At 45.0% G+C, this 71852-nt stretch overlaps 5 protein-coding genes and 1 pseudogene across 5 annotated transcripts in view; 2 read left to right on the top strand and 4 right to left on the bottom strand.

Annotated features, from left to right (window-relative positions):
- sh2b1 (SH2B adaptor protein 1) overlaps positions 1-7464 on the bottom strand; it is a 17597-nt gene extending 10133 nt beyond the window's left edge. The window contains exon 1 of the mRNA XM_056288232.1: positions 5477-7464. Within this exon, the coding sequence (XP_056144207.1) occupies positions 5477-7192 (1716 nt within the window). The 5' untranslated portion in view covers positions 7193-7464. The remainder of the gene's footprint in view (positions 1-5476) is intronic.
- A 25289-nt stretch (positions 7465-32753) lies between these two features.
- LOC130119013 (heat shock 70 kDa protein 1) lies at positions 32754-35609 on the bottom strand. Its single transcript, XM_056287368.1, has 2 exons — positions 35476-35609; positions 32754-34899 (listed from the first exon to the last, which is right to left on the bottom strand). Exon 2 carries the CDS (start codon positions 34870-34872, stop codon positions 32953-32955), a length of 1920 nt encoding a protein of 639 aa, XP_056143343.1. The 5' UTR covers positions 34873-34899; positions 35476-35609; the 3' UTR covers positions 32754-32952.
- Positions 35610-37910: 2301 nt separating this feature from the next.
- On the top strand, positions 37911-40851 carry LOC130119007 (heat shock 70 kDa protein 1-like). The gene is made up of 2 exons (XM_056287363.1): positions 37911-38057; positions 38733-40851. Exons 1-2 carry the CDS (start codon positions 37918-37920, stop codon positions 40672-40674), a joined length of 2082 nt encoding a protein of 693 aa, XP_056143338.1. The 5' UTR covers positions 37911-37917; the 3' UTR covers positions 40675-40851.
- A 7649-nt stretch (positions 40852-48500) lies between these two features.
- LOC130119019 (heat shock 70 kDa protein 1-like) lies at positions 48501-51834 on the bottom strand. The gene is made up of 2 exons (XM_056287377.1): positions 51740-51834; positions 48501-51159 (listed from the first exon to the last, which is right to left on the bottom strand). The coding sequence occupies exon 2, from the start codon at positions 51130-51132 to the stop codon at positions 49213-49215; it is 1920 nt and encodes a 639-aa protein (XP_056143352.1). The 5' UTR covers positions 51133-51159; positions 51740-51834; the 3' UTR covers positions 48501-49212.
- An 8926-nt stretch (positions 51835-60760) lies between these two features.
- LOC130119824 (heat shock 70 kDa protein-like) lies at positions 60761-63012 on the top strand. The gene is made up of 2 exons (XM_056288418.1): positions 60761-60809; positions 62201-63012. Exons 1-2 carry the CDS (start codon positions 60761-60763, stop codon positions 63010-63012), a joined length of 861 nt encoding a protein of 286 aa, XP_056144393.1.
- Positions 63013-63809: 797 nt separating this feature from the next.
- LOC130119823 (heat shock 70 kDa protein-like) lies at positions 63810-65614 on the bottom strand (annotated as a pseudogene).
- Positions 65615-71852: the final 6238 nt, after the last annotated feature.

The raw sequence follows: 71852 nt of genomic DNA, 5'->3' as shown, positions 1-71852 counted from the left end.
ATGCGCGTGCGCGCACGCACAATAATAATAATAATAATAAATCAATCTTATATAGCGCTTTTCTAACACTCAAAGCCGCTTTACAATAAACGGGGTGAAACGAGACAACAGATAAACATAGTACAAACACACAGGGGTGGACGGGAAGGGGGCTACGAGAGGGAGAAGCAGCAGCCACACGCAACGCCAGCAGTACTCTCCGACTTAAACACATACAAAAGGGCACTTAGTGACAATAGCGGGACGAACTAAACGGACTCAAAAGCCTGGTTATATTTCACTAGAGTCGATGCTGACAATGCTTGTTGCCACAAGTGCAACAAGTATTTTGCATGTAAGGGTGGAAACAAGCAATCTTTAGGAACATCTAGCAAAAAGTGCATCAAATACAGGCAGAGCTATGCAGTGCAGTTTTTGACTGCCTAGCCTGCAGTTCATCTCTCGTTGCCCCATCCACCTTAGGTATGTTGTCTATGCTAGAAGCCTAGAGCCCACATGAAGTTAACTAAATTATACAAACTTGGGTTAATGATTAAAAGTAACGCTCTGTCAAGATATGAGAAAATAAAGCAAAGTTATTTCTGTTTTTAATGTTTAGTTTTTTTCTCTTAAAAAAAGCAAAAACAAAAAGAATCGATACAAGGGGGCATCTGGGTGGCATGGTGGTCTATTCCGTTGCCTACCAACACGGAGATCGCAGCTTCGAATCCCCATGTTACCTCCGGCTTGTTTGGGCGTCCCTACAGACACAACTGGCCATGTCTGCGGGTAGGAACCCAGAGGGGTATGTGTCCTGGTCGCTGCACTAGTGCCTCCTCTGGTTGGTCGGGGCACCTGTTCGGGGGGAAGCGGGAACTCGGGGGAATAGCGTGATTTCCCACGTGCTACGTCCCCCTGGCGAAGCTCCTCACTGTCAGGTGAAAAAACATGGCTGGCGACTACACATGTATTGGCGGAGGCATGTGGTAATCTGCAGCCCTCCCCGGATCGGCGGGGGGTGGAGCAGCGACTGGGACGGCTCGGAAGAGTGGGGTAATTGGCCAAGTACAATTGGAAGAAAAGGGGGAAAATCCCCCTCAAAAAAAACCCGACACAAGTATTGTTAAAGTACTGGATCGATAAGCAGTAACGGCAAGAGTGGTAGTACCGTTAAAATCTTAAAGATACCCATCGCTACTCCTGGCTCAACCACATCATCATTAATTCGACAGTACTGACATAATATCACTTTCAACTCCATTTCATTTCAAACACATCCCTGGGATTGGGTTTGCTCAGTTTCACTATGTATCCCTCCTAGGAGTCAGTGAATTAAAAAGGACAATATTCAGGACTGTAACTTCAAACGGAGGAGTGAAACAAAGTAGATATCATATCTAATGTTTTAAGGCGGTTTGTAGTAGAGGGCTGTGAAGGTTGGCTTGGTAGCTACTTTGCTGCTGCCCGCTGTTACCATCTTTTTGTATAAAATAAAGGGATGCTGGATAGCTGGGGCAATTTGAATTTTTGTCTGTTCATATTCTAAGCCACCAAAAATGTCTGACTTGACCATTTAGGCTGCATCATCAGCTATGGTACCTTCTCTGTATTGTACACTCATATTTAAGCTCACTTCCACTCACAGGGATCATTAAAGCTTCATATGATCTGATGTAAAGCATCTTTTTAGTGTTGCTGTCATTTAGCTAGCTTAAGCCTTCCAGCACTCAAAAGAATCAGAATGGGGATTGTTAAGAGTTATTTCAAAGTTAGTCACAGTTTGATTTGAAAAACAAGGAGACAAAGGCTTGCTCCCAAGCTAAAACAAATGACAGTTGAAGAAAACAAATAAATAACATTTTGAAAACATCAAACTGTTGAGGTGTTCAACAGCAGGGCTCACTGCCAAGAATGGGTGAAATAAACTCTGGAGGACTGATGCATATCATCTAATTTTCTCATTATATTGACTGTAGACAGTGAATATACAGTAAGGTCCATAAATATGTAGACATTGACAAAGTTATTTTATTTGTCTACCACAGCATGTTGAAGTTGAAATTAAATTATGAATATGAGCTCAAAGTGCAGACTCTTGCTTTGATTTGAGGGTATTTGCATCCAAATTGGGTAAATGGTGTAGGAATTACATTACTTTTTAGACATGGTCCCCCCTCCTTTTTAAAGGAAACAAAAATAATTGGACAATTGGCTGCTCATCTGTTCCGTGGCCAGGTGAGCGTTAATCCCTCATTATTTCATTTACAAGTGAGCAGGAAAAAGGTCTAGAGTTGATTTCAAGTGTGGCATTTGCCCTTGGAATCTGTTGCTGTTAACTCTCAATATGAAGTCCAAAGAGCTGTCACTGCTGGCTGAAAAATCAAAACATATCATAGAGATAGCGATAGAGATAGCGAAAATATTAGGTGTGGCCAAATCAACTATTTGGTACATTCTTAAAAAGAAAGAACACACTATTGAGCTCAGAAACACCAAAAGGCCCAAAAGACCACAGAAAACAACTGTGGAGGAGGACAGAGGAATTCTTCCCCTGGTGAAGAAAAACCCCTTCACAACAGTTGGCCAGATCAAGAACACCCTCCAGGAGGTAGGCGTATCTGTGTCAAAGTCAACAATCAAGAGAAGACTTCACCAGAGTAAATACAGAAGGTTTACCACAAGATGTAAACCACTGGTAAGCCTCAAAAAACAGGAAGACTAAATTAGCGTTCACCAAAAAACATCGAAAAAAGCCTGTACAGTTCTGGAACAACATCCTATAGTCAGATGAGACGAAGATCAACTTGCAACAGAATGATGGGAAGAGAAGAGTATGAAGAAGGAAAGGGACTATTCATGATCCTAAGCATACCACCTCATCTGTGAAGAATGGTGGAGGTAGTGTTATGGCCTGGGTATGTATGGCTCCGAACGGAATTGGTTCCCTTGTATTTATTGATGTGACTGCTGACAAAAGCAGCAGGATGAATTCTGAAGTGTACAGGCTATATTATCTGCCCAGATATAGCCAAATCCTTCAAAACTCACTGGACAGCACTTCACAGTACATATGGACAATGACTCGTAGCATACTGCCAAAGCAACCCAAGAATTTTTACAAGGCAAAGAATTGGAATATTCTGCAATGGCCTAGTTAATCACCTGACCGGAATCTAACTGAGCATGCATTTCACTTGCTAAATGCAAAACTGAAAGCAAAATGCCCCAAGAACAAACAGGAACTGAAGATGGCTGCAGTAAAGGCCTTGCAGACCATCACCAGGGAAGAAACAGCATCTGGTGATATATATGGGTTCTAGACTTCAGGCATTGACTGCAAAGGATTTCCAACCAAGTATTAAAAACATCAATTTAATTCATAGTTTGTCCAATTACTTTTGAGTCCCTAAAATTGGGGGCTATGTATAAAAATGGTTGTTCACATCATTTTTAACAAAACCCTTAATTGAAGTTGATAGTCTACACTGAGCAGCTTGATTGTTTCATTTCAAATCAATTAATTATGGTGACATACAGAGATAAAACGATGAAAATTAAAATTGTGTCACTGTCGAAATACTTATGGACCTGACTGTACATATTTATTGACTACATGTATTTAGACAGCCAAAAGTTACCATCTTAATGCTACTCATGACTCACAATAAACCATAACCAGTGTGTCAGATATATGGTCTACAAAACAGGTGCCATTTAACAGGTGACATTTAACCAGTCTCTCACTGGAAAGATATGGTGGTTTTCATAACTTCATTTATGACACCTATAATTAATTTGCTTTCATGGTTCATTTGGTATTGTTTGTTTGTTTTAGCATAGCATTATTTAGCATCTCATGGCTGATTGTAGTTTCTCTTCACACTTTTCTAAAACAAATTCTTGATTTGCAAAAACATCAGTGATTAAAACTGTCAGCAATGTCAAGAGTTAAATAGGATTTTTTTTTTGTTGTTGCAGGAAACATATATACTTTTATTTTACACACACACCTGCCCTTTAATAAAAACATGGTTCAAACTAGAAGAGTACACTCAGTAGAATGCTGATATCCACCAGGCATATCTACTCTTCTCTGGTGCTCAGACTTGGGCGAAAACCAGCTCAGGGGTTAGCACTCAGTTGCGGTAAAAAAAAGGTTTTTAAAGGGTTTTGAATCACCGCAACCACAAGAGGTCCTTTATCATACAGTCATAACCATGCACAAAAATTATTAGGCTGAGAAGCCCAGTAGTATGCGAGATTAGCAGTGGACAGATACACACACACAGAAAGAAAGAAAAAAGTGTTTTTCCTGCCATTGCAAGACTTGCACAATGCCAACTGAAGGGAAATATGGCGGAAAAAAAGTTTTAAATATGCAGCGTTCAAGCAAAAAAAAAAAAATCTACTAATAAAAATGTTTTGCCTGTCAGCCTGTGGATGCACAGCCTCTGAGGCAGAACCTCACACGGATACGGCCAAGTTTAATATAAACTTGCACTTTCCAAAAAGAAAAGGATAGCTATGCAATCATTCTGGTCTAACTCTAACCCTGTCTTTATTTTTATACTGTAATAAAGCTGGGTAAACCATTTACGCTCACGACTCACATCTACAGTTGACTCAGATCAGGCAGCGAGAAGAATATCCAACACTTCCTGTTTTGACTGCGACCTTTATAACTTTCGTATTTTTTGGATTATCAAAATTCTTTTAACAACTATTGATCATGTCGCTGCCCGATTTGAGTCAACTGTAGGTGTGAGTCACACATGTGTGAGTGTAAACAATTTACCCAGCTTTATTATATTATGAAAATAAATACAGAGGTTATTATTTTTGGTTCACTCAGTGTTGCTCCAGTTCTCCTGTGCTGAGATCAGCAGTGAATGATTTGCTGACTTGTGAAATACAATCGACTTCTCGTTTACTTTCAAGGCTCATACCTGAATACATGTTTTGACACTGTCGCTGCCCAATCTGAGTCAACTGTGTGCATGCGTAGGCAACTCACATCTATGGTTGACTAAGATCGGGCAGCGACAGAGACCAGCAATTGTTGAGCAGGCTAGAGAGTGAACAAAGAGAGGGAGCGGTGATAGTGAGAAGAAACGTTTCTCAAAGGTTTTGATACACCATAACCATAAGAGGTTCTTGATCATACAGTCATAACTGTGTGAAAAAAAATTAGGCTGATAGGTCAGTATGAGATTAGCTGCAGACACACACATACATGCACACGTGTGACCAAATGCATTATCCCCTCCAGGCTACCGCCTGACGGAAATAAGAAGAGTATAACGCTTGGAAGCATTAGTTGGTTTTAAAACCCAGATGTAATTCAAATATGGCTGACATAACAGTGTAGGCCATTACCATCAATATGCACAAGACATTGGAAAGGGGAAAAATTGGGAGGAACATAGTTGTCCTGTTAAAGAATATGCAGAACTATGAATACAGTATATATATTTGTGAAGGGTGGGTTGACACTTACTTTTGGTGGGATGAAGAATTCCAGGTAATACTCTTCCCCTCGTTCACCACCCTCTTTGTCCCTCTCTCTTAAGACCAGGCGACATTTATGCCAGCGGCCTCCTCTCCAGGGCACATTGCCGCCGCTGGCCAGAGGCTGCACTGGACCTCCTTGAGCCACAGCGGTGGACACTGAGGCAGCGTTGTTGTTGTCCATGCCATGGTGCAGCAGGCCAAAGGAGAAGCCGGAGAAGCCATGGCTCGCACCAAACTCATCACTGGATGAGCTGACAGTCACTCCACCTTCCCGTACAAGCCGGCCCACCTTCCTAGGAGGCCCAATGGCAGCAGCAGCTGCGCTACTGGGGGGCAGCGTAGAGGAGGTAGGGTGAGACCCCATGGTCGAGGAAGTGAGAACAGGGGGCGGTGATCGTGACAGCCTGAGCTTCTCCAGGCGCTGACTCCACTTCTCCTTCTCGCCTCCTTCACCATTGCTCCGTCGTCGGTCCCGGGCCGCCTCTGACAGCGACAGAGATGTGGCACTACTGGACGAAGAGGGGGGCAGAGAAGAGGAGGAGGAGTGAGGCAGGGAGAGGGGCAGGGAGAGGGAGACAGGCATGGAGGAAGTGGGTGTGGGAGGCTGTGTGCCAGAGTTCCTTTTGGTGGAGGCCGAGGCAGCATCCTGGACACCCATAGTGTAGCTGTAGCTAGAGGGAAGATGGCTCTGGCCCTGGGCTGAATCACTGGAGGAGCTTCGCCAGTGCAGGATGCCCCTGACGCTCCCTCGCACACTGCGACCAACACTCCGCAGTGAGAAGCGCTTTTTTAGTTTGCTTTTGGAGGAGTTTGCCGTGCTGCTGCCCTTTGAGCCAGGGGGGGTGGCAGAAGAGGAGGAGGTCGGAATTTGAGGAGTGTGGGAGGGGTCAGTACTGTCCAGGCACACCTCTGTAGACTCCAACTCTCTCTCCTCTGCCTCAGCATCCTCACCCACACCAGCTACCCCGAGCCAGCTGTCCTCCTCTTCCTCAACTGGCGCCTCGCCATTGCCGGGTACTACAAAGGCCCCCCTCTCTTCACGTCTCCCATTGTTACCTCCCACAGAGGAGGAGCATGAGGAAGAGGAGGATGGAGGCAGGATTTGGGTGTGGGCATAGGAGTCCTGAAACCTTTCCCCACTGCGGTTCTCCAATACCAGTCGTGTGGGTGTGGGCTTGGCAGAGACCCGCGTAGGGTTTGATGAGACAGCTCCCCCACTTGCCGGAAGGGGCGAGACTGCCTCCTCTTCAAGGGAGGTTGCATCTGACTGGGGAGCCCAGCTCCCCATTTCCTCCCTTCCAGTGGGACAGCTTGGCGGGGGCACCCCCTCAAGCTCGCTCTGGAAATGGCGAACAAAGCGGTCGGTGAAGCGGCGGCAGAAGGCTGCCGCTGAGTCAGCAGAGTAGTGTGGGTTCTCCAGCAGAAAAGCCCGGAAGTGCCGTGCAAAGTCACCGGCTGCCACGCGGGCATGCAGTTCACAGAATTCGGTCCAGCTCAAACATGGCGAGGGGGATGGCGTTGGGGTGTCTGACAGGGAGGATGGGTGAGCTTGGGGTGGAGGACTCACCAGCGGGGGTAGTGGTGGTGGCCGGGAAGAAAGGGGCAATAAAGAGGGAGATGGGGGGGATGGAGAAGGGGATGGAGGCAAAGGAGAGGAATTTGCCGCTCGGGGGCTGGGTGGGGTTAAAAGGGAGCCGTTCATTCTCCTGAGAAGCCAGGGGCGCTGATTGACTGGGTATGTATCAAATCACTTCAAACTTAGAGTACAACCCTGAAGTGATTGCACAGCTGGGGTAATAGCCTAGGGGCAAACACGGCACATTGGTCTAGTAATTTACAAATGGATGTGAAGTTGAGCACTGTACACAGCGCCATCGAAAATCAACATATGAAAGATGATGTATCTAAAAGGCTAAGCTTTTTGCTACATTCTTTCCTAAAATAGAATTACTTATCAGTTTAAAAGAAAGTGCAGTCAGGTATTAGGGAGCCAATAAAGGGGAATGAATGGGAGGTGAGATTCACAAGGGCTCTTCCATCATCACTGCCTTCCTTAAATCCAAAGGGGCATGGCCACAGTCTGCAAAAGTGACAGAATAGTACAGTGGCAGATTAATTATAGCGCGTACATTTATTATTCTTTATAAAAACGTCAATGGGTTTCAAGGGATGAAACATGCAACTTGTACGCTACACATATATAATCAAATAATTTGCTCATTCATTTGCATCGTGTCTATGAATTAAGAGTTTTGTCTACACTAGCATAGATTTCGAAATAACTTTAAAACATTCCATTTCGTTCGTCACTGGAAATTTTGCAAAAAAGGGGGAATTGTGATAAACTTGCATTACACGTCAAATAATCTCACTGCTTGTGAATTTGCCAAAACTCCACATTGTCTCCAGTTAACTATCGCACGCCATCCATATCGTACATTAGTTGGCATTCTGTGCGGCAAATAATGCATTTACAGATCAGATAGCTTACCTGAGATAGCCCGCTAACAATAATTAGCAAGCAATGTGAGTCTTACACATTCAGCTCTCCAAAAAAGACGTGTAACGTTTGCAAGCTAACAACAGCAACCTGACGTCAACACGGTTTTGGAGCTGCCGAAAAATCAATTTTGCTGGCCGAATATTATGCTACCTCCCTAGTTTCTCAGCCGTATTTATGTACTCTATGTTAACATGTTGTTGCTTGCTTAGCTAAAGTAACCAAGTATTGAATCGTCTATCACCAAATAACATCTGCGGGCTATGCTAATGTGGCTACCGTTAGCAGCTAGCTATTAATAAAATAGATAGCGAGCTAGCAGTATTGCTTTATACGTTATAATGTCGTTTTCTGTACCTGTATGTCACGCTCCAGCAACACAAACGTGTCTCTCGTTAAACCTGGACCAGAACCCGATTATTTAAAGTCCAGCTATCATGATCATCGCGTGTGATTGTTGTTGTTGTTGCTAAATATGAATATTGCTTTGCCTTGCCTATGCTCGTTCTTCTCGCCCCGCTTTAGTTCTCGCGATATCAGTCGCTGAGCGCAGTGTTCTTTTCACGCTTCACACCGGCCCGCATTAAAATGTGTTGCGTTCAAGCTAAACGCTGAATTTTAATGAGTGGCCCCTCTGTCAATCTCCGGTAAAACGGAACAACGAACAAGAAGCACTTAATTTAATCCCAGGTCCTCGGTCCTCCCAACGTATCAAAACTACTAACTGACCAACTTTTTAACTCCTCACCCTCAAATTGGAAATATTTGTACAAGGTAGACGCAAAGATCCTGACAGAATCCAATTTTTTTTATCTTAAAACTTAGCCACGATTTCAAGTTTGAATTGTCAGTGAAAAGCCAGTGATTAGGCCCACCTTATTTTTGCTCATAATTTCTGCACATGAGAATATGTAGTCTTCATCCATCCATTATCCAAACCGCTTATCCTGGGATGCTGGAGCCTATCCCAGCAGTCATGGGTGGCAGGCGGGGAGACACCCTGGGCAGGCCGCCAAGCCATCACAGGGCCACTCGACCCACCCACCCACATATATATTGACGGATTTTAAAAAATTGTTAAAAGAAACACTCAACGGTAGGGAAAGTGCTCAACAAATAAGGAGCAAAATAATCCAGTGAGTCAAGTCTTTATGAGACAGTACAAGCCTGTTTCATGCCATAAGCAATCATCAGCTGTCCTGGATTTTATATATATATATATAGAGAGAGAGAGAGAGAGAGAGAGAGAGAGAGAGAGAGAGAGAGAGAGAGAGAGAGAGAGAGAGAGAGAGAGAGAAAGAAAGAAAGAAAGAAAGAAAGAAAGAAAGAAAGAAAGAAAGAGAGAGAGAGAGAGAGAGAGAGAGAGAGAGAGAGAGAGAGAGAGAGAGAGAGAGGAGGGGGGACAGGGAGAGAGAGAGATATGTAAGAAAAAACTTTTAATACATAGCAGTACAAGCTTGTTTCGTGCATCACCCACTCATCAGCTGCCAATGATTAAAATAATGAATTATGATAATGAATGCTAATAAGTGCGCGACGCACGAAACAAGCTTGTACTGCTATGTATTAAGTTTTTTCCCCTACATCTATATTGATATTCCACTCCTCATTTGTTGAGCACTTTTATCAACACCATTGACGGCCTCGAAAAAACAAAAAAACAAAACCCCGCTACAGCATCCCCTTGCACTGTATGTGATATCAACCTTTATATCATGCAATTTATTATGCCCTGTGAATCTTGTCTGTGCCACTGTCTGCAAGATGCATTCCTCCCTGTTTACATGTGTTTGCGGTTTAAACTGATCGCATTCATTCTTTGTTGAAATTTACTGGGTCCTCCTCTCTTCGACTCTGCTCAGCTCCATTTCACCCTGTTTTACTCAAACCCTTGTTCTCTGGCGTCCACTAGTGTCTTGCAAAGGCACAGACTCTGACCTAAACTGTCTTAGTGTTGTCATGACGACAACATCACTAAGCAGACAACACCACTAAGCGAAAACTGTTCCTCTTTTTGCTTGTAACAGCCTCTGCTCTTTGTATTGTGATTAAGTCCTTCTTACTGCTCTCTGGGCTGTGGTTGCCCATCTGAAGTCCTCTCTGCTTGCTTCATTGTTGGCTGTCTTTCTTTGTTGTGACCCTTCTGTGGTGTTAACCCTTTTAATTGCTCTTGACCTCTCTCACATAATACTCTACTCATATATGCTCACGTACACTGCTGAATGTTCTCATGTGCAATGTTTGCTTAACAAATCCTGAGCTGCTTATACGAGAGGGTTTTCAAGATGGGAGGTTTGATTTGACTTAAACTCAAACATGTCGTCTGTTGTCGTTAAATAACATGTCACACTGCCCCTTACCTTTATCTCTCAGGTTGTGAGTGCTGTTATCCTGGTTATGGACGTTTTTCAATAATAATCTGGAAAATAAACTAGCAGTCTTAATTAATAAAGTTAAAAAATAATAATGTGTAGTTATAAAAGTTAATAGGTCATGTGGCATTAAACTGCATGGTAAATGCTGGTTCAATGAATTTCTTTTCCAATATGAATGCTTGTGAATTTCAAAGTGAATGCTTTATTCCGAAATATGTTGTACAAGACATGGTATATTAATTTCAATAAAAGATTAATTCATTAAAAAATGGTTGGGTGTTACATGCAAAGCTAGAATCCACATTCGGGAATACATGGATCAAATTGTGTATTTTGGATGTTAGGCTCATTGTGTTCGTGACACCTTTCTCTTCTTCCATCCCATGGAACGCACAGTTACAATTTACTATAAGAAACATTCTTTTAACAAAATTACCTTGTTAACTTTTTATATGCTTTGTTATGCTTACATCTAGAATAACTTCTCATTATAGTATATTCTTGATTGAACCATATGAGATGGGGACAGATCAGTGTGAGTAAATATGGATAACAGCTATGCAAACTGACATGAATTCATACCAGATATATTTATGTTTCTTTTTGTCAAGGAATCTGTTTATAAACAAAATGTGCCTTTGTGGAAATTGCAGGAAAGTAGAGACGGACAATTTCTTTCACTGACTGACTACGAACGTGTGTCATTTATTCTTCCGTACAAATCACCATCTCAGCAACATGGCGCTGAGATGTCCTCGCTCCGCCCTCTCTACCCGGAAACCCTTTCTACTCGTCCCCCCCTTTTTTTCTGGTCAATTACCCCGCTCTATTTGAGCCGTCCCGTTCGCTGCTCCACCCCCTCTCTGCCGATCCGGGGGCACCCCGACCGACCAGAGGAGGCGCTAGTGCAGTGACCAGGAAACATACCCACATCCGGTTTCCCACCCGCAGACACGGCCAATTGTATCCATAGGGACGACCCTTTATACCCGTGTCTACCAACGAGATGTAGCAGTTGACGTCACAAACCTTATCGCGGCCATACTGGCAGAAAAAAAGTTCAGTGGCGCGCCAGTCTGTCAGCTTAGTTCAATCAGCTGATTTGTAGCAACACGGTATCATAGACATGGCAGACAGTTGCTGTGCCCCGGGGTGTAAAAATAAACGTACTAAAGGTAACGGAAAGTCGTTTTACCGTCTTCATAGGCATCAACAAAGACGAAGTCAATGGATTGCTGCCATCAAACGGGCGAAGAAAGAATGCGAGTGATAAAAACAAAAGATGGGACCCAACTGCCAATGGAAATCGCTTGTACAGTGTCCATTTTATATCAGGTAAGCTTGCTAGCTAACAGTTAATAATGATAATGATAAAAGTGGATATGTTTTTTGTGTGATAGTAGGTCTAAACAATTTATCTAAAGAGAAGGAGGAGGGAAGTGTTATGTCTGCACACATCGACAGTGCTGCATTTGATTTGGCGCTGTTCTATTGTGCTGGGATCGATTGGTGATGTCTGCGGGCTCTGGGTTGTTTGATCGGATCTGCATGTGACGCTGTGTCAGTCAAAATAAAGAATGCAACGGAGAGGTTGTGTCGAGCGACAGCGCTGTGTCCTGACGTGATTTCTAAACACAATATTGGCGACGAGGATGGCTGATATCTCTCTCCCACCACCTGCCCCCTTCCTGGCATTACCTGGCGAGCCTCCGGTACCATGGACTCGCTGGCTACATAATTTTGAAAGTTACCTCATAGCCTCAGGGCTCGACGACGTTAGCCAGGCTAGGAAGACGGCTCTGTTGCTACACTGCTTGGGAGCAGAGGGTCATCGTCTGCTCTGGACTCTGGGGAACTTCACAAACTTTGACGAAGCTGTGGGACTTCTGAACACCAATTTCGCTGCTCCACAGAGTGCCCTCCTTCGGCGATTTATATTCCGTCAGCGACACCAACTGCCTGGCGAGTCTGTGCAGCAGTACGTAGCTAATTTACGAGGGCTAGCAAGCTCATGCAAGTTTGGCGAGCTTCAGGATGAGATGGTTCGCGACCAGCTAATCGAACACACCAACAACGCAAAGGCGCGTGAGACTCCTGCTGGAAAAAGACGATCTGCTGCTGTCCAGAGCAATTGCCATCGCACTAAAAGTTGAGAGAGCAGCTGAGTGTGCTGCTATGCTAAATACACAGCATGTGGCCACCTCCAGTCAAGCTGCCAACGACTTCTTCCTCTACTCACGGCTGCCCCTCGGGACGCAACCCAGCCAGAGCGAGGCGGGCGCTGACTCCACTGAGGATGTCCTGCAACTGCAACGACAGCGTTCTCGGCCCCGTCCTCAACAGTCCTGTGGTAGCTGTGGATCTCGGTCTCATGCTTCAAGGGCTCAGAACTGTCCTGCCCGTGGCCAGACATGCCGTAGCTGCGGTAAGCAAAATTACTTTGCCAACGTCTGTCGATCTTCCCCGGCTGGGTCAGAGGGCCACACCCCCCAGTCTTCTTCAACCGCCATCATTCACAAGGTGAGCTCTGGGCCAGTGTCATTCAAATCATGCACAGTCAATTTTAATGATGTGTGCATCCCCCTGCTGTTGGACACCGGTGCAGGTGTGTCTCTCCTGAATGTTGATACTTACAGTCAATTTTTCAGTTCACTGCCACTGTCCGCACCCTCAACTGTCCTCTGTGGGTATGGTGACTCCAAAATCGATCTGGTTGGCTCTCTCCAAGTGACTGTCCGCTATGGAACCAAGCTGGTGCCCAATGCAGTTTTTCATGTGGCACGCCATGGGGCCAACCTGATGGGCCTGGACCTGTTCTCCGCTCTGGGGTTCTCCCTCTTAGACACAGGGGGGGGGGGGGGCGCAGCAATCCTGACTGTTGCCACGCCTTGGCAGCAGAAGTGGCCATCACTGTTTGTGGGGCTGGGCTGCCTCTCCGCCTTCGCCTGTCAACCTCTCCTCCACCCTGCTGTGAAACCTGTCATCCAACCATCCCGCTGGCTGTCCGTGATGGGGTCTCCGCCGAGCTGCAACAACTGCTGGAAGCTGGCATCATTGAACCGGTGGACCCGTCACCCTGGGTCTCAAACCTCGAGGTGGCTAAGAAGACGTCGGGGGGCCTGCGTGTCTGCGTTGATCTGCGTGCAGTAAATAAGGCAGTGGTCCCTGATAAGTATCTGCCCACCTCAGAAGAACTCACTGCTCACTTCTATGGCTCTGAGGTGTTCTCCAAGCTCGACCTCAGACAGGGGTACTTACAGGTGCCCCTCCACCCCAGCAGCCGAGACCTCACAGCCTTTGTGACACATGCAGGAGTGTTTCGCTACACCAGGTTGCCTTTCAGTCTCAGCTCCGCCCCTAGCTGCTTCCAGAAAGTCATGGTCTCTGTGCTGGCTGGCATACAGGGCGTGGCCATTTATCTGGATGATATAGTGGTACACGGGCCCACCAGTGAAATCCACGACAAGCGCCTCAACATGGTCTTCACAGCCTTGTCCAAGCACAAGCTAACTCTCAATGCTGAGAAATGTGTCCTTTCTGTGCAAGCCATCGAGTTTGTGGGGTTCCTACTGTCAGCGAGCGGTGTAACTCCACTACAATCCAACGTGGACGCCATTCAGGCCATCCTTGAGCCCAGCTCGGCCGCCCAGGTCGCCTCCTTCTTGGGTATGACAGGCTACTTACTACCTGAGGTTTCTTCCCCAGTACTCTGCAACCACAGCCCCCCTGCGCCAGCTGCTGCGTAAGGACGAGCCATGGGTGTGGTCAAAGGCATACAGTGACGCTGTGCGTGATCTCAAGACTCAACTGACGTCACCACCAGTGTTGGCTCACTTCGACATCTCCAGCTCCACCTTCGTGACCTGTGACGCATCAGCCACAGCGATAGGGGCTGTGCTGTCTCAAACCCAGAACAGTGTGGAGAAGCCCATCGCCTTCGCCTCCCGTGCCCTCAACCTGACCGAGCAGCGGTACTCCGTGGGTGAGCATGAGGTGTTAGCCTGCATCTGGGCTTGTGAAAGGTGGCACCTCCACCTCTATGGCCGCTCCTTCACCCGCAGGACATCACCAGGCCCTGACAGCGCTGCTGTCCACATCTGAGACAGGCCACAAACCCCTGAGGCTGCACCGTTGGTCTGACCGCCTCCGCCAGTACAACTTCAGCCTGCAGTTCACCCCAGGCAGAGACAATGTTGTCGCCGACATGTTCTCTCGCTCTGTCTCCACCCTAGCTCCACAGACGGACACTGACTGTGTGGAAAAGGACATTGTCCAAATGCTACACACACCCCTCCAGGCCACTGTCTCTCTGCAGGAGCTGAGGGCAGCCTCCGAACAGGACCCTGTCCTCTCCCAGCTCCGCATCTACGTCCAGAACGGTTGTCCTCACAAGGTCCCAGAGGAGTTGGCTGCGTTCTCCCGAGTCAGACAGGAGCTCTCCTGCTGGAACGACACCTGCATGGCACGTGGGTTTTGCACAGTGGTCCCAGGTGCTCTCCGTGCGCGTGTTTTGAATATGGCGCATGAAGGCCACCTGGGCATTGTGAAACTGAAACAGCGCTGCCGAGACCTGGTGTGGTGGCTAGGGATAGACAGAGATATTGAGGCTCTGGTGAAGGACTGTTCTGCCTGCCTTGTGAGTGGCAAGACTGGCCACCAGGCTCCCCCACCCCTGCAACCTCTCGCCTGGCCCTCTCAGCCCTGGGAACACCCCATTTGGGTGTTCCCACCACCAACGCTTCATGGCGGTCGCCTACAATCTACACTCAAAATGGCCTGAACTCACCACTTCCGGACTGTGACCTCACAGGTCATCATCGACTTCCTGGACTCTCTCTTCTCTCGCTGGGGCCTCCCAAAGACCATCACCACTGACAACGGTCCTCAGCTGGTCTCTGCTGAGTTCACTGCTTATCTCGAAAACAACGGCATCCGTCATATACGCACAGCGTATTACTACCCCCAGGCCAATGGCGGCGTTGAATATTTTCACCAGTCACTGAAGAACGGCCTCAGAGCACACATGGCCCAAGGGTGCTCTTTCACGCAGGCCATCCGTCACACTCTGCTGCACTATCGGGCCACACAGCACTCGACCACAGGCGTCTCCCCAGACTCTCTCATGCTGGGCCAGGAACTGTACAGTCCCCTTGACAGGCTCCGCCCCTCCACACCCTAGGCACCTCCCTCTGGGGTCAGAGCCTCAGTCACTCGTCAGCAGACACGGATGAAGCAACGGTTTGACCAGTCAAAACGAACCAGGGTGCCAGACATCAATGCGTCAGAATGGGTCGGGGTCCGCAGGCCCCACAGGGACAATAAAATGGCTTCATACTGGTCCTCTCCTCTCCAAGTCACCCGTCAGCTGGGCCCAGCCACATACCTCCTCTGCAATGGCACTCGGTGGCACTCCAGTCGTCTGCGGAAGGTGTCAGCTCCGCCACACACAGCTGGTGACACAACCTTAGCCATTCCCTAAGCACGGCAAGACGCCCCGGGCTTCATGCAGCTCTTGCACGGGCCCCAGACATTCCTGGGCCTCAGCTGCCTCTGCCTTCCCCCTCCCCACCTCGGCCTGCCCAGCCTCAGGCCGCCTCGCGACCTGTTCGCACATCTTTACGCCCTGGCCACCTAGGGGACTTTGTGTCAACCTTTCATGTTTGAAATCCTGCCGGGGGGGGGGGATGTTATGTCTGCACACTGGCTCACCAGTGCTGCAATTAGTTAATGATAGCATTGTTCTGTTGTGCTGTGATTGATTGATATGTGTTGCCCAGTGATTCTGTGATTGTTTAATCTTTGAAATGTGATGTCTGCACACTGGATCACCAGTGCTGCATTTGGTTGATGTTGGCATTGTTCTATTGTGCCTTGATTGATGTGTGATGCCCAGTAGTTCTGTTATTGTTAAATCCTGCCGGGGGCGGGGGGGAGATGTTATGTCTGCACACCTGCATTTGATTTGGCACTGTTCTATTGTGCTGGGATCGATTGGTGTTGCCTGCGGGCTCTGGGTTGTTTGATCGGGTCTGCCTGTGACGCTGTGTCAGTCAAAATAAAGAATGCAACGCAGAGGTTGTGTCGAGCGACAGCGTTGTGTCCTGACGTGATTTCTAAACATAATAGGAGGGTTTTCAATTGCTGGGGATGAATGGACAACAACTTTGCAAGGGTGTCATGGAACTGAGCTATTTCCGCGTTGGTCATGGATTGAAAACCCGAGCTGCTTGCTGCGCTGATGGTTGTCTCCTTTTTGCTGTGTTGAGGGTCGTTAAAAATTATGTCCTTTGCCTGCTGGTAAGGCACGTTTTTCACCGATCCCTCGCTTGGTATTGACATTTTGCTTTTTTTTATGTCACTGCTGCCTCTTCTGTGGCATGGTTGCGCTGCCAGAGCCAAAACATTACAGCTGAAACATGAGAGCAACTCTCACCTAAACCAGTTGTGCAGTTACAGTGAACACCCAGCACAACCCCATCCTTACGGATGACAACCCATGGCTTCAGCTTCGGGTTCATTAAGCCTCTGTGAACGATTCACCTGTTGTAGGAATTAGATTGAAACATTTATGTAGAATACATATATGTTTCAATGGTAGAAGTGCTGGTTGACAACACTGATGCAATAGTGGCTCACTAGTCAGCTACGTCATCCATTTGCCAGTCTGTTTGACTTGTTGAGTGACAACCGATTTTTATGCATGTGGTTAGCCTGGCATGCGCTGAAATGATTAAAATCTATTCGAACAGTTAACATGGAAACCCATTCGGCCGTGTTAATGTGCAAAGTCTGTGTGCTATTCAGAGGCTCTGATTCATTCCCGCATGGTAATAATGGAAATGGTGATGTTAGGTGCAGGAACATAACTTTGTTGTAGCTAATCCAATTCTAAGTTTAATTCTAAAGAGATTTCCCTGTTGAACAACTACTTATTATTATTGCAGGTCAAATGTTTTAGATATGTATTATTGTATTTTCTGTTTTGTTTGCTTTGAGAAACTTTTATTCTGAAGTTACAAATTGATTCTTAGTGTAACCGGTTATTTTTTTGCCCGGTGCGGGATTCGAAACGGATGTACTGCACCACAAGGCGACATCACTAACCGCTCGGTTTAAGGGTCAGACCCGTTAACTAGGGACTAACGTGTCTTATTAGTAGTTTACAGTCGTCACCCTCCCCGGAAGCGCGCCCTCGCGCTTTGTTATTCCCGCGCTCCGAAGAGACTTCTGAGGATCTGCACACTTCCGGATCCCACCGCTGCCACCAATGTAACCGGTTATTTTTTTGCCCGGTGCGGGATTCGAAACGAGGTGTACTGCACCACAAGGCGACATCACTAACCGCTCGGCTAAAAGGTCAGACCCGCTAGTTAGGGACTAACGTGTCTTATTAGTAGTTTACATTAGTATTTCTTATCGCGAACGAAAGAAGGAACGTTAACGGTGAAATGAGATCTCATTAAGTCGAATTTTATTGTATTAGCACCCTCCAAAGAGGCACAATATTAGTGTTCTTTGTACTGTATTGTTACGTGTTTTGACGTAATTTTGAAGCCTTAAGGAACTTCATAGCTCTTCTAAGTTGAGTATCTGTTAACAGATATGAGCTAATGTTAAGCTAGGGTAACGCTTGAAGCTACATGGCTATGTAGTTAATGTATTTCTGTTTGTGCTTTATAGCTCTTATGGTGGTTTGGAGTTTTTAAATAAATGAAAAATCATCAGTTGAAGTGTTGACCATCATTCGGTGGGGATGCTACAGTAAGAGCTTGACCTGCACCTGCTTCATCACGCTGCCTATGTAATCCAAGGACGGCACGGCACACAAAGCGCAGTGAGTTGCAGCACGTTGTATGATGGTCAAGGGAGACGGTAAGGGCAGCATACAGCAGCTACACGCAAACTGGATGACAGTACAGAACAGATAAATAAGCTACAACCGGAAATACAAGAACGTAGAAGTTTACTGCACCAAGGGGAATGTGAAGACATGTTTAGGCATGAATTAACGGAGATAAGGAAAACCGACTAGGTGAGCTTCAGCATGAAATGGATAATGAGCTAACTTTACCACGACGCCCAAAACGTCCTCCCAAGCCCACGGAGAAAGTGCTAACTTACCAAAGGGAGGAACTAAATAAAAAGGAAAAAAGACTGCTTAGCCTGTATGAACAATGGAAAATTCAAATCAGAGCATCCAAAGAAAATTTAAAGAAAGACATATCAGAACGTGAATTGGCTACTATGGCAGACACCATCGAGAAAGGAATGAATGAAGTCATGAAAATGTATTATGAAATAAGAGAGCCAGTTACACCCTCCACTGAACTTAGACGCAAAATTGATGCATGCTGTAGTGATATAATGCTATGTATATCCACTGGAACTACACTAGGTGTTATGTACTACCCGGACTGTTACTATGGTTACACCACTACCATGTATGGTTATTACGTCTGCCTACTGAGCCACGATTAAACCTGAGTTCTATAACCCGGTGTGGTCATTGATCCTCGACCAATACTACCCCAAGTATTACTTCATGGTGGCAGCGGTAAAGTACTCTCTATGAAGAATGAAGATAGACTGATAAAATTGTCCGTGGATAATTTCTGTCATCATTCAAGGAAGAGTTCGCAGGAGCTGAGCTAGCCTTAAAGCTAACTAGTGTAAACTACTAATAAGACACGTTAGCCCCTAGCTAACGGATCTGACCCTTTAGCCGAGCGGTTAGTGATGTCGCCTTATGGTGCAGTACACCTCGTATCGAATCCCGCACCGGGCAAAAAAATAACCGGTTACACTAGATAGCTAGCAACAGGAGACGTCATGGCATCGCATCTACCGACGATGAATTGGTCAGACCTGGGTGAGGCAATTTCACTGTATAAACAGAAAACGACTCTGTATTTAGAAGATGAAGAAATAAATGGCGCAGCTAAACAAGCTAGGAAAATATGTCGTGGAATCGGAGATGAGGGATTAAAAAGACTGAACGCCAGTGGTCTCACCGATGATGAAAAGAAAAAGCCTGCCAAACTATGGGACTTCTTTGAAAAACAGCTAAAGTTGAACGTAAATTTCAGAATCCATAGACTGCAACTGATGCAACACAGACAGAAATCAGATGAGAATATTGATGATTTTGTCACCAGAGCCAGAACACTAGCACAGAAATGTCAGTTTTCAGACGAAGAGCTTAACGAGCGTATGATTGAGCTTATTATTGCGAGCACTCCCCATGATGCCCTGAGGAATGATCTATACAGCAAACCAAAAGGATATTCCTTAGCAGATGTTCTGGCCGAGGGACGAAAATATGAAGCCCTGACAGCAGGCAATGAACAGTTAGACAAACTTAGCCTGTCACACAATGAGAGAATCCACACTGTGGACAGGGACTGCATATGTCGTAACTGTGGGAGAAGCCTCAAACCACGTTGATGTCCTGCATATGATGATGAATGCAATGCGTGTGGTGCAAAAGGTCACTGGGAGCGGTGCTGCAGGAAGGCCAAACGAGAGCGCCAGAAACACTCCAGCCAGAGCAGGAGCGGGGGAAGTAAGTCCCACACACCACAAGACAAACAGCACAAGCGCAAAACCTATAAAGACAAAAAGCAACAGAGCAGGACTTGCATACATGCTGTAGAGAGTAGCAGTGAAACGGAAAGTGAGAACGAAAGTACCTACCAGAAACAGTTCGACTCCATAACTATCAGTGAAAAGTGCAAGCATAGCATAGACAGCAAGCCGGCCAGAGAGGAGGCGTACACAGTCCTGAAGGTGACACCACCTGACCTACCTGGTCGTGGATACACACTACGTCTGAAGATAGACACGGGTGCATCAGGCAACACACTCCCATTACGTACCTTCAAGCAGATGTACGGTGAAAATGCATGCACCCAGAAACGACTGAAAAAAACCAACAGGAGGCTATCTGCATACAGTGGTCACGCCATCCCCTGCCTAGGCACCATTGACATTCCATGCCAGTACAAAGAATCCAAATGGATCAATGCAAAGTTCTACGTTGTAGACGTACAAGGGCCACCCATAGTTGGGCTGCCAACATGTGAACTGTTAAACCTAGTGACTGTCAATGTAGATGCAGTGACCGAGAAAGGAAATGCAAACCAGAAAAAAGTCAACACAAGACAGACAAAATCCAAAATGACCATATCTAATAGTGCAGACCTAAAGAGAGCATACCCAGACCAGTTTGACAAAATTGGCAACTTCAGTGGAAAGGCCAAGCTCTTCCTGAAAAAGGATGCTGAAGCATTCATAGACCCACCACGTAAGTGCAGCATTCGCATCAAAGACAAACTGAAAGATGAACTGAATAACCTAGTCGAACAAGATGTGTTAAGAAAAGTAGAACAGCACACAGACTGGTGCTCGAGTCTGGCATACAGCACAAAGAAAGACGGTTCCCTTCGTATATGCTTAGACCCCCAAAAGCTTAATGCCAGCCATAGGAGATGCCCACACAAGATTCCTACTGTGGAGGAACTGAACCCGAAGTTTGCAAATGCAAAAATATTCAGCAAACTTGATGCAAAAGCTGGATATTGGTCTATACACCTAGAGGAAGAGTCACAACTGCTAACCACATTCCGAACTCCATTTGGTAGATACTGCTGGAAACGTTTGCCATTTGGTCTCAGTGTCTCTCAAGATCTCTTCCAGGCAAAGATGGACCAAATCCTGGAGGGGCTCGATGGTGTCGTCAGCATAGCCGATGATATCGCAGTCTATGGAGCAAGCGAAGAGGAGCATGACAGGAACCTGACCAACCTGATGGAGAGAGCAGCCAAGACAGGTATTGGGTTCAACAGTGACAAGTGCACAATCAAACAGACAAGCATCTCATTCGTTGGCAACCTGTACACAGACAAAGGTATCAAACCTGACCCAGCCAAAATCAGGGACATCCAGAAAATGCCGACACCCCAGAACAAAGATGAACTGAGCAGATTCTTGGGGATGCTGACCTACCTGTCACCCTACATCCCAAAGTTCGCAGACAAAGCACACACACTGAGGGTGCTGCTGAAAAGTGACGTGCCTTGGACATGGGACACTGACCACCAAAAGAGCTTTGAGGACCTGAAATCAGTTATCAACGAACATGACTGCCTGAAGTACTATGATCCAAGCACACCTCTGACACTTGAGGTCGATGCATCACAGAAAGGACTGGGCGTGGCATTAGTGCAGAACAAAAGACCCATAGCTTTTGGCTCAAAGACACTGGACGACTGCCAATCCAGGTACAGCAACATAGAGCGAGAAATGCTGGCCATAGTCTATGGAATGCAGCGATACCATACCTACCTGTATGGGAAGTCATTCATTGTAGTTACAGACCACAAACCCCTCGTTACCATATGCACAAAGCCACTGCATGCCGCCCCGCCACGGCTTCAGCGAATGCTGATAAAAACACAAGGATACAACTACGAGGTCACATATCGACCAGGAAACCAGATGGTCCTGGCAGACACACTCAGCCGACTACCCAACCCTGAGAACAACAGCAACATCGAGCTGGACGAGCGCATTGACGGAATAGAGGCAGAAGTCGAGGATCCAGAGATGCTCACTGTTGCAATGATAAACTTCTCTCCCGAGAAACAGGACGCACTCCGCACGGAAACCACCAGCGACCCCAGACTCAATGCACTGAAAGAGCTGATCCACCAGGGATGGCCAGACAACATCAAAGCTCTACCAAGACAACTACGTGAGTACTGGTCATTCAGAGATGAGCTCGCAGTTGAAGCAGGAGTCATATTCAAAGGTAGACAGGTGCTCATCCCAGACTCCATGACTGATTCTATACTCGAACAGCTGCATGTAGGACACCAGGACATCGAAAAGACACGGCGACTGGCGAGAGAAAGTGTCTACTGGATCAGAATGAACGATGATATCGAAAGAGTCTGCAGGTCATGTAGAGTATGCGTAGAACATCAGGATGCAAATCCAAAGTAACCTCTCAACCCACACAACACACCGTCAAAACCATGGAAATCCCTAGCTTCTGATCTATTCGAGATCGATGAACATCAGTATTTACTGATTGTGGACAGATATTCTAAGTTCCCTCTAGTGGATGAAATGCCCATGCCTGTGTCCAGCCGGGCAGTTGCACGAAAAATGGAAATGTGCATGTCTCTTTTTGGAAGGCCTGATGCGATACTTACAGATAATGGACGCCAGTACACAGGGCACGTGTTCCAGAAATTCACGGCTGACTGGGGAATCAGGCACGTGACAAGCTCACCCCACTATCCAAAAAGCAATGGATTCATTGAGAGGCATGTGCGACACATCAAATCCATTGTGAAGAAAACCATGAGACAAGGAGGTAACATACAAGTGGCCTTACTACAGGTCAGAGCAACACCCATCGACAGTAAACTACCATCACCAGCAGAACTGATCTTCGGAATTCCAGTCACCACCCTGCTGCCGAGTCGAGGGGACCCAGGCAAGGAGGAAAACCGACTCCACCTGGAGCAGAGAACAGCAAACATGAAGGAACATCATGACCACAGCAGCGGCAGAGAACTACCTCCACTCGGTCCCGGACTGCACGTATCTGTCCTAAACAAGGAAAAAGGGACTTGGTATCCAGCCACCGTCATACAAAAGTGCGATGAGCCAAGGAGCTACATTGTGCAAACATCAAATGGGAACAAACTCAGACGCACTGAGGAGCGCAAGAACCCGCTTCACAGAACCTCAACAGGACACTTATGCAGCTGGAACTTCTTCCAGCCAAACCTGTGAAACACACAAGATATGGAAGAGCTGTTTCCAAACCAGCTCACTACAAGGACTATGAGTAGAGACAATCACACACAAAAGGAGGGCTCTGAATATGTTTATTGTTTTTTGAGATGGACAATTCTGAGTGTGTTGTCTAAAAAAAAAAAAAAAAAAAAGAGAAGGCAACCTCTGTGTAATGACTGTACAATGCTGATCAATGATTGTACCACGTTGGAACTGTGTGATATGTTGGTTTATATAACCGAATGTTCTAGAGTATTTTGATATTTTAAAAATTGAAAACTAAACAGGGGGGGGGGGTGTAGTGATATAATGCTATGTATATCCCCTGGAACTACACTAGGTGTTATGTACTACCCGGACTGTTATTATGGTTACACCACTACCATGTATGGTTATTACGTCTGCCTACTGAGCCACGATTAAACCTGAGTTCTATAACCCGGTGTGGTCATTGATCCTCGACCAATACTACCCCAAGTATTACTTCACATGCGAGGCTGTAAGTAAAGACATTGTGAAAATAGTCTTGGAACGCCTATCAGCGATAGATGGCGAGTTTGATGAAGAGTTCGAAAGGCGCCGTCTTCGCCAGCTACGCCCATGACTATGCTCACTCCATATATGGTACTGCCCCTCAGTCAGTAGCTAGTCTAAATCCATGAGCATAGCTGCAAAAGAAGCAAAATACAAAACAATGCAAGAAGAAAGAAAAATAAAAATGAAGGAAGAACAACATAGAACGGAGCTAGACATACAGCAATCTGAATTAGAGCATCTACAAGCAGAAAAGGACATGGAGGCTGTTCGTGCTAGACTGGAGATCTAGAACCGAGAACTCAAGCAGCAAAGTGTTAGTCAGCCCATACAACAGAATAACAGACAGCTAACTTTCAATGCACTCATAGACTATCAAAATCCTTGCATTGATAGGCCACCACCCCCCTACCTGGCCCAAGCAATTCAAGAAAGCATAGCCACAAATAGACTCCCAATTCCAACTCCCACATTGTTTAGTGGCGATCCAATTCACTACATCGAATGGAAAGCCTCATTCAAGGCTCTTATTGACCAAAAGAGTATTTCCTCGGCTGATAAGCTTTATTACTTACAGAAATACATCAGTGGCCGTGCTCATAAATGCCTTGAAGGCACTTTTTATAGAGATGATGATGAGGCATACAGAGATGCATGGAATAAGTTCAACCAATGCTATGGTCAGCCTTTTATCATACAACGAGCTTTCAGAGACAAGCTGTCAAAATGGCCAAAAATACAGCCCAAAGATGCAAAAGGCTTAAGAACATTTGCGGATTTCCTGAATGCCTGTCTAAAAGCCATGCCTCATGTGAAGGGCCTAGAAATATTAAATGACTGTGAAGAAAACCAAAAGCTGATGCATAAAGTTCCAGATTGGCTGGCATCCCGTTGGAATCGTCAGGTCACAGTAGCACTTATGGACGGTAAAGAATTTCCCACTTTCAAAGACTTTGCTAACTTTGTCACCCTCAAAGCAGAGGTAGCACAAAGTAATCAAAGGGAAACAAAAGCATCAAAACTGCTGTACATGGTGACAAATCAATATCAAGCGATGGAAAATCAAGACCTCCATGCATGTGGTGCAAAAATGTCAAACATCAACTACCCAAGAGCGCAGACTTCACAGAAAAGTCCCTAAATGATCGACGAAAGTATGAGAAAGAAAATAAGCTTTGTTATGGGTGTCTGAAACCAGGTCACAGTGCCAAGGAATGTCGTCACCGCCACACTTGTGATGTATGCAAGGGAAGACACCCCACCTCTCTCCATGATGAGAACTACAGAGGGCGTGAAGATAGAGAAGGTCCTGTATCCACTGTGAACTCAGCTTCAAGCACCCCAGGTGAAACCACGGCAGCAATGGCACTCAACGTCACCAGAGGGGGCCAGTCATGCAGCACTTCTATGATCGTTCCTGTGTGGGTGTCCATGGCCACTGACTCATCAAAAGAACAGCTTGTTTATGCATTATTGGACACTCAAAGTGACAGCACATTCATCGACAATGAGGTGAGCAATGAATTACAAGCAAATACCCAGCATGTGAAGCTGAAACTTACCACTATGCTTGGAGAGAGCATGATCATGAAGTGTGAAGGGTATCTGGACTCAGGGTGAGAGGTTACAATTCATGCATCCACATTCATCTTCCTTCTGCATATACAAAATGCTGTATTCCTGGGAACTGTGATCATATACCCACTCATGAAACTGCAAGAAGATGGCCTCATTTAACAGCAATCACTGATAAAGTGCCACCCCTCCTCACCTGTGATGTTGGGCTCTTAATTGGGTTCAACTGTCCCAGAGCATTAACACCCAGACAGGTATTAGCCGGAAAAGACAACGAGCCCTATGCCATCCTTACAGATTTAGGATGGAGCATTGTCGGCTGCTCAACACCAAGCTTAGATGGAACAGACACCAGCCTGTGTCACAAAGAAGTGTCACAAGAAGTGTGAGCGTCTGGGTAAGCTTTCCGTATTGGAGCGCCCAGTGCAGAAGCTAGTCCTGTTGTTAGAGACTTCTTAAGCTCATTACTTTAATGAAACATTGTCATTCTTACTGTGAAAATTATTCGTAGTTCATGTTGTTTAATGACACACTCATAATTTTGGTGGGAGTCTAGCTAACCCAATTCTAAGTTTAATTCTAAAGAGAGTTCCCTGTTGAACAACCGCTTATTCATATTATTGCAGGTCTAATGTTTTAAATATGTATTACAGTATTTCCTGTTTTGGTTGCTTCGAGGGGCTTTTATTCTGAAATTATGAATTGATTCCTAGTATTTCCTATCGCGAACGAAAGAAGGAACATTGACGGTGAAATGAGCTCTCATTAAGTCGAATTTTATTGTATTAGCACCCTCCAAAGAGGCACAAGGTTAGTGTTCTTTGTATTGTATTGTTACGTGTTTTTGTGCTTTGACGTAATTTTGAAGCCTTAAGGAACTTCATAGCGCTTCTAAGTTGAGTGTCTGTTAACAGATGTGAGCTAATGTTAAGCTAGGGTAACGCTTGAAGCTATATGGCTATGTAGTTAATGTATTTCTGTTTGTGCTTTATATCTGGCTCTTATGGTGGTTTGGAGTTTTTAAATAAATGAAAAATCATCAGTTGAAGTGTTGACCATCATTCGGTGGGGATGCTACATTTGTAGTTTCTGGTGACCATTCCACTGCTGTCGACAATCCATTATCTGCATACCGACTAAGGTCTATCACTGGTCTGCTTAATGTCAGTAGTCTTAAACGGCCCATGTCAAATATTTTTGTAATACACGTGTGAATAAGTTAATCGTTGTAAATCACATTTCGGTGGCCTTACGCATACGAAATAAATAGCGATTGTACAGAAAACGGCTTGTGGTCTATTGTAACAGGTGTCTGAAATTCAGATTTGATCAGAAATGTAAAGTGCTTTGAGTGGCTGTTGCAGCTAGAAAAGCAGGCCCGGTTCTACGGGGGTGCAAAAGGGTGCATTGCACCCTTAGATTAATATTTTGCACCCTCAGTTGAATATTGTGACAAAACTTTGAAAACTTTTAAAAGCGCTACAAATGTTCGGCAGACCATACTGAGCTCATATCACACGCAGCAGGTGGAATTACGTGATGGCATTTGTTTGGTGTAACTAGGGATGCCCCCCGAAACCCGGTTCTAAACGGGAACCGGTTCTAAATTAGCAAAAACCGGAGCATTTTTAAGATCCGACGTTTTCGGTTCTGCTATCGGTAGTCGGTAGGTACTCGAGAAATCATGGAGTGAGATTTATATTGTGGCAATTGTGTTTTTCGAGGAATTTAAACGTCGCGAACATAATCTTGTTCGCCGTTTTCTCCATCTCTCTGTCTCTCTCTCTTACTGCGAGAGGGGCGGGGCTGTGCTGTGCTCCACACACTCGCTCACACACGCACAGACAGCTCTGCTCAAGGGCTCATCATGGCGGAGAGAACTAAACGTTCAAAAGTTTGGGTATATTTTTCAAAAGTTGATGACAACAACGCTCGTTGCTACAAGTGCAACAAATCATTTGCCAGTAAGGGTGGCAATACAAGCAATCTGTCGAAACATCTTTTGTCGAAACATGGTATTAATCTGCAGAAATGCGGAGTTTTCGACTGCTTTGCTCATAGTGTTCCATCCACGTCCACTGCGGGTAAGCCGTATGAGCCATAGATACGGAGTTAGCTAGGCTAATAACGAATTATTACGAATAGGCCAATAAATAAAATATAATTGCTTAGCTAATTGTTTAGCTACAAATATATAAGCCATAGATACGGAGTTAGCTAGGCTAATAGCCGGGGACACTATAAGTCAGGAGAGATCACGACTCCTGCCGGAGAAGGCAGATATGTTGATTTTTCTGCAGAAGAACTGTTAGGATAATGTTCTAGGTTCTTGTTTGTTTGAACTTCCGTTAGCCTTTTGCTGTAAAAATTTATTTTTAATATATATTTTTTCTTTATCTTTATCTACTTTTATTTTTTATCTTATTTGTTGTTGTTGAATGTTGATTATAAAGTCTATAATTCAGACGCATTTAAAACATTGCTGCTGCTGTTGCTGCTGAATAAATAATAATTGTTTATATTTATATAAAGTTATATAATAGAATAATAAAGCAATGTCGATTCTGTTCTTAATTAAGTGTCTTTTTTTCTTGCATAATAATCAAAAAGAACCTATAAGAGTATCGATAAAGTACCGAACCGATAAGCAGTACCGATAAGAGTAGTAGTATCGATACAATCCTAACGATACCCATCCCTAGGTGTAACAGACAATTGTGACCTGTGGGTGGCGCAAAGAAGTTACGATCAATTAGACTAGAGGATGCATTTATTATGCCGTTTTAACATGTTGTAAACTAGCAATAAGACACGTTAGTCCCTAGTTAACGGTTCTGACCCTTTAGCCGAGCGGTTAGTGATGTTGCAGTACACTCCGTATCGAATCCCGCACCGGGCAAGAAAATAACCTGTTACAATGTTCTCAGAAGATTCATTAATTATGACTTTATTTGTAAAAAAAAAAAAAGAAAAGAAAAAAGAACAGTCCTACAAGTTAGCTAAGTCGTAGATGTATGAAAATAAATACATACAAACGTTACGAAAGTAACCCGGGAGCATGATGCACCCGGGGACATTAGCTACCCAGCCAAGGTCAACTTTTTAATGTGCAAGAACGAATAAGCAACGTTATGAAAACGCGGTTAGCTTAGCTATGGATATTCTTAAATGGTTTAAGCTGAACGCCAGCAAAAGAACCACCGCCGCCACCACAGCCAAAGATACAGAGGAAGCTGCAGAGGGAGCTGGCTGTAGCAGCAAAACAGTCGGAACAACGAGACTCCCGCCGCCTGTCTCACCCCCTTTCCCCCAGTCTTGCGAGAGCTGCCAGATGCCTGAGAATCGAATAGCCTGCACAGGTTTGTCTAAAAAAATACCCAAATTGATTATTCAGCGGAGCAAAGCGTTCATTTTGTTCGTCTTGGTTCCGCAACAGAGAGTGGCTGGAGTATTCTTGCCAAAAAAGACGCAGCGTTTTGTTTTGCTTGTAGAAAGTTCAGCACAAATGGTAATGCAGACATAGCATTCACCACTGCAGGCTACAACAACTGGCGCCATGCTCTTGCGCGCGATAAAGGACTTAGTGGGCATGAATCCAGCAAAGAGCACATTAATCGATGGCATTGTGGAAGGAGAGACTTGTTAGGGGTGCGACGGGGAAGGAGATTTCCACGCTTGTTAATGCAGCGCAGCTCGAAAGAAACCGTACCTACCTGTCAGCAATTGTGGACATCGTTGAATTTATAGCCGTAAACCAGCTGCCTTTCCGTGGATCTATTGACGCGTTGCAGGCCCGGTTCCAGAATAATGTAACGTGCATGGATAAGTAGACACGCTGGCCGCTGGCTCGCGGGTCTGACCCTTTAGTCGAGCGGTTAACGATGTCTCCTGCGGTGCGGGCGATACGGGTTCGCCTTCCGGCCGCCGCAGTTCCTGTGGTTGCGTTGTCCCCCGAATTCGCTACATTGGTGTCAGCAGTGGGATGGAGCGACCGTAAGGCCATCGGAAGCGTATGCGCCCTGAGGCGTGAAGAAGCTGATATGCTTAAGCGCGGGGACGCGCTTCCTGAAGGAGGGGGGTAGTGTAACGTGCATGGATAAGTAGACACGCTGGCCGCTGACTCGCGGGTCTGACCCTTTAGTCGAGCGGTTAACGATGTTTCCTGCGGTGCGGGCGATACGGGTTTGCCTCCCGGCCGCGGCAGTTCCTGTGGTTGCGTTGTCCCCCGAATTCGCTACAATAACATAACTAACAGTGCGTCTGAACTGAGTGGGGATGCAGTAGTGGGGGGAGTCCAAACCGTCTACAGGGGTCGGGAGCGGGTCGGGGGACATGCTCCCCCGGAAGAAAATTTTGTCAATTTTAACAGGTAAATGCAATAATCTGGTGCACTTTAAGAGGAAAAGATGCTAGATCTGTGAATAATACTACTTTACAGTGTATACACACAATACAATGAGTCACAAGGTTTTTGACTTGAAATCTGTTGTTGAGGGCCTTGGGAATATAGGCATATGAAAATAAACATTTCACACCACACCAATGCATTTACCAACTGAATACTATGCAGTTTACTGTAAGTCTCTACATCAAACAATCACTGAAATATTGACGTCCTAATGGCACGACGCTTGATTTTACGCTCAATATTATTATTAGAGTAAGACGATATTTTGGGTTCATTCGGAAACTGTAGCGAGACAAATTAAACAGTGGTGGCCCATTAATGAGAAACACTGTGGTGTACTAGCTAGCTGCAGTGCACACTGTGCTGGCTGGCACAGCAACATTAAGTTTTGTAATGCTGATACAGTATCACGCCCGCAGTATATTACCATGTTTTACCAAAATGATTGCTGATGCAGGAACACACCATTGCAGAAAAAAACATAATACTTTTTCGTTTTTCATTTTGCCTACTCAATTTTACAATTTGATACATGGTTTCACCACTAAGCACTAAAATAGCTTTGATTGTCTGGTTTCCATCATGTAGGCCTACAGTATTTATTAAATAACATTAAACTGTAAAAAAAGTGCTTTGATTGGCCAGGCTTCAAACTAACCAACTGCATTACAATATACCAGTGACATGCACGGGGGGGGGCGACTGCCCCTGCCCTTTTTTCTCTGAGTGCCCAATTGGGGACAGTCCTGCTGAGCCACCAAGATGGTGATGTAAACGTCATGGAGTGGGGACCTCCAAGGTGGTGGGGTAGACAGCAAAGAGACCACAGACCAGGGGGACACAAGACCCTTATTGGACAGAGATGGTAAAGGTTAAACTAAGCCCCTGATTAATTATCCAGGTTACAGTATGACAGGATTAGATTTTTAATAGATAAACTCACAATGTCATTGGTATAACAGCGTTGCTTGGTAAATAACAACTATAGTTTACTGATAATATAGGCTACGGAATCATGTCATTGTTACATTTGGCATCTACTTGAATAAGGAGACCGGTGTAGAAAAGTTCAAAAGTTTATTCCACTGAAAACATTCACGAGGAAACATGTCTGAACACTTCTGCATAACTCCAAATCAACTGTATTCATCAGCTTCCTGTATGATAAGACACCACTGCCCCTAATTGCAGCTGCAATTGCTGATTACTGCCATCTATTGGCCAATAATAATAAGTAAATACAATAGACTGAATGGCATTACTATTACTTATGGAAATTAATGTACTTTCTTATAAAATATAAATGTTTAAAACACGAATTCTTACAGGTCCTACATAATCATGAAGATAAAACACAAAAAAGGCCAACAACAGCAATACAATTGCAAAAGTGATATTAAACAAAACTGTTTCTTACCCTCATTCAAAAGAGCTGCAGCCTCCTTGAAGTTGAGTTGAATCGTCTTAGCAGTATCTCCTTCCATTCTCCTGTGAATTTGTTAGTGAGGTCCCTCTCAACTGCAAGCTAGATCAGATGTGCTTTTCTTTTGTGCAGCATGTTCCTTCTGTGGTCACTCAGGACATTGTTCAGTGTTGAGAATGAATTTTCATTGTTCAGTGTTGAGAATGAATTTTCACATGTTGCTGTCGAAGCTCTAAATGTTAAACAGACCTTCAGCATTTCTGTTACAGTAGGCATAGCTGCCAGAGCCTCACAGTATCTTTGCAAAATGGTCAGTGTTATCCAGTTTTCATCTGACTGGGCAATTTCATCCAGCAGAAACCGCCGTGCCACAGCAAACTCAGCTTCCTTAAACTCTGTCCCTGTTAATTCAGTAGCAGTCTTACTTTCCCCCCATCCACGAAACATTCACTCCCTGGGTGTAGGGTGCACAGGGCCTCTACTAATTGGTTATTTCTTTTGCTAAATCTTGCTGACATTTCTCCCACTACAGCATCCAGTGCAGTGCTTGAATTGGAATCAAAAAGGTACCAATTTTAATCCTACCCTAAATCAGGCAAAGTCATGTGACCGTCTTTTAGCAGGATATAAAAATGATTTGGCATTGAGAACTCTATTTATAATATTTCTCAGGAAATAATGTGGTCGATATGTAGACATCTTCTTGTGATGTCTCCAAAAAGACATTGACTTTATTATCATGGTCATATCATCAGGTGCGTGAAGTCTTAGATATTCAAGATGCTTAATGATGAACAACATGTCCAAGAAAAGCTACTATAGCCGCTACAGTCAAATAATATTTGATTGGCAGTGATCCTGACAGGTCAAGGTATGTTACAATTTATTTATTTTATTTGCTGTGTTGAAAGTGCACCCTTTTCAAAAGGAAATGTTCTGTAATTGACTTCTTATAAACACACAAATACTTTGATTACTGGGATAGAGTAAAATATTCAAATCTTTGTAAACTTTTGAAGCAAATGTGATTGACCTCTCCAGCAGATTATCAATATATATTTTACCAATGGGTCTGGGTAATGGAATATCTCACCCAAACACAATGTCCCTACATGTTCTCTGCATCCTTATTTAGACACTAAAATACTTCAAACCATTCAGATAAAGACACAAATACTTTAATTAACGGGTTAAAATAAAATATTCAAATCTTTGTAACCTTTTGAAGCAAATGTGATTTACCTCTCCAGCAGATTGTAAATATAAATTTTACCTTTGGGTCTGGATAATGGACTATCTCACCCAAACATAATCTGCCTACTTGTTCTCTGCATCCTTATTCAGATACTAAATTCAGACATAAGTAAATTTCTTTTTCACTCTGCAAAGGACGACCGACCGGAAAAAAATTGTTAAATAAATAAGTCATTTCAATGCGTAACTGTAATATTCAAAGTCCAGCAACAAAATGAAAACTACCATTAAAACTAATTTTCATTTTCATTTTTATTACAATGATCAACAAATATCCAGCTGTTTTGTGTTAAATTACAACATCTCTTTGACTCTGTTTCTAAGATAACAATGTAAGAAACATCCATCCATCCGTTATCCAAACTGCTTATCCTGCTCTCATGGTCATGGTGATGCTCGAGCCTATCCCAACAGTCATTTGGCGGCAGGCGGGGAGACAGCCTGGACAGGCTGCCAGGCCGTCATTTCCTACATTCATATAGATATTACAAACACACACTTCCATCAATTAAAAAGGAAGATTAAAAGTCCTGTCTGAAACCATTGTGGTGAATAAAGTAGATCTATTTACAAGTCCAAGTCAATTTTAGTCAACTTCCTCAATAGTTGGGCCCTGGGAGCTGGCACGTGCTTCATCTCTACAGCTGCCTGTTGATCTTCCTCCCTGATACAACTTGGTGATGATGGGGTTACACACTTTCTCCAGCTCCTTAAGCTGGTGTTGGTATTCTTCTTTTTCAGCCAACTGGTTGTTCTCCAGCCAGGCAATGGCCTGATCACATGTCTCAACCACCTTCTTCTTGTCTTCCTCGCTAATTTTGCCCGTCATGTTGTCATCCAGCACGCTGTTCTTCATATTGAAGGCAAAGGATTCCAGGGAGTTCTTGGCAGCTATCCTGTCCCTCTGAAGGTCATCCTCAGCTTTGTACTTGTCCGCGTCCTGCACCATCCTCTCAATCTCTTCTTTATTGAGCCGGCCCTTGTCATTGGTGATGGTGATCTTGTTCTCTTTGCCGGTGCTCTTGTCCACCGCAGACACGTTCAAAATGCCATTAGCATCAATGTCAAAGGTGACCTCGATCTGAGGAACCCCTCTTGGTGAAGGTGGGATTCCTGACAGCTCAAACTTGCCTAGCAGGTTGTTGTCCTTGGTCATGGCTCTTTCCCCTTCATAGACTTGGATAAGGACCCCAGGTTGGTTATCGGCATAGGTGGTGAAGGTCTGGGTTTGTTTGGTGGGGATGGTGGTGTTGCGCTTAATCAGCGATGTCATGACTCCTCCGGCTGTCTCGATACCCAGGGACAGAGGTGCCACATCTAGCAGCAACAGGTCCTGAACATTCCCTGAGGTATCGCCTGTGAGAATGGCAGCTTGGACAGCAGCACCGTAAGCCACGGCCTCATCTGGGTTGATGCTTTTGTTCAGCTCCCTGCCGTTGAAGAAATCCTGCAGGAGTTTCTGAATTTTGGGGATTCGAGTGGAGCCTCCAACCAGAACTATATCATGGATCTGTGCTTTGTCCATTTTGGCATCCCTCAGGGCTTTCTCCACAGGTTCTAATGTGCCCCTAAAGAGGTCAGAACACATCTCCTCAAAGCGAGCCCTGGTGATGGAGGTGTAGAAGTCAATGCCTTCAAACAGAGAATCAATCTCAATGCTGGCCTGGGAGCTGGAGGACAGGGTCCTCTTAGCTCTCTCACAAGCAGTGCGTAACCTCCTCAGGGCTCGCTTGTTCTGGCTGATGTCCTTCTTATATTTCCTCTTGAACTCTTCCATAAAGTGGTTGACCATGCGGTTGTCAAAGTCCTCTCCACCCAGGTGAGTGTCTCCAGCTGTGGCCTTCACCTCAAAGATGCCACCCTCAATGGTAAGTATAGACACATCAAAGGTGCCACCGCCGAGGTCAAAGATCAGGACATTGCGTTCTCCTGATTTGCCATTGTCCAGACCGTAGGCGATGGCAGCTGCTGTGGGTTCGTTGATTATCCTCAGCACATTCAGTCTTGCAATGACCCCTGCATCCTTTGTAGCCTGCCGCTGTGAGTCGTTGAAGTATGCTGGAACTGTGATGACTGCATTGGACACCTTCTGGCCAAGGTAGGCCTCAGCGACCTCTTTCATCTTTACCAGGACCATGGAGGAGAGCTCTTCAGGGTAGAAGGATTTGTCCTCTCCCTTGTATTCCACCTTAATTTTTGGCCTTCCTCCATCATCATGCACCTTAAAGGGCCAGTGCTTCATGTCTGACTGCACGACTGGCTCATCGAACTTCCGTCCAATCAGACGCTTGGCATCAAACACAGTGTTGCTTGGGTTCATTGCCACCTGGTTCTTGGCTGCATCTCCAGTGAGTCTCTCTGTGTCTGTGAATGCCACATAGCTGGGTGTGGTTCTGTTGCCCTGGTCATTGGCAATAATTTCCACTTTTCCATGTTGGAAAACCCCCACGCAGGAGTAGGTGGTGCCCAGGTCAATGCCAATAGCTACACCTTTGGCTGCAGACATCTTAACTAGAGATAGTTGTCTACGAATCTATGAAAAAAGACAACAAAAAAAGAAAGGAAAAGAAAATATTAAGACAAATGACATCCAAATATACAACATAAGGAGACCTGCCTCTTGAAAGAGGATTTTCACTGGGATCGTGCTATAATTATTCATCTATTCTAAGTATGGCCTAATCGAAAAAAAAAAACCCAAACAAACAAAAAAACACGCAGGGGTAGGCTGTGCCCAGGTCAAGGCCAATAGCGCCACCTTTAGGTGAAGACATCTTAGCTGGAAATTCTTAAATCCAACTTAACAAAATATGGAAACAAATGTCTTGAAATGAATATTTCATTGGGGATAATGCTGTAATCACAGGTTTATTCTAAGTATTGTTGATTACAGTTCTTACCGCCAGTCTAGACATATACTGAACAGTTGTGAAAAAGGATTTTTTTTTAAATTCACTCTTAATCTTAGTTGTTTTTTCTTTAGATTTTTTTTAATCATTTGAACAAATACGAACGATAAGGACAAGACAACGTTGAATCGAAGTCTGACTTGGTAAGCTCGGAAAAATATCAAAAATGGTTTAAATGTGAAAGATGAGCATAAGCTTACTCTGCGTTCCTGGATATGCGTCTCTCGTGGAGGAAGAAAGGGGTCCTCTCGCGGTCCTCTTGAGGTGATTTGTCTCTTGTCTACTAGTCTATTGTCTCCCGTCTCAGACCAGCGTATCTTTATATGCTGCTTCTCTCCTCGTCTTTCCCCACAGTCATACTGTACTGGCCAAATGAGGGCGACGAGCGCACTTACAGTTTCCGGTTCGGTGACGTCACCAACGAGAACTTTCTCGCCTGCTCTGGGTCCTTCAAGACTGCCGGATTTTACCTGTGTTGAACGTACAGTAATAGTGACTGACGTAAAAGAGGGAGAGTGTGAATCGTAAACTATGGAAAATATAATGGCTTCAGTAAAGTTACTGAAAGGGTATGTGTCGTACGAGGAAGGCCAACGTCATTGATATTTGAGAACCAGTAATTCTGCAGTCGCTCATCTTTTTTTTTTTATACCCTCGATTCATCCATACATTTCTTGAAATAAATTTAACAGATCTGCATTGACACACCAGTTAGGTGTCTAGTTGCTCGACCCATTTAATTTGTAAATGTTAGACGGTGATCTCGCAACCCTGTACTTCAATGCAGCGCACTTTTTTCTGCCTTTTAAACAAAACAAAAAAAGAGCGAATTTGCTTTCATTTTACTTTTGTTGTACTTGCAAAAGGTAAACTTGAGAATCGTATACTTAACCTTTACTTGTTCTTTTAGACTTATTGACTAGCCTACTTTATATTTTTGCAAAAGGTGCTTGTACTTTGAATGAAAATTTATCTCAATAGATATTTTTGTGTACTTAAAAGTACCTTTTTGTTAACCAAAATTAGTATACTTTTTATAAAAGTACACTTAAAATATAAGTATATAACTTCATTGTAAAAAAATGTTGGTCATATAAAAAGAATGGATATTTTCATATGAAGCTATGGACACTAGAGTAAAAATCAATAACAACATGTAACTTAAGGCAAACACATCTGAAAAATCAATACCCTTTCATGTTACTATTGAAAAGTAACAAAACATTCTTGTTCTTGTCTACAACACGTTCAGATTGGCTTATACCTTAAGAAGTAGTTTTATTTCCACCACTATTTATTTAGCTGTAATATTTTCAATAAAGCGAAAGAGTAAAAGTCTATAATAGCCTACCATCACATTGTTTAACTGGGACTTCTTACAAAGCACGTCATGAAACCCAAGGTAGGTTTAAAAGCCAAACCTCAAAGGTTATTCGACACACTGATCACAATACCACAGAAGCTTGTCTGTCCATTCAAATGTTTCTTTCTTTGTACCCGATGGGAATTAGACAATGGTGACTCACACATCTACAAAAATAAATAAAAATCAATCCCCACCCGGCTACATAAACAAACAAATAAATCAATCAATCGATCGGGACGCATCTTTCCTGACTTGTTGAGACGGAGATTCGGAACAAGAGTCTACCGCTAGATGTCACAAGAGCACTTGTAGAAAAATATCAGTTGTAGGCAATAGAAGAAGAAGACTATGTAGAAGAGCATATCAGTTAATCATTTATATTGTCATTCCACCATGAAGTAATTATAAATTGAGCCGAGCATTTATGTCATTTTTTGTTTCAAAACGTTAATTTATATTCAGCAATATTTTTCAAAATTGTGAAGTCCAGCCCAGGAATTTGAACGAGTGGCGAGACTTCTCCATACGTGGGGATTTTGTCATAGCCTCTCCTAAAACACTCAATTGCAACCGTCGTTGCATCATTTTTGATTATTTAAGTTGTATTTTATAATATATTTTCATGCAAATTTTCCCCCCATTGATTCATTCTAAACAAAATTTGACGGACCATCATTTGAGTAAAACTTAACAATTTTATACCTAGATGAAGTACCATACTCTATGGAGACCAGTGAAATAAATGGGTTAAGAAATGTATGAATGCATCAAGCTAAGAGACACCATAAAAGCACAGAAAAACAGAAATGTAATATTTACATGTTTTCTCATCATATTACTGTACAAACACTTAGCCATGTATTACAGAATTTGTATAGGAACACTGTACGTGACGCAAACAAAGAAATCAAAAAGAAAGAAAATACAATAGTAATTGTTCATGGTTTTACTAAAGTCAATTTTCAGTTGAGATGGGCGTCTGTGAAAAGCAACTTTGTACATATCAACATCGTGCTCCTCGTACGAGATATAACATTTCAGTTACTTTACTGAAGCCATGATTTCACCATATGAGTAAAGATGACTATTTCGGCGTTGTCATGTTTCATCCGTGAAACATGACAACTACTGTACTTCGTATCTGCTCTCGATGGATCCAGAACGTTACAGAGCAGGGTGGAAACTTCTGGTTGGTGACGTCACCAGTCCGAAACGAGCAGCGCTCATTGGCCAGTACTGAGTGAGTCAGAAGAGAGACAGAAGAGAAAGGATACAAATGCGCTGGTCGGAGACGGCAGCAAACCAAGAGGAGGAGGACGAAGAGAAGGAGGAGAAGACAGAAAGACATACGGAGAGACTGAACAAGAAGACACGTCCTATACTGTTTAAGGAGAGACGCACCTTCAGGGGCACAGAGTGAGTTCAGCCTTCACCTTGGCCCTTTAATATTGTAGCGAATTTTGATATTACTAATGTAAGAAACAATCTTACATTAGTATATTATTATTTGCTGAAATAATATTATAGAAATTTAACAACAGTTAACCTAAGAATTTGGATGGCATTAAAAAAGGTCTCACAACATAAGCAAATAGAAGACTTAAAGTTTTAATTGGTGAGACCTGTGCTCATTTGGGCTATTGTATCAGTAGTTGAGAAGTTCCCTGTTCAGTACGTGCTGTCTCTTTAAGAGACCTCAGCGCTGATTATGTCATCTCGTAAAGTCTCGCGGGAACAAGGTAATGTTGCGGTAGTTCTCAGTAGGTATCGAGAATAAGCGAGAGCATGGCAGATCATCTCATGACTTCAGTGTTTACCGACATCCTGCTATATTTCCGCCTTTGAGAGTATTGTCGTTTTACCCTACCTTTAATTCACCATTAAAGGAAGTTGAACTGAATATCGTCATCGTGGAGATGGGGGGGGGGGTATCTGTCTGTCGGCTCATGTAGGGTTATAGAACAGCTATACTTATAACAGATAAATAATTATATTATGATCCTAGTGAAATTTCTCTTTCAAGCTGCATGTGTCCATAAGTTGTACATTAGATTTCATTTGTCTTATATTTTCTTTTTTACTTTTTCATAGGTTCATAGAATCTCCAGCTAAGATGTCTGCAGCCAAGGGTGTAGCTATTGGCATTGACCTGGGCACCACCTACTCTTGCGTGGGGGTTTTCCAACATGGAAAAGTGGAAATTATTGCCAATGACCAGGGCAACAGAACCACACCCAGCTATGTGGCATTCACAGACACAGAGAGACTCATTGGAGATGCAGCCAAGAACCAGGTGGCAATGAACCCAAGCAACACTGTGTTTGATGCCAAGCGTCTGATTGGACGGAAGTTTGATGAGCCAGTCGTGCAGTCAGACATGAAGCACTGGCCCTTTAAAGTGCACGATGATGGAGGAAGGCCAAAAATTAAGGTGGAACACAAGGGAGAGGACAAATCCTTCTACCCTGAGGAGATCTCCTCCATGGTCCTGGTAAAGATGAAAGAGGTCGCTGAGGCCTACCTTGGCCAGAAGGTGTCCAATGCAGTCATCACAGTTCCAGCATACTTCAACGACTCACAGCGGCAGGCTACAAAGGATGCAGGGGTCATTTCAGGACTGAATGTGCTGAGGATAATCAACGAACCCACAGCAGCTGCCATCGCCTATGGTCTGGACAAAGGCAAGTCAGGAGAACGCAATGTCCTGATCTTTGACCTCGGCGGTGGCACCTTTGATGTGTCTATACTTACCATTGAGGGTGGCATCTTTGAGGTGAAGGCCACAGCTGGAGACACTCACCTGGGTGGAGAGGACTTTGACAACCGCATGGTCAACCACTTTATGGAAGAGTTCAAGAGGAAATACAAGAAGGACATCAGCCAGAACAAGCGAGCCCTGAGGAGGTTACGCACTGCTTGTGAGAGAGCTAAGAGGACCCTGTCCTCCAGCTCCCAGGCCAGTATTGAGATTGATTCTCTGTTTGAAGGCACCGACATCTACACCTCCATCACCAGGGCTCGCTTTGAGGAGATGTGTTCTGACCTCTTCAGGGGCACATTAGAACCTGTGGAGAAAGCCCTGAGGGATGCCAAAATGGACAAGGCACAGATCCATGATATAGTTCTGGTTGGAGGCTCCACTCGCATCCCCAGAATTCAGAAACTCCTGCAGGATTTCTTCAATGGCAGGGAGCTGAACAAAAGCATCAACCCAGATGAGGCCGTGGCTTATGGTGCTGCCATCCAGGCTGCCATTCTCACAGGCGACACCTCAGGGAATGTTCAGGACCTGTTGCTGCTGGATGTGGCACCTCTGTCCCTGGGTATCGAGACAGCCGGAGGAGTCATGACATCGCTGATTAAGCGCAACACCACCATTCCCACCAAACAAACCCAGACTTTCACCACCTATGCTGACCACCAGCCTGGGGTCCTTATCCAAGTCTATGAAGGGGAAAGATCCATGACCAAGGACAACAACCTGCTGGGCAAGTTTGAGCTGTCAGGCATCACACCTGCACCAAGAGGGGTTCCTCAGATCGAGGTCACTTTTGATATTGATGCCAACGGCATTTTGAACGTGTCTGCGGTGGACAAGAGCACAGGCAAAGAGAACAAGATCACCATCACCAATGACAAGGGCCGGCTCAGCAAAGAAGAGATTGAGAGGATGGTGCAGGACGCGGACAAGTACAAAGCTGAGGATGACATTCAGAGGGAGAGGATAACTGCCAAGAACTCCCTTGAGTCCTTTGCTTTCAACATGAAGAGCAGTGTGCAGGACGACAACATGACGGGCAAAATTAATGAGGAAGACAAGAAGAAGGTGGTTGAAACGTGTGGTCAGGCCATTGCCTGGCTGGAGAACAACCAGTTGGCTGAAAAAGAAGAATACCAACACCAGTTCAAGGAGCTAGAGAGAGTGTGTAACCCCATCATTACCAAGTTGTATCAGGGAGGAAGACCAACAGGCAGCTGTAGAGATGAAGCACATGCCAGCTCCCAGGGCCCAACTATTGAGGAAGTTGACTAAAATTAACTTGGACTTGTAAATAGATCTACTTTATTAACCACAATGGTTTCAGATAGGACTTATAGCCTTCCTTTTTAATTGATGGAAGTGTGTGTTTGTAATATCTATTTGAATTATTTTGTAAATCATCTTTCATACATTGTTGAGGAATGGAATAAAACTGAGAATTGAAAATGAGTTTTAATGGTAGTTTTAATTTGTTTCCAGGCTTTAGCTATTTCTGTTGAGCATTGAAATTTTTGATTAATTAAATATTTGTTCTGGTCAATTGTTCTTTACTGTGTGTAAAAGAAATTTGCTTACGTGTGATTTTAGTATCTGAATAAGGATGCAGAGAACATGTAGGCAGATTATGTTTGGGTGAGATATTCTATTATTCAGACCCATTGGTAAAAGATATATTGATAATCTGCTAGAGAAGTCAATCATTTTTGCCTGAAAAGGTTACAGAGATTTGAATATTTTACTCTATCCTGGTAATCAAAGTATTTGTGTCTTTATAAGGTCTCAATTACAGAACATTTCCTTTTTAAATGGGTGCACTTTCAACACAGCAAATAGAGCAAATAGATAGTCCCTTACCTTGAGCTGTCAGGGGGACCGTGGTCACTGCCAATTAAAAGTGCTTTGATGGCGTCGGGGTAGCGTAGCGGTCTATTCCGTTGCCTACTCACACGGGGATGGCCGGTTCAAATCCCGGCGTTACCTGCGGCTTGGTCGGGCGTCCCTACAGACACAATTGGCGGTTTCTGCGAGTGGGAAGCTGGATGTGGGTATGTGTCCTGGTCGCTGCACTAGCGCCTTCTCTGGTCGGTTGGGGAGCCTATCCGGGGGGGACGGAGAACTGGGGGAAATAGCGTGGTCCTCCCACGCGCTATGTCCCCTGGCGAAACTCCTCACTGTCAGGTGAAAAGAAATGGCTAGCGACTCCTCATATATCGGAGGAGGCATGTGGAGCAACGATCGGGATGGCTCGGAAGAGTCGGGAGTAATTGGTTGGATACAATTGGGTAAGAAAATCCGTCCAAAAAATAAAAATCTTTGACTGTAGCAACTGTAGCAGCTTTCCTATAAAGGCGATGTTGTCCATTTTTAAGCATAACGATTATATAAGACTTCAAGGACCTTATGAGATGTAAATGATAAAGGTCAATGTATTTTGAAGACATCAAAAGATGATATCTAAATATCTACCACATTATTTCCTAAGAAATATTATAGAGATCTTAATGTCAAATCAATTTCAATTCCTGTTAAAAGACAGTCATATGACTTTGGCTGATTAAGGGTAGGATTAAAAATGATAAAATACCTTTGCAGTGATTTAGCTCATTCTAAAATGATACCACAGAGCCTTGTCCACTGAATCTGTTCTTTTCTCCATGACAGATGGAAATACACTTGTCAGTCTTCATAACATGGGATTTCTATGTTTAGACGTTACAATACAGCATGAAGACTATCCAGTATAAATATGAAGCATAGACTGGGGCACTGATGTGTGAAGATATTAATTTTCATATAAATTAATATTGATGATCCAATTAATTTCTCATCATGTGAGAGACAATGCTAGGGCAGTGCTCTGCCTGTCAGTGATATTTTAAGTATTTACCACATGCAAAATGTCAAATTAGAGGAATTATTTGGGACCATAACTTGAACTTTTCATTAGCCACCAACTGGTGATGGAGGTCTGCATTCCTTAATCTTGTTAGACTGAGACTTATGTTCTCTCATAAGATTTACATGATTCAGCCTTTCCTGAACAGGAAGGATTGATGAATTGTGTGAGAGTTTCACATGTTGTCTCAGTTCATATGAAAAAGCATGTAATGAAAATATATCTTGGGAATTTGAGACAAGTTTTGCAATACACATCTACTATTACATCTACTATTAATAAAACAGATTGTGGCAGAGCTGGTCATTTAATTGAATGGGTTAACATAACTGTTTTAAAGTATCTAAGAAAAAAATGACTGATAAATAAGATTTCTAGATCTGTAACAGGAACTCATCTCCTCATGGTCAGATTTTTACATGACTCATTAGATTTACTCGGGTAATAAATGTGGCTTTTTCATGTGTGCAAAGGAACAATAAACAGTGTTGATGTGTTTATGTGATGTCATTTATTTTAGCCTATGTATGAGTTTGATGATGATTTCCCTGCTTTGCTGCTTTCAATGTCTAAATGGTATTACTTCTTGTCATTCATAATAGTTTTTAATGGCTGTGGGCATTGTTCCTGGAAAAGAAAGCTCTGTGTTGAAGCTGTGTATTTGATGCGGTCAATAAACATCATTCTACATGTAATGTTGCTAAGCAGAGACTATTGATTGTCTTACTATTACTTTCATCTGGTAATGTGCAACCTAACCCCGGCCCTGAGTTGCAGTGTATCCAGACTCCATCTGATTTTAATTCTTTGTCAGGGCTTAAAATTGTTCATCTTAGTGTGCGCAGCTTGTTATCCAGGATAGACATGGTCAGGATCTGGGCTAAATCAACAGATGCAGATATTGTTGTAAATTTCTGAAACTCAGTTGATTAAATCCATTGCTGATGAAAATATTAACATGGGTGGATACATTGTTTATCGTATCGACAGGCCAAAGAAAGGTGGTGGTGTTGCTATTTATGTTAATTCAAAATTTGATGCTTCGTTAGTTCTGTCTGAGTCCATCTGCAAGCAACTGGAACTGTTGGCATTAAATGTGGAAATTGCTAAGGGCCTCTGTTAAAATGTTGTTGGATGCTACGGGCCTCCATCTACCTCCAAGGAGGCTTTACAATCTTTGAAGCATCTTTTGTCCAGACTTAACGATAGTGAACAAGTTTTAGCTGGTGATTTGAATTGGGATTGGCTTAAGCCAGTTTCTGATGATTTTAAATCTTTCTGTGATTCCATTAATCTCACCCAGTTGGTCAACTTACCCACTCGGCCAAACTTTAAAAGCCCTGAGAAGTCCACTTTGATTGATTTGATATTTGACAAATGTTCCTTATAAATTCTCAGCTCTGGGTGTCTTTTGCAATGACTTAAGTGACCACTGTGTTGTTGCTGCTATTAGAAACACTAAGGTGCACAAATTAAAGCCTCACATTATTCATAAAAGGAATCTCAAGCTCTTTAATGAACAAGCCTATCACCATGATTTGTCTGATTTTGACTGGAAAAGAATTTGTTTGATCCCTGATGTCGAGATAGCCTGGATATTCTTTAGGGTTGGTTTTATGCAAATAGTAAATAAACATGCCCCATTAAGAAGATACAGGGTAAAGGGTCGAGATAACCCCTGGTTCTCCCCAGAGCTTGCAGATACTATTCAAGTGCATAACCTGGCTTGGGCAAAGGCAAGGAAATCAGGTTCCTCAGCTGATTGGCTTGTTTTCAGACAACTAAGAAACAAATGCTCTTCTTTTATTAAGAAAGCCAAATCAGAATACCATTTGTCTTTCACCACTGAGAACCTAGATAATCCTCGAAAACGTTGGAAAGTTATTAATTCTCTTTCTGTGAGCAAAAGCTCTCAAGCTCTACCTACCTATGTTTTAAGGGATTCTGTTCCAGTCTATGATAAAATGGAGGTACTCACTTGTTTTAATGAGCATTTTATATCTTCTGGCTCTTTATTTGACTCTGTATCTGTCTCTGTGAAACCTTGCGCAGACCTCTCAATGTATGGTGGTCAGCCTTTCAACTTTGTACCTGTCTCTGTGCAGGAAGTTTATAATGCCCTTAAGGCTTTAGATCCTAGAAAATCTTCTGGACCTGATCAAATTGAACCTTACTTCTTGAAACTGGCAGCTGATTTTGTAGCAGAGCCTCTTGCATACCTTTTTAATCTTACAGTGGAAAATAAAGACATTCCCCTGGTATGGAAATCAGCTTTTGTTCTCCCTCTATTAAAAGGGGGTGATCCAGCGATTTTAACTAATTGTAGACCAATATTGAATCTATCTGTGCTGGCCAAAATTCTTGAAGCTCTTGTGGTGGAGCAAGTACAGGAGTTTTTACACTCCAATGCCATCCTATCAAAATATCAATCAGGCTTTAGAAAAAAACATAGTACCATCAAAGCTGTGATGAAGTTGGTTAACGACATTTCTGTTGCACTTGACAAGAAACAACATTGTGTGTCACCTTTTAATGATTTGTCAAAAGCGTTTGACACTGTTGACCACAGTATTTTAAAATGTAGACTCAATCTTTCAGGATTTTCCGAGCAAGCAGTCGCTTGGTTCTCAAATTACCTTAGTAACAGAACTCAGTGCACCAAACATGAGGGTCTATGTTCTGATTTTGTTACTGTCCACAAGGGGGTTCTGAAGGGCTCTGTATTAGGTCCCCTTTTATTCATTATTTACAGTGCATCTGGAAAGTATTCACACCCCTTCACTTTCCCCACATTTTGTTATGTTACAGCCTTATTCCAAAATGGAGTAAATTCAATTTTTTCTCATCAATCTACACACAATACCCCATAATGACAAAGTGAAAAAGGTTTTGTAGAATTTTTTGCAAATTTATCAAAAATAAAAAACTGAAATATTGCATGTACATAAACATTCACACCCTTTGCTATGACACTCAAAATTGAGCTCAGGTTCATCCTGTTTCCACTGATCATCCTTGAGATGTTTCTACATCTCGATTGGAGTCCACCTGTAGTAAATTAAATTGATTGGACATGATTTGGAAAGGCACACACCTGTCTATATAAGGTCCCACTGTTGACAGTGCATGTCAGAGCAGAAACCAAGCCGTGAAGTCAAAGGAATTGCCTGTGGACCTCTGAGACAGGATTGTATCGAGGTACAGATCTGGGGAAGGGTACAAAAAAATTCTACAGCTTTGAAGGTCCCGAAGAGCACAGTGGTGTCCATCATTCGTAAATGGAAGAAGTTTGGATCCACCAGGACTCTTCCTAGAGCTGGCCGCCCAGCCAAACTGAGCAATCGGGGGAGAAGGGCCTTGGTCAGGGAGGTGACCAAGAACCCGATGGTCACTCTGACAGAGCTCCAGCGTTCCTCTGTGGAGATGGGAGAACCTTCCAGAAGGACAACCATCTCTGCAGCACTCCACCAATCAGGGCTTTATGGTAGAGTGGCCAGACGGAAGCCTCTGCTCAGTAAAAGGCACACGACAGCCCGCTTGGAGTTTGCCAGAAAGCACCTAAAGGACTCTCAGACCATGAGAAACAAGATTCTTTGGTCTGATGAAACCAAGATTGAACTCTTTGGCCTGAATGCCAAACGTCAAGTCTGGAGGAAACCAGGCACCTCTCATCATCTTGCTAATACCATCCCTACAGGGAAGCACGGTGGTGGCAGCATCATGCTGTGGGGATGTTCTTCAGTGGCAGGAACTGGGAGACTAGTCACGATCGAGGGAAAGATGAATGGAGCAAAGTACAGAGAGATCTTTGATGAAAACCTGCTCCAGAGTGCTCAGGACCTCAGACTGGGGCGAAGGTTTACCTTTCAACACGACAACGACCCTAAGCACACAGCCAAGACAACAAAGGAGTGGCTTCGGGACAAGTCTATGAATGTCCTTGAGTGGCCCAGCCAGAGCCCAGACTTGACCCCATTGCACATCTCTGGAAAGACCTGAAAATAGCTGTGCAGTGATGCTCCCCATCTAACCTTACAGAGCTCGAGAGGATCTGCAGAGAAGAATGGGAGAAATACCCCAAATATATAAGTGCCAAGCTTGTAGCTTCATACCCAAGAAGACTTGAGGCTGTAATCGTTGCCAAGGGTGCCTCAACCAAGTACTGAGTAAAGGGTGTGAATACTTATGCACATGCAATATTTCAGTTTTTTATTTTTAATAAATTTGTAAAAATTTCGACAAAACCTTTTCCGCTTTGTCATTATGGGGTATTGATGAGAAAAAAAAGGAATTTAATCCATTTTGGAATAAGGCTGTAACATAACAAAATGTGGGGAAAGTGAAGAGGTGTGAATACTTTCCGGATGCACTGTACATCAATGATTTGGGTCTACATGTGTCAGATGCTAATTTGCATATTTTTGTTGATGATACAGTTATTTATTGCTGTGGATCGACACTTGTTCAGGCCATTGAATCCCTGCTGAAAGCCTTTGTAGCTGCCCAGCACTCATTATTTCAGCTGAAACTTGATCTAAACGCTGATAAGACTAAACGTATGCTATTTTCCAATTCTAGGAATATGTCACAAATGATCCCTTCAGTAACCACTTTAGAGGGAAATTAAATAGAGGTGGTCAATGTGTACAAATACCTGGGTGTCCTGATTGATGACTCCCTCACGTTCAAGCCACATGTGGAGAATCTTGTGAAAAAGCTGAGGCTGAAACTGGGTTTTTATTTTCGAAATAAGTTGTGTTTTTCTTTAAATGTAAAAAAGCGATTTGTTGCTGCCACCTCTTTACCTGTGTTGGATTATGGAGATCTTTTGTATATGAATGCTTCTGCTCAATGTCTCCGCGCGTTAGACACTGCCTAACATTCTTCTTTGAGATGTATTACTAATTGCAAATCATTGACACATCACTGTGAGTTGTATGCTCAGGTGGGATGGCCTGCTCTGGCCACTCGAAGGCTCAGTCATTGGTATACTTTTATATATAAGGCAATCCTCGGTCTACTGCCTTCCTACATTTGTGACTTAATTGCACTGAGAAGTGCTGGCCCTTACTCCTCTCGTTCTCTTGACTATGTGTTGCTTTTTGTTCCATATGCCCGCACTGAATTGGGTAAAAAGACTTTTGTTTATTCTGCACCTTTAACCTGGAATATGTTGCAGAATGACTGGAATCTTACAAACTTAATCTCACTGAGCCGTTTTAAATCCAAATTGAGAGTACTTGAAGATGATTTCACAACATGTACTTGTTTTTTATAATCTACTTACAATTTACTTTTTTTCTCTTTTGTTTGTGTTTTCAAATGTGTAACTTTGCAACTGTGTGATTTTGTAACTGTGCTTTCTAATTGCTGCTGCCTATCTTGGCCAGGTCTCCCTTGAAACAGAGGTTTGTAATTTCAACGGGATCCTCCTGGTTAAATAAAGGTTAAATTTAAAAAAAATCACACTCAGGGTGTTCATTTGGAGTCAGTTATTCTCATTGTTCTGCATCTCATTAGAAATGCCACCTGTACTTCCCTGTGGAGAAAGGCCTATGTTTGTTGAATAGACTCCAGTACTGCCCTTACCTTGTCATTCACATGATGGGAAATTAATTGGATCGTCAATATTAATTTATATGAAAATTAATATCTTCACACGTCAGTGCCCCAGTCTATGCTTCATATTTTCACTGGACAGTCTTCATGCTGCACTGTAATGTCTAAACATTGAAATCCCATGTTATACAGACTGACCAGTGTATTTCCATCTGTCATTGGAGAAAAGAACAGTTTCAGTGGACAGGGCTCTGGCATCATTTTAGAATGAGCTAAATCACTACAAAGGTATTTTTTCATTTTTAATCCTACCCTAAATCAGCCAAAATCATGTGACCGTCTTTTAGCAGGATATAGAAATGATTTGGCATTGAGAACTCTATTTATAATATTTCTCAGGAAATAATGTGGTCGATATGTAGACATCTTCTTTTGATGTCTCCAAAAAGACATTGACTTTTATGATGGTCATCTCATCAGGTGCTTGAAGTCTTAGATATTCAAGATGCTTAATGATGACCAACATGTCCAAGAAAAGCTACTAGAGCCGCTACAGTCAAATAATATTTGATTGGCTGTGATCCTGACAGATCAAGGTATGTTACAATTTATTTATTCTATTTGCTGTGTTGAAAGTGCACTCTTTTCAAAAGGAAATGTTCTGTAATTGACTTCTTATGAACACACAAATACTTTAATTAACAGGTTAAAATAAAATATTCAAATCTTTGTAACCTTTTCAAGCAAATGTGATTTACCTCTCCAGCAGATAGTAAATATAAATTTTACCTATGGGTCTGGATAATGGACTATCTCACCCAAACATAATCTGCCTACTTGTTCTCTGCATCCTTATTCAGATACTAAAATCAGACACAAGTAAATTTCTTTTTCACTCTGCAAAGGACAATTGACCGGAAAAAAATTGTTAATAATTAAGTAATTTCAATGCGTAACTGTAATATTCAAAGTCCAGCAACAAAATGAAAACTACCGTTAAAACTAATTTTCATTTTCATTTTTATTACAATGATCAACAAATATCCAGCTGTTTTGTGTTAAATTACAACATCTCACTGACTCTGTTTCTAAGATAACAATGTATGAAACATCCATCCATCCATTATCCAAACCGCTTATCCTGCTCTCATGGTCACGGTGATGCTGGAGCCTATCCCAGCAGTCATTTGGCGGCAGGCGGGGAGACAGCCTGAACAGGCTGCCAGGCCGTCATTTCCTACATTCATATAGATATTACAAACACACACTTCCATCAATTAAAAAGGAAGATTAAAAGTCCTGTCTGAAACCATTGTGGTGAATAAAGTAGATCTATTTACAAGTCCAAGTTAATTTTAGTCAACTTCCTCAATAGTTGGGCCCTGGGAGCTGGCACGTGCTTCATCTCTACAGCTGCCTGTTGGTCTTCCTCCCTGATACAACTTGGTGATGATGGGGTTACACACTTTCTCCAGCTCCTTAAGCTGGTGTTGGTATTCTTCTTTTTCAGCCAACTGGTTGTTCTCCAGCCAGGCAATGGCCTGATCACATGTCTCAACCACCTTCTTCTTGTCTTCCTTGCTAATTTTGCCCGTCATGTTGTCATCCAGCACGCTGTTCTTCATATTAAAGGCAAAGGATTCCAGGGAGTTCTTGGCAGCTATCCTGTCCCTCTGAAGGTCATCCTCAGCTTTGTACTTGTCCGCGTCCTGCACCATCCTCTCAATCTCTTCTTTATTGAGCCGGCCCTTGTCATTGGTGATGGTGATCTTGTTCTCTTTGCCGGTGCTTTTGTCCACCGCAGACACGTTCAAAATGCCATTAGCATCAATGTCAAAGGTGACCTCAATCTGAGGAACCCCTCTTGGTGAAGGTGGGATTCCTGACAGCTCAAACTTGCCTAGCAGGTTGTTGTCCTTGGTCATGGCTCTTTCCCCTTCATAGACTTGGATAAGGACCCCAGGCTGGTTATCGGCATAGGTGGTGAAGGTCTGGGTTTGTTTGGTGGGGATGGTGGTGTTGCGCTTAATCAGCGATGTCATGACTCCTCCGGCTGTCTCGATACCCAGGGACAGAGGTGCCACATCCAGCAGCAACAGGTCCTGAACATTCCCTGAGGTATCGCCTGTGAGAATGGCAGCCTGGACAGCAGCACCGTAAGCCACGGCCTCATCTGGGTTGATGCTTTTGTTCAGCTCCCTGTCGTTGAAGAAATCTTGCAGGAGTTTCTGAATTTTGGGGATTCGAGTGGAGCCTCCAACCAGAACTATATCATGGATCTGTGCCTTGTCCATTTTGGCATCCCTCAGGGCTTTCTCCACAGGTTTTAATGTGCCCCTGAAGAGGTCAGAACACATCTCCTCAAAGCGAGCCCTGGTGATGGAGGTGTAGAAGTCGATGCCTTCAAACAGAGAATCAATCTCAATGCTGGCCTGGGAGCTGGAGGACAGGGTCCTCTTAGCTCTCTCACAAGCAGTGCATAACCTTCTCAGGGCTCGCTTGTTCTGGCTGATGTCCTTCCTATATTTCCTCTTGAACTCTTCCATAAAGTGGTTGACCATGCGGTTGTCAAAGTCCTCTCCACCCAGGTGAGTGTCTCCAGCTGTGGCCTTCACCTCAAAGATGCCATCCTCAATGGTAAGTATAGAAACATCAAAGGTGCCACCGCCGAGGTCAAAGATCAGGACATTGCGTTCTCCTGATTTGCCGTTATCCAGACCGTAGGCGATGGCAGCTGCTGTGGGTTCGTTGATTATCCTCAGCACATTCAGTCTTGCAATGACCCCTGCATCCTTTGTAGCCTGCCGCTGTGAGTCGTTGAAGTATGCCGGAACTGTGATGACTGCATTGGACACTTTTTGGCCAAGGTAGGCCTCAGCGACCTCTTTCATCTTTACCAGCACCATGGAGGATATCTCTTCAGGGTAGAAGGATTTGTACTCTCCCTTGTATTCCACCTTAATTTTTGGCCTTCCTCCATCATCGTGCACTTTAAAGGGCCAGTGCTTCATGTCTGACTGCACGACTGGCTCATCGAACTTCCGTCCAATCAGACGCTTGGCATCAAACACAGTGTTGCTTGGGTTCATTGCCACCTGGTTCTTGGCTGCATCTCCAATGAGTCTTTCTGTGTCTGTGAATGCCACATAACTGGGTGTGGTTCTGTTGCCCTGGTCATTGGCAATAATTTCCACTTTTCCATGTTGGAAAACCCCCACGCAGGAGTAGGTGGTGCCCAGGTCAATGCCAATAGCTACACTTTTGGCTGCAGACATCTTAACTAGAGATAGTTGTCTACGAATCTATGAAAAAAGACAACAAAAAAAAGAAAGGAAAAGAAAATATTAAGACAAATGACATCCAAATATACAACATATGGAGACCTGCCTCTTGAAAGAGGATTTTCACTGGGATCGTGCTATAATTATTCATCTATTCTAAGTACGGCCTAATTGAAAAAAACCAAACAAACCCCCCCCCCCCAACAAACAAACAAAAAACACGCAGGGGTAGGCTGTGCCCAGGTCAAGGCCAATAGCGCCACCTTTAGGTGAAGACATCTTAGCTGGAAATTCTTAAATCCAACTTAACAAAATATGGAAACAAATGTCCTGAAATGAATATTTCATTGGGGATAATGCTGTAATCCCAGGTTTATTCTAAGTATTGTTGATTACAGTTCTTACCGCCAGTCTAGACATATACTGAACAGTTGTGAAAAAGGATTTTTTTTTTTAAATTCACTCTTAATCTTAGTTTTTTTCAAATCATTTGAACAAATACGAACGATAAGGACAAGACAACGTTGAATCGAAGTCTGACTTGGTAAGCTCGGAAAAATGTCAAAAATGGTTTAAATGTGAAAGATGAGCATAAGCTTACTCTGCGTTCCTGGATATGTGTCTCTCGTGGAGGAAGAAAGGGGTCCTCTCGCGGTCCTCTTGAGGCGATTTGTCTCTTGTCTACTAGTCTATTGTCTCCCGTCTCAGACCAGCGTATCTTTATATGCTGCTTCTCTCCTCGTCTTTCCCCACAGTCATACTGTACTGGCCAATGAGGGCGACGAGCGCACTTACAGTTTCCGGTTCGGTGACGTCACCAACGAGAACTTTCTCGCCTGCTCTGGGTCCTTCAAGACTCTGCCGGATTTTACCTGTGTTGAACGTACAGTAATAGTGACTGACGTAAAAGAGGGAGAGTGTGAATCGTAAACTATGGAAAATATAATGGCTTCAGTAAAGTTACTGAAAGGGTATGTGTCGTACGAGGAAGGCCAACGTCATTGATATTTGAGTAATTCTGCAGTCGCTCATCTATTTTTTCTATACCCTCGATTCATCCATACATTTCTTGAAATAAATTTAACAGATCTGCATTGACACACCAGTTAGGTGTCTAGTTGCTCGACCCATTTAATTTGTAAATATTAGACGGTGATCTCGCAACCCTGTACTTCAATGCAGCGCACTTTTTTCTGCCTTTTAAACAAAACAAAAAAAGAGCGAATTTGCTTTCATTTTACTTTTGTTGTACTTGCAAAAGGTAAACTTGAGAATCGTATACTTAACCTTTACTTGTTCTTTTAGACTTATTGACTAGCCTACTTTATATTTTTGCAAAAGGTGCTTGTACTTTGAATGAAAATTTATCTCAATAGATATTTTTGTGTACTTAAAAGTACCTTTTTGTTAACCAAAATTAGTATACTTTTTATAAAAGTACACTTAAAATATAAGTATATAACTTCATTGTAAAAAAATGTTGGTCATATAAAAAGAATGGATATTTTCATATGAAGCTATGGACACTAGAGTAAAAATCAATAACAACATGTAACTTAAGGCAAACACATCTGAAAAATCAATACCCTTTCATGTTACTATTGAAAAGTAACAAAACATTCTTGTTCTTGTCTACAACACGTTCAGATTGGCTTATACCTTAAGAAGTAGTTTTATTTCCACCACTATTTATTTAGCTGTAATATTTTCAATAAAGCGAAAGAGTAAAAGTCTATAATAGCCTACCATCACATTGTTTAACTGGGACTTCTTACAAAGCACGTCATGAAACCCAAGGTAGGTTTAAAAGCCAAACCTCAAAGGTTATTCGACACACTGATCACAATACCACAGAAGCTTGTCTGTCCATTCAAATGTTTCTTTCTTTGTACCCGATGGGAATTAGACAATGGTGACTCACACATCTACAAAAATAAATAAAAATCAATCCCCACCCGGCTACATAAACAAACAAATAAATCAATCAATCGATCGGGACGCATCTTTCCTGACTTGTTGAGACGGAGATTCGGAACAAGAGTCTACCGCTAGATGTCACAAGAGCACTTGTAGAAAAATATCAGTTGTAGGCAATAGAAGAAGAAGACTATGTAGAAGAGCATATCAGTTAATCATTTATATTGTCATTCCACCATGAAGTAATTATAAATTGAGCCGAGCATTTATGTCATTTTTTGTTTCAAAACGTTAATTTATATTCAGCAATATTTTTCAAAATTGTGAAGTCCAGCCCAGGAATTTGAACGAGTGGCGAGACTTCTCCATACGTGGGGATTTTGTCATAGCCTCTCCTAAAACACTCAATTGCAACCGTCGTTGCATCATTTTTGATTATTTAAGTTGTATTTTATAATATATTTTCATGCAAATATCAGTATATAAAATGTTATGCCATTTTTTCCCATTGATTCAATTTGACGGACCATCATTGTTGTGGTTACACCGCCCCGAGCTGCCTCCCCGGCACGTTCAAGCCACTCCCCCAGCTCGGACGTGCCGGAAACATCCGAGCGCTCGGCTCGCGCTCTGAGGAGACGAGCGCTGCACTGCACCAGGTGTTTGCCATCATCCATCAGGCACACCTGCGGCAATCAGGCAGCCCTCTACAAGAGGTCTCCCAGAACACCACTCCGTGCTTCGACGTACTGAACCCTGCGGTAAAGCTCTGATAAGCCCTCCAGCGGTCCTTGCAATTCTGTTTATTCCCCAGTGTCTTATCTTCGTGTCTCTGTTTCCTCCAAGACTCTCCCTCCGCGACTTCCACGGCTCCCCCATCCCCAGCGACCTTCACGTTTTTCCCCGGACCTCTCCAGCGATCTCCCTCCGTGTCCCTCTACCTGGATCCCTCCTTTCGGACTCGACTTCCCGGATCTCGGACCCGGACTTGCTCGGACAACCCCTCTTGGCTCACGGACTGGACTTTGCTGCCAGGTGCACGCACATTATTCAACACCTCATTTACATACCGCACCACACATAGGCTAAGAACACTCGCACATAGTTATACACGCAAACCACGGGACACCACACATAGTTTATTCACACATCCCACTAACAGAACGCTTTTTGCACCATACATTCCCCTCCCCCAATAAAACCGCCTTTTTGGACTTTGAAGTCATCCTGTGTCCGTCTGCCTTGGGTTTCGCCACACGGGTCGGGTTCTGGTGCGCGAGCATAACAGAACGTCGAAGCCATTATGGACCCAGGCAAACCCAAGGGGCAGACGGTCCCTGGGACGCCCTAGAGCCCCGTCCCCCTAGAGGCAGTAGTAAGAAGTCACAGCTGCCAACTTGCCTCTCTCCACTCGGAGCTTACTACTGCCGTCACCCATGTCACCGGAGAGATCAGCGATCTTCAGTCCGGCTCCCAGGCCGCGACGAGTGCGTTAGACGCCCTCTCCGCGCAGATTGCTGCACTCACTACAGCGGTCTCCAGGATGGGCGACCAACCTGCTCTGGCCCCGGTCCCTGCCCCCAGCTCGCCCTCCGGATTCCCCGTTCCTGGTCCCGACGTTTCCCCTCCTCCGAGTCAACCCCCACTGGACCCCCGGTTCGAGCCTAACCTTCCCTGCCCCAAGGCCTTCGGTGGGGAGTTCGAGCTGTGCAGGGGTTTCCTTGGTCAGTGTTCCTGTTCAAACAGCAGCCAGCCAGGTATAGGACAGGAGAGACTAAGGTAGCCCTTGTTATGTCCCTCCTCACCGGCAAAGGCCATAGCGGCGGTTGGCCATACCGAGCGGCTCGCCTCGGACTATGGTGCCTTCCGCCGCGAGTTCCGTCTGGTGTTCGACCACCCAGCTGACGGGCAGGACTCTGCCATCCGCCTCCATTCCATCCAGCGGGGACCCAGGTCGGTGGCAGATTATTCCTTGGAGGTGAGGATCCTCGCGGCAGACAGTGGGTGGGATGACACTGCGCTCAAGAGCGCGTACAGGAGTGGGCTGAGTGAGCCCATCAAAGACCTCATCGTTCGGGACCACCCTGCCTCCTTCAACGAGCTTGTCGCCCTCATGGACGAACGGGAGCGGCGCCATGAACGCGCCCCGCGCACTGACCCCTCCCATAGACCAACCCTCGTCCGTTCTACCGGTGCCTTCCCTGGGTCAGCGTCCCGCGGGCTCTCTCCACCCTCACACTCCCCCTCGAAACCCTGGGTGGCTTCTGGATCCAGGCCGGAGGAGCAGCCCATGCAGTTGGGTCGGTCACGGCTCCCGCTGGAGGTTAGGGAGCAGAGAATGCGTGACCACCTCTGCCTCTACTGCGGGAGGTCGGGCCACTACATCAAGGCCTGCCCGACTCGCCTGACGACCCTTCCTCAGCCCCAGCCCAAGAAGGAGCACAACCAGCTGTTCCCGGTCACTCTCGCCTGGGGTAACGACTCTCTATTGGTGCACTCCTGGATTCGGGGGCGGACGAGTGTTTGATGGACATCTCGCTGGCCCGGCAGACCGGCGTTCCACTCGTCCCCCTAGACACACCCCTCAGAGCCCAAGCCCTAGATGGTCGTTCACTTGGTAAGATCACACACAGCACTGCTTCCCTCACTCTTTCGGGTAATCACGTGGAAACTGCGTTTTTTGGTTTTGCGCGCCCCTGGTGTTAGGAAGACCGTGGTTGGAACGGCACGATCCCCACATCTCTTGGTCTACTGGGTGGATTTTGGGTTGGAGCGTTGCGTGTCATGCCAACTGCCTTCGCTCCGCCCATTCCCCGTCCAGCGGCCTCAGACCCGTGCCTCCCCCCACGGATCTCACTGGTGTTCCTCCCATTTATCACGATTTAGCCCCTGTATTTAGTAAGGACAGTGCACTTTCCCTCCCCCCTCACCGTCCCTATGATTGCGCCATAGTTCTCCTTCCCGGGGCCGCCCTTCCCACCGGTCGGTTGTATAACCTCTCAGTCCCGGAGAAGGAGTCTATGCGCAATTATATCAGTCCCTGGCCTTCTGCAGGAATCATAAGGCCCTCGTCTTCCCCGGTGGCAGCGGGCTTCTTTTTTGTGGCAAAGAAGGAGGGCAGCCTGAGGCCTTGCATAGATTATCGACTGTTAAATGACATCACGGTTAAAAATAAATATCCACTCCCCCTTATGAGTTCCACGTTCGAGCCACTCACTCACGCCAACGGTGTTCACTAAGCTAGACCTGCGCAGCGCGTACCACCTGGTGCGCATCCGGGAAGGGGATGAATGGAAGACGGCCTTCAACACCCACCTAGGGCATTTCGAGTACCTCGTTATGCCCTTCGGCCTCACCAACGCCCCGGCCGTCTTCCAGGCGTTGGTCAACGACGTGCTCCGGGACATGCTGAACACGTTCGCGGTGGCGTACCTGGATGACATCCTCGTGTTCTCCAGGACTGAGGAGGAACACCACCAGCATATCCTCCAACGGCTGCTGGAGAACAGGCTCTTCGTGAAGGCTGAGAAGTGCGTGTTTCACTCCGCCTCCGTGGAGTTCCTTGGCCACATCGTGGAGAAGGGGCTCGTCCGCACCGACCCCAGGAAGACCCGAGCGGTGGAGGAGTGGGCACGGCCCACCAACAGGACGCAATTCCAGCGCTTCCTGGGGTTTGCAAACTTCTACAGGCGCTTCATCAGGGGTTCAGCCGTGTGGCCGCTCACCTCCGCCCCTTCTCCTGGATATCGGAGGCAGAGGCCGCCTTCTCGGCCCTGAAGAGGCTGTTCACAACGGCTCCGGTGCTCGCCCACCCGGACCCGTCCAGGCAGTTCATCGTGGCGGTGGACGCATCGGAGCCGTCCTCTCCCAGCGGTCGGAGGAGGACCAGAAGATCCACCCGTGCCTCGCCTTCTCCCGGCGTTTCAGTCCTGCGGAGAACTATGACATCGGCAACAGGGAGTTGCTGGCTGTCCACGCCGCCCTAGAGGAGTGGAGACACTGGCTGGAGGGAGCAGGGCAGCCGTTTATCGTATGGTCCGATCACAAGAACCTGACCTACGTGTGGACGGCTAAGAGGCTCAACCCCAGGCAGGCGCGCTGGGCTCTCTTCTTCAGCCGGTTCGACTTCACCCTCACCTACCGCCCGGGCACCAAGAGCGTCAGGGCAGACGCCCTCTCCCGTCTGTTTCCCGAGGGGTCCCCTGACGCCCCAGACACCATCCTTCCCCCGGCCCGGGTGGTGGGTGTCGTCACCTGGGCCATCGAATTGGTGGTGAGAAGGGCCCGACCCAGGCAATGGACCCCGGAACCGGCTATTTGTGCCTCCCTCTGTTCGGCCCCAGGTGCTGGAGTGGGGCCACTCCAGCCGTTTTGCCTGCCACCCCGGTGTCCACCGAACGGCGGCCTTCATCCGCAGGGGTTTCTGGTGGCCCACCATAGAGGCAGACACCAGGGAGTTCGTGGCTGTCTGCGCCCGCAGCAAGGCTCTCCAGCATGTCTCCTGCGCCCACTTCCTGCCCCCGGCCGACCTTGGTCCCACATTGCCTTGGACTTTGTAACTGGTGTCCCAAGGCAATGACACCATTGTCGACCGGTTTTCCAAGGCCGTCCACTTTGTTGCCTTCACCAAACTCTCCTCTGCAGCCGAGACGGCGGACCTTCTCGTCTCCCACGTCGTCCGACCCCATGGGATTCCCCTGGACATTGTCTTTGACCGTGGGCCCCAGTTCACTTCTAAGGTGTGGCAGGCCTTCTGTAAGGGGATTGGGGCCACGGTCAGCCTCCTCCGGGTATCACCCCCAGACCAATGGGCAGGCAGAGAGGGCCAATCAAGCCCTTGAGGCGGCTTTGCGTTGCGTTACCACCAGCAACCCCGCCTCCTGGAGCAAGTACCTGCCCTGGGTGGAGTACTCGCTCAACTCCATGGAGAGTTCGGCTACTGGTTTGTCCCCCTTCGTGTTCCCTTGGCTATCAACCCCCTCTGTTCCCCCGTCAGGAGGTGGCGGTCCCGTCCACGAGGGCCCATCTCCACCGATGTAGGCGCGTTTGGGAGACCGCCCGGGCCGCTATGTTGCGAGCTACAGAGTGGGCCCGGCGCAGCGCCAACCGGCGGAGAGTGCTGGCCCCAGCCTATCGACCTGGCCAGAGGGTATGGTTCCTGGCCCGGGACCTGCCCCTCCCTACCCTCAACCGGAAGCTGGCTCCCCGCTACGTTGGTCCCTACACCATCGACCACATCGTCAACCCTTCGGCGGTGCGTCTCAAGATCCATCCCGTCTTCCATGTCTCGTTCCTCCACCCCCCCGGGGTTCTCGGCGGTGGTGACATGGTCTGGGATGTCGACCGGCTGCTCGCAGTACGCCGGCGTGGGTACCAATACCTGGTGGACTGGGTTGGCTATGGGCCCGAGGACCGCAGCTGGGTTCCCCGGTCCTACCTGGCCGACCCCGCACTCCTGGAGGAGTTCTATCGGGCCCACCCCAACGCCATCGGACGGTCTCCCGTAGGAGGGGGGGTCCTGTTGTGGTTACACCGCCCCGAGCTGCCTCCCCGGCACGTTCAAGCCACTCCCCCAGCTCGGACGTGCCGGAAACATCCCAGCGCTCTGAGGAGACGAGCGCTGCACTGCACCAGGTGTTTGCCATCATCCATTAAGCACACCTGCGGCAATCAAGAAGTCTCCCAGAACACCACTCCGTGCTTCGACGTACTGAACCTTGCGGTAAAGCTCTGACAATCCCGCCAGCGTTCCTTGCAATTCTGTTTATTCCCCAGTGTCTTATCTTCGTGTCTCTGTTTCCTCCCAAGACTCTCCTTCCGCGTCTCCCTCGTCCCCAGCGACCTTCACGTTTTTCCCCGGACCTCTCCAGCGATCTCCCCCCGTGTCCCTCTACCTGGATCCCTCCTTTCGGACCCGGACTTCCTCGGACAACCCCTCTTGGATCACCGACTGGACTTTGGTGCCAGGTGCACGCACATTATTCAACACCTTATCATTTACATACCGCACCACACATGGGCTAAGAACACTCACACATAGTTATACACGCAAACCATGGGGCACCACACATAGTTTATTCACACATCCCACTAACAGAACGTTGTTTGCAGCATACATTCCCCTCCCCCAATAAAACCGCCTTTTTGGATTTTGAAGTCATCCTGTGTCTGTCTGCCTTGGGTTTCGCCACACGGGTCGGGTTCTGGTGCGCGAGCATAACAATCATCAGTAAACTTAACAATTTTATACCTAGATGAAGTACCATACTCTATGGAGACCAGTGAAATAAATGGGTTAAGAAATGTGTGAATTCATCAAGCTAAGAGACCCCATAAAAGCACAGAAATGTACTATGTTTTCTCGTCATATTACTGTACAAACACTTTAGCCATGTATTACAGAATTTTTTTTATAGGAACACTACGTGACGCAAACAAAGAGGAAAAATACAGTAATTGTTCATGGTTTTACTGAAGTCCACTTTAAGTTGGGATGGGCGTCTGTGGAAAAAAAAACTTTGTACATATCAACATTGTGCTCCTCGTACGAGATATAACATTTCAGTTACTTTACTGAAGCCATGATTTCACCATATGAGTAAAGATGACTATTTCGGCGTTGTAATTTTTCATTCGTGAAACGGCGCAGTCACCACTACTGTACTTTGTTATCTGCTCTCGATGGATCCAGAAGTTACAGAACAAGGTGGAAACGTCTAGTTGGTGACGTTACCAGTTCGAATGAGCAGCGCTCATTGGCCAGTACTGAGTGAGTCAAAAGTTAGTCAGAAGAGAAAGGATACAAATGCGCTGGTTTGAAACGGCAGTAAACCGAGAAAAGAAGTAGAAGAAGAACAAGGCAGAAAGACATACGGAGAGACTGGACAAGACACGTTCTATATTGTTTAAGGAGAGACTCACGTTCAGGGGCACAGAGTGAGTTCAGCCTCCACCATGGCCCTTTAATATTGTAGCGAATTTTAATATTGCTAATGTAAGAAACGATCTTATATTAGTAATATTTGCTAAAATATTATAGAAATTTAACAGTTAACCTAAGAATTTGGATGGCATTAAAAAAGGTCTCAACATAAGTAAATGGAAGACTAAAAGTTTTAGTTGGTGAGACCTGTGCACAATTGGGCTACTGTATCAGTAGTTGAGAAGTTCCCTGTTCAGTACGTGCTCTCTTTAAGAGACCTCAGCGCTGATTATGTCATCTCGTGAAGCCTCGCGGGAAGAAGGTAATGTTGCGGTAGTTCTAGGTAGGTATCGAGAATAAGCGAGAGCATGGCAGATCATCTCATGACTTCAGTATTTACCGACATCCTGCTACATTTCAGCCTTTGAGAGTATTGTCGTTTTACCCTACATTTAATTCAGCATTAAAGGAAGAACTGAATATCGTCATCGTCGTGGTGATTGGGGGGGGGGGGTTATAGAACAGCTATACTTACATGTGAATAGTTATATTATGATCCTAGTGAAATTTCTCTCCAAAGCTGCATGTGTCCATATGTTGGACATTAGATTTCATTCGTCTTTTATATTTTCTTTTTGACTTTTTTCAGGGCTGCCGAGTCTCATCCTTTGAGAGTGAGAGTCACGCAATTATGCCTCTTCACACGCTCACACACCACACTTGCTATTTCACACGCTCATAAACGTTTCCCTTCACTTCTATATAATATTTCCACAACTTGCTATGCTGCTTGCGGCTTGCCGTAGTTCGGGTCCGTCACTGGCTTTCCGGGGTGAGCCCGCCCTATTCTGCCTCTGATTGGCTGACCCAGATATTCTTGCCCTAATCTTAACCAATCATCAGTCCTCATGCCTAAATCTAACCAACCCAATCAATGAAAGGCAACCACGAGTATCAACCAATCAGAGGCAGAGTAGGGCGGGTCATAGCGTCAACACCACGAAATAAAATAAAATAAAATAAAAGAGCTCCACAAGAAGAAGACCCCACTGAAGAAGAAGAAGAAGAAAGAAAGAAAGAAAGAAAACGGTAGGTAACCGTTTCATTTTGATCATACGAAATAGTAAATACGTTAGTTTTATAGAATAAAATGCGTTATTGTCACTCAGTCCGAGCAGGAGTAACGTTACACAGGCTGCTGTGATATCTCGCAGTTAAAAGGGAAAATATTCGAACAGTCACTTGTCAGAGATCTGTAGAAGAAGAATAGCTTTCCTTTTTGGTGAATCTCCTGTTTTTGGTTTCTATTATACTTGGTTCACGGATAAATCTCTGAATGTGTTATTGAATGAAATTGATCTAATAGTTCTTGACATGAGGTGATGATTTTTTTTTATAAAACCCAGGATGTGATTTATTTTGCCACATAGTCTAAAAATAAAATTCTAAACTTTTAACTTTCCAGAGCAGAAGTTTAGCTCAGTGTCTGTGCCGGTTAGAACATTTGAGATCGGGTATGTCAATGTTTGTTGAAATGACTATTATGTCATTTGGTGGGTTTAACTAGGGTTGCCACCCATCCCCCAAAAAATTCCAGTTTGCAATTAGTATATGGAAAATATGTCATATCTCATGTTTTTCTCATTAAATAATTTTGGTTTTATGTTCCCAAAAAGGCATTAAAGGGTTAAAATTACTTAAGAAATACATGTAAATTTAATAGTTATGATCAGTATTGAAGTTGGTCAAAAGATTTAATGCATTGAAAGTGAAAAAAATATTCATGTGTAATATTTTTATAGCACTTTTAAGGAACTGAACATTTTTTGCACCGAGGGTAAAACGTCATGATTTTCTGGAGGGGTGCCCAAGGGTTAAAGGAACTGCTTGAATTCATAGTTTGAGCCTTGTGCTCTGAACAAACAAAGAAATGCACTTCATTTTATTTTTTATATTATTGTTCTGGTTCTGTATTCATTGACATTTTATAAATAAATTTATTTTATTTGTCTAAATTATTCTTGTTACAATTGTTTTCATTTCTACTTGTGCTGGTCAATTATGAACACTATATAAAATAGCGGGAAACTGGTTTTTAAGTTGCACAAGTAATTGGGTTGAGAGGAGCTCCCTGAATACAAATGACAGAATAAGACTGAATAATGACATCCGACAGTCAAATTCTAATGTAGGCTTGGACTCTGTGTATTCTATTCTTTCTAGCAATTGAGAATATTTCTGCTGTCCAGGCTGCCATTCTCATAGGCGACACCTCAGGGAACGTTCAGGACCTGTTGCTGCTGGATGTGGCACCTCTGTCCCTGGGTATCAAGACAGCCGGAGGAGTCATGACATCGCTGATTAAGCGCAACACCACCATCCCCACCAAACAAACCCAGACTTTCACCACCTATGCTGACCACCAGCCTGGGGTCCTTATCCAAGTCTATGAAGGGGAAAGAGCCATGACCAAGGACAACAACCTGCTGGGCAAGTTCGAGCTGTCAGGCATCACACCTGCACCAAGAGGGGTTCCTCAGATCGAGGTCACTTTTGTTATTGATGCCAACGGCATTTTGAATGTGTCTGCGGTGGACAAAAGCACAGGCAAAGCGAACAAGATCACCATCACCAATGACAAGGGCCGGCTCAGAAAAGAAGAGATTGAGAGAATGGTGCAGGACGCGAACAAGTACAAAGCTGAGGATGACATTCAGGGGGAGAGGATAACTGCCAAGAACTCCCTTGAGTCCTTTGCCTTCAACATGAAGAGCAGTGTGCAGGATGATAACATGACGAGCAAAATTAGTGAGGAAGACAAGAAGAAGGTGGTTGAGACGTATGATCAGGCTATATCCTGGCTGGAGAACAACCAGTTGGCTGAAAAAGAGGAATACCAACACCAGCTTAAGGAGCTGGAGAAAGTGTGTAACCCCATCATCACCAAGTTGTATCAGGGAGGAAGACCAACAGGCAGCTGTAGAGATGAAGCATGTGCCAGCTCCCAGGGCCCAACTATTGAGGAAGTTGACTAAAATGATCTTGGACTTGCAAATAAATCTACTTTGTTCACCACAATGGTTTCGGATAGGACTTTTAATCTTCATTTTTTATTGATGGAAGTGTGTGTTTGTAATATATATTTGAATTATCTTTGCAAGTCTTCTTTCATGCATTGTTGATGAATGGAATAAAACTGAAAATTGAAAATGAGTTTTAATGGTAGTTTTCATTTTGTTGCTAGGCTTTGAATATTTCTGTTAAACATTTAAATTTTTGATTCATTTAATATTTGTTCTGGTCAACTGTTCTTTACTGTGTGTAAAAGAAATTTACTTATGTGTGATTTTAGTATCTGAATAAGGATGCAGCGAACATGTAGACAGATTATGTTTGGGTGAGATATTCTATTATCCAGACCCATTGGTAAAAGATATATTGATAATCTGCTGGAGAAGTCTACCATTTTTGCCTCAAAAGGTTACAGAGGTTTGAATATTTTACTCTATCCCGGTAAACAAAGTGTTTGTGTTTATAAAGACTCGATTACAGAATATTTCCTTTTTAAATGGGGGCACTTTCAACACAGCAAATCTGATAATAGTCTGTATGGGGAAAATTCCTGGCGAGAGGGTCAAAGAGAGAAGATGCCAGCGGGGGGGGGGGGGGGGCAGCGAGCGGAACAGTACCTTCAAATGCCACCACAGACGGAAGCGGAGGCTCCGGGACGGAAGAGTGAGATGTAAATAGTCAGTCACATGGAGAGGACTGTATTGCGTGCTGTATGTTGGCTGCAAGCATACGGCTACCCAGGCTCTTTGGGTGGACTCTGTCAGCTCTGAAGAAGGAGCAACGATCCCAAAACAGATTAAAATTATCAGTAAAGCCAATATTGTGAGCTCTGCAGTCAGAGATGAGCCATGTGTGCAGGCTGAGGATTCTGCTGAAAAGCCCCGCCTCACGGGCCAGTGTCGGAATAGGGCCTGAAATAAAAACAGACTTTCTGCACATACCTAAAAAGCTGAAAAGTTCAATACAATCTTTTTTGGTTAGTTCAGACTGCTGATGAGCTGCATCATTAGTCCCAACATGCACAATCACACGATTGGTAGAAGCTGGGAGCGAGCTAAGCAGCCCCCGAGGCTTAGCCAAGATGACAGGGACTGTGGCTCCAGGGAAACAGTGTGTAGCTGCGTTAAGGATGGGGTTACACACTATCTCCAGCTCCTTAAGCTGGTGTTGGTATTCCTCTTTTTCAGCCAACTGGTTGTTCTCCAGCCAGGATATAGCCTGATCACAAGTCTCAACCACCTTCTTCTTGTCTTCCTCGCTAATTTTGCCTGTCATGTTATCAACCAGCACACTGTTCTTCATATTGAGGGCAAAGGATTCCAGGGAGTTCTTGGCAGCTATCCTGTCCCTCTGAAAGTCATCTTCAGCTTTGTACTTGTCTGCATCCTGCACAATCCTCTCAGTCTCTTCTCACCCTTGTCATCGGTGATGGTGATCTTGTTCGCTTTGCCGGTGCTTTTGTCCACCGCAGACACGATCAAAATGCCATTAGCATCAACCTCGATCTGAGGAACCCCTCTTGGTGCAGGTGTGATGCCTGACAGCTCGAACTTGCCCAGCAGGTTGTTGTCCTTGGTCATGGCTCTTTCCCCTTCATAGACTTGGATAAGGATCCCAGGCTGGTGGTCAGCATAGGTGGTGAAAGTCTGGGTTTGTTTGGTGGGGTGGTGGTGTTGCGCTTAATCAGCGATGTCATGATTCCTCCGGCTGTCTCGATACCCAGGGACAGAGGTGCCACATCCAGCAGCAACAGGTACTGAAGTTCCCTGAGGTGTCGCCTATGAGAATGGCAGCCTGGACAGCCGCACCGTAAGCCACGGCCTCATTTGGATTGACGCTTCTGTTCAGCTCCCTGCCATTGAAGTAATCCTGCAGGAGTTTCTGAATTTTGGAGATGTGAGTGGAGCCTCCAACCAGAACTATATCATGGATCTATGCTTTGTCCATTTTGGCATCCCTCAGGGCTTTCTCCACAGGTTCTAATGTGCCCCTGAAGAGGTCAGAACACATCTCCTCAAAGTGAGCCCTTGTGATGGAGGTATAGAAGTCGGTGTCTTCAAACAGAGACTCAATCTCAATACTGGCCTGGGAGCTGGAGGACAGGGTCCTTTTAGCTCTCGCACAAGCAGTGTGTAACCTCCTCAGGGCTCGCTTGTTCTGGCTTATGTCCTTCTCTTTCATCTTTATCAGGACCATGGAGGAGATCTCTTCAGGCTAGAACGATTTGTACTCTCCCTTGTATTCCACCTTAATTTTTGGCCTTCCTCCATCATCGTGCACCTTAAAGGGCCAGTGCTTCATGTCTGACCGCACGACTGGCTCATCAAACTTCTTTCCAATCAGATGCTTGGCATCAAACACGGTGTTGCTTGGGTTCATTGTCACCTGGTTCTTGGCTGCATCTCCAATGAGTCTCTCTGTGTCTGTGAATGCCACATAACTGGGTGGGTTTCTGTTGCCCTGGTCATTGGCAATAATTTCCACTTTTCCATGTTGGAAAACCCCCACACAGGAGTACGTGGTGCCCAGGTCAATGCCAATAGCTACACCTTTGGCTGCAGACATCTTAACTAGAGATAGTTGTCTACAAATCTATGAAAAAAGTCACAGAAAAAAAAGAAAGAAAAGAAAGTATTAAGACAAATGAAATCCAAATATACAACATATGGAGACCTGCCTCTTGAAAGAATATTTTCCCTGGGATCATGCTATAATTATTCATGTATTCTAGGTATAGCCTAATTGAGCAAAAAAAAACAAAAAAAAAACACATGCAGGGGTAGGTTGTGCCCAGGTCAAGGCCAATAGCTACACCTTCAGGGAAAGTCATCTTAGCTGTGTAGATAAATGTAATGGTGTGATGTTTAATAATGATGATTACAATGTATTAATTGGAATAAGGGATATAAGGATATATCAATCATTGGGAAAACATATGCATGAGGAACAGGGCTTGTTACAAGGACAGGAGGGTCTATAGTGGCAGTGGAAAAGTACTGAGTATGTGAGCAGACAGAGGGTCACAGAGTAAATTAGGTGTGAGGGTCACTGAATAACAAAGGGAGCAATAAGGATGTTGTGGTAAAGGGGGAGTAGAGACAAGATGTCTGTCTCCCTGGAGGGTGTGAGGGTCCCTGACCTTGCATAGGGTTGGCGACTCTGAATGGGAAAGGGGGACACTGGAAGTGTTGTGGTCAGGGGGGAGTGGAGACGAAATGTGCTGTGATTTGTGGTTTCAGAGATAGGAACAGGATTTTACGACGGCAGCTGCAACACAGATGGAGAAGAAGATTACCTGGAGTCCGGATATCAGTGAGGCGGAAACGGAGTCAGATGAACGGACCAATCAGAAAGAAGATCACACACATCCATATTCAGTCAACACTTTGTATAGTATAAAGACTGGGTCAGGGAAAGGAGAGGGGGTCAGACTTCGTGAACTGACACAATCTGTTGTTTGTCAGGGATAGGAAGATCTAGACCCAGAGCTCTGTATGCTTTATCCATTTACTGCTAAATAAAACGGATGGTTTTGAGACCGAACATCTTCTCCTACTGCTTTATCAACAAACACGCAGGACTACGCTCTCACATAGATGAAGATGAGTTGGTAGAGTGAGTTGAAGTCCAACAATTTGGTGACCCCGACGTGATAAAGACGGAGAAGTGACGGATTGACCACAGAAGTAAAAGACAACGGATAACTGAAGTGTGATGGCAACAACAAGCGGCCGCTAAAAAACTAAGGTAAACAGACGCCTGTTTTGTCGAAGTTCTGTTATTGGCTATACCAAATTGTGTGTTGTCATTATACGGCAAGTGTCCTAGTTAAAGTGGATGAATAAAGCATTGAAATAAATTGTGCACGGGTTTAAAGTCCCAGGGATTAGAAGCCCTGAAAGCAGCAACAGTACTGAAAAGAAGACGTGCGGGTTTAGAGACCCATGGGTTAAAGAAAACCCATAAAAGCAGCGCATGCACGTGGGGAATACGGACGGGTTTAAAGACCCATGGGTTAAAAAGAAAATCCATAAAAGCAGCGCATGTCCGTATAAGGGGTTAGAGTCCCCGAGTGAGTAGGTTTAGAGACCCTTGGGAACAAAAAAAACCCCAAACAAACAAAAAACGGAGGTTCCCATAAAAGCAGCGCTCACTGGTTTATGATATGTGCCGTGTTTTAACGGCAAGTGTGAATGTTTGATATTTTGCATAAGTAAAAAGTGTGTTGTTTGATAAAACTGTGTATAAGGGTGGTAGAAACTCAGTAGTGTCTCAGAGAGGAAGGAGGGAGTGTCTCAGTGAGAAAGAATCAGCAGTGGAAACCTAACTGGTGCCAACGTAAACTGCCTGATAAAACTCACTGATTGGGTCAGTTGCTCGGGACGTATGTGCCATACAAACTGACTGGCTTCTGAACTCTTCTCTGATTGGGCTCGTTGCTCGGGAACGCAAGTGTCATACAAACCAGCTGGCTACTGAGTGGGGATAGATAAAACATAATGGAAGGGGAATCCGACAGGGAGTGTGAAGAATACGGAGATTGCCCTCCCAATGTTATATTGACCGTTAAGCAACAATGGGAAAAAACCAGGAGTCAAATTTTTGCAGGGCTCCCGAGGAACAAGCGAGACACCATGATTGGGGCATATGACAGTATATGGAAAGACTTACAAGCACAGGGTAAGGTCCCCAAAGAGGAGGAAAGGAAGAGATTGATATTATACCTAGGGAAGGCAGAAAAACAAGCTAAAAAGAAAGCAGATGAACACTGGAAGGCGGAAAAAGTTTCCATGTTAGTCAAAAGAAAATGGAAGAAAGATGGAGAGGAAAATGAGCAGAGAAGAGCCCACTTACACAACATGACCTTAGCTTGCATGGCAGTAGAAATGAATCAAAAACAATCAGAAATAACCAAAGAAAAAGATAAAGGAAATGAAAAAACAGAAGCATCAGCGCCAATATATCCCAAAATGCCCGGGATACAACCCCCTCCTTATCCCACACCGCAGATGCCACTCGTGCGTGTGGAAGAAGGAGTAATGAAAATGACAGCAATAGGAAAGGAGGAATACAGAGAGATTAGGGAGACGTTAGAGGAAGTAGTAACAAGGAGAATATCAGAGGTGGAGGACATGGTGAGGGAGGCAGAGCATAGGATGCAGGAAGCCAGAGAAGGGAATAGGAAAGTACATGAGCAGACGAGCAGACAGGAAGAGATAGATCAGGCAAGAAGCTCACCCATGACAGTGTCAGAAACACCCTCCACCCTAAACGGGGGAGGAGCAGGACAGGGGAGGATACAGAGTCAGGGGGTTGAAACAATAGACGGGTTCAAGGAGAGACAGCTCAGAGAGATAAGAGAGGAAGTAATTAGGGCAGAAGGTCCCGAGGAGAGATTGGGGGCAGGTACAGAAGCAGGGGGTGTGAATAGTAATGAGGGAGACGAAGACACATACCAGGTCACAATTACATGGGCACTAACCAGGCACAACCAGACTCATATAGCGCCCTGTGCTGACCACAGGCATAGACACCAGCTTAGGGACAGAGAAAAGATACAACCACCCGCTAGATACCATCAACTGCCACTGATATATAAAGGACCCCAAACGGGGGATGTGTATCAACCATTCTCATTCACAGACATGAATTGCATCCTGGATAAAATGCCCCCTCCCACGGAGGGAGGAGGGCCCTGGATGGAGAAATTTTGCCAACACACATTGGGATATAAATTAGCTATGGGAGATTGGAGAGCATTATTGGGAAAACAACTACCTATGTGGGAAATACAGCAGATTGAGGCTGCGGCAGGCACTAGTTATATACCAGATTCAGAACCATTTACCAGTGAAGCCACAGCTGTGGGAGGGGCAATGAGGGATAAATTCCCCATTCCTCCCGGAGCAATGCATTCACTGACCTTTTCCATGAAAGACGGAGAAGACATGTCAGCATTTTTAAGCAGATGCAAAGGCATATGGACAGACACTGCAGGAAGCCATCCAAGTTCAGGACAGTTACAGACCACATTGTTTAGAAAAGCTGTTATGGCTGGAATGCCCAAAGCAGTACAAGATGCCATGGAGGGCAATCCAGACATCCCAGGCTGCTCTACTGAGCAATGGGAAAAACATTTGATGCATCACATGAAAAGACACAAGGCTATACAGGAGGAGGATAGACAGAGCACAGAGTCAGCCCAGGTGCAGCTCCTAAAGCTCCAATTGGATGAGGCAAGGAAAAAGGTAAATGATGCTAAAAAGACAAACCAAAAAGTAGCCAATCAGATGGTTCAACAGCCGCCACCACAAAACTACACCCCAAATTTGTACCCAGTGCCTGAATGGGTGTATAGTTCCCCTTATCGGGGCAGGCCTGTCAGAGTAACAGGAGGTATGAGAGGAGGAGGGAGGGGTCGCGGAGGACCCAGAAGTAAGCCATTTACATGCTTTGGATGTGGCCAGCTTGGACACTGGATCAGGGAGTGTCCCATGCTGTGGGGACCCAGGGGAGGTCAAGGTCCAGTCAGCAACAGGGGTGGTTATGTGCAGCCCCCGGTCCAAGGACAGCCTTCAGTTATGGTTCCACTTCATCAAGACCCTCATGCAACAGCAGCTCCACCGCAGAGACAATATCCCCAGACCATGCAGGGTGGTCAGGGGGATGGGTACTGAAGGGGCCCGGGAACTCAAGGGCAGGTGGGGCTGGCAGAACCCTACTTGCAAATAAGGGTAATGGACATGGATCTGCATTTCCTAGTTGACACAGGTGCAAGGTTTTCCACTATCACGTGCGCCATGTCTCAGTCCAACCTTTCATCCTCCAACGTCCAGCTAGTAGGGTTCTTGGGTAAACCAGAAAATCTGCCATTGACGACACCTCTGACTACCACGGTGGCAGGACAGACTTTTTTGCATCAATATATTTCATCACCAACATGCCCAGTCAATTTAATGGGACGGGATATGTTGGTGAGGTGCGGGGCATCAGTCATGTGTGGGCCAGAGGGACTGGTAGTGACTTTTCCCAATGGATATTCTGTGAACTGTTCTCTGTCAATGATCCAGTCCAGCTCTCAAATGTTGTTGTCAGCTGATGTTTCACCCACGGCTGAAGGACTCTGGGCAGATATATACTGGGGACTCCTAGAACCGGAAACCAAGCAAAGCGACGGCGTACAGACTCTGTATTATCAGTGGCGGCCGTGGGTCCAAATGCTACATCCCTACTCCCCTCCAATCGACCCCCTCCATGTTACTCTGTACTATGATAGGGACGGGGATGAAATTTATCAGCAAACTTTTTACATTGACATTGAAGGGACACAGTGGGAAGTATTGGCTAGTTGTATTTTAGTGGGGAATGAAGGTGTGGCAGCTGCTGTTGAATTGACACCTGAACAATTTAAGTGGTATGAGATGTCTGAAGAGGCGGTGCCCCATATCACCTTAGCAGTGCATGTTAAACACCAGGCTAGAGATCTTGGGCCAATGTGCAAGCGTCTGATGGCACTGATGGACTGGGTTTGGACCCAACTCCCTGAATTACAATACTCCCCATCCGAAAAGGCTTACAGGATCATGCACAAGACGGCTGACAAAGTGCTGTTAGAACATAGACAAATAGAGAGATTTCATGGCAGAGAGAAGGCTGATCACTCTGACGCCGCAAGTATGATAGACACTCTCCCTGAGGCGTTATGGTCAGCAGGCCCAACTGATGTAGGACGCTGCAAGAATGTTGATCCAATCTCTTTTGAATTGACAGATCACACTCCGATCTGGCAGAAACAGTACTCCCACAAACCTGAGGCAGAAGCAGGGATCACAGATACTATTGAGGGACTGTTGGCAGCGGGGGTGTTGGAGCCCTCAGCATCTGGCTGGAACACACCTATTTTACCAATAGAAAAGCAAAATACAGGGATATATAGAATGGCTCACGACCTTAGACGGGTCAATAGTATTGTGTCAACTCCTACAGTCCCAGTACCAAATCCATATACTGCTATGTCTGCACTGTCCCCAGAACACAAATGGTTTTCCTGTATTGATCTGGCCAATGCATTTTTCTGCCTACCACTAGCTGACCATATGAGAGACATCTTCTCGTTTACCTATAAAGGCCAACAGCTAAGATATACGAGGGTTCCCCAGGGTTTCATCTTGTCTCCTGGGCTGTTCAATCAGGTTCTGAAACAGCAGCTCACTGATCTCACCCTCCCAAAGGGGGTGGTGTTGATTCAGTATGTGGATGACATCCTTCTGGCAGCTCCAGATCATGTCTCCTGCCTAGCAGCCACCAAATCCCTATTAACTCAGCTGTATCACATTGGGTTCAAAGTTTCAAAAACCAAGCTCCAGTGCTGCAGACAGATGGTCTCGTTCCTGGGGAGAATTATCTCTAGTAGAGGAACAGGTGTGTCCCCAGCCCATAGATCCTCAATTCTACACCATCCTAAACCAGTCACAGTGAAAGACATGCTCTCATTCCTGGGGTTGACAGGTTATAGCAGACAGTACATAGCATCATATGGGGAACTCACGCACCCCTTAAGGGCCATGGTCAATGAGCAGGGGATGAGAAATTTGTCAGCATGCTTACAATGGACCACTGAAGCAGAGAATAACTTCATTTCCCTCAAACAGGCTCTCACAAACGCTACTGATTTAGCACTGCCTGACTACAAAGAGCCATTCTATCTGGATGTTTCAGAAAAATCACATACAGTGAATGGTGTTCTTTTTCAGAAAAAAGGGGGAGGTAGGCAGGTGATGATGTATGCAAGTGTGACACTCGA

The sequence above is a fragment of the Lampris incognitus genome, chromosome 10, assembly GCF_029633865.1.
Source record: "Lampris incognitus isolate fLamInc1 chromosome 10, fLamInc1.hap2, whole genome shotgun sequence".
Taxonomy (NCBI): domain Eukaryota; kingdom Metazoa; phylum Chordata; class Actinopteri; order Lampriformes; family Lampridae; genus Lampris; species Lampris incognitus.
This window is presented reverse-complemented; position numbering and strand designations above follow the sequence as displayed.

Bases quoted from the DNA above. Each gene is read 5' to 3' on its own strand.
- LOC130119013 (XM_056287368.1), bottom strand. From the start codon at position 34,872: ATGTCTGCAGCCAAAGGTGTAGCTATTGGCATTGACCTGGGCACCACC.
- LOC130119007 (XM_056287363.1), top strand. From the start codon at position 37,918: ATGCGCTGGTCGGAGACGGCAGCAAACCAAGAGGAGGAGGACGAAGAG. The intron at 38,058-38,732 runs GTGAGTTCAGCC...ACTTTTTCATAG, and splicing joins CGCACCTTCAGGGGCACAGA to GTTCATAGAATCTCCAGCTA.
- LOC130119019 (XM_056287377.1), bottom strand. From the start codon at position 51,132: ATGTCTGCAGCCAAAAGTGTAGCTATTGGCATTGACCTGGGCACCACC.
- LOC130119824 (XM_056288418.1), top strand. From the start codon at position 60,761: ATGCTGCTTGCGGCTTGCCGTAGTTCGGGTCCGTCACTGGCTTTCCGG. The intron at 60,810-62,200 runs GTGAGCCCGCCC...TATTCTTTCTAG, and splicing joins TCCGTCACTGGCTTTCCGGG to CAATTGAGAATATTTCTGCT.